A 72089-nucleotide genomic window follows, 5' to 3' on the forward strand; every position below is an offset into this window, starting at 1 on the left:
CTCAGTTGAAGATTATGTGAAGTGATATCCTGAGATGCCTAAGTAAGCTCCTATATTACTTGATCACACGGAAGGTAACTCTTCAAGTACTAGACAAAATAATTTTTTAAATATTACCTAAAAGCAGTGAAGAAGATTACAAAACAGGCAAATTTATGATGGGAAATCAAAATTTTGTGTGTGTGTGTTTATAAGTTATGTATGACAACTGTAATATAAACAAGCATGTAAGAAAGAGGACCTTTAAAACTATAAGATTTTTACATTTCTTCCTCAACTATTACAATATTAACTCTAAGATTATAAAAACAAAATAATGAGAAAGTAAATGTGTTGTTTTAAGCTGCTAAAAAATTAAATGAACACACAAATAATTCATTGCTCAAGAAGAAACCAAAAATTACAAAATATTTTGAACTTAAGGATAATAACAATAATACAATTTATCAAAAATGAAAGGATGCAGCTAAGTAATTAGAGGATATTTTAACTGTAAATGCTTTTATTATTTAAAAAGATAAGTCTAAAATAAATAATCTAAAATTTCACATTCAAAAGCTAAATAAAAGACTGAAGGAAACCAAACTAAGTAAAAGGAAAGAAATAATAATGATAAGAAAAAATCAGAGAGCAATAGAAAAAATAACAAATCTAAAATCTGATTATTTGAAAAGATCAACAAAACATGAAACAGACAATCTGAACAGCCCTATATCTATTAAGAATATTGACTTATAAAAAAATTCTCCTACAAAGAGAATCCCAGACTTAGGTACTTTCAATTTTAAATTCTATCAAACATTTGAGAAAGAAATATTGCCAATTTTATGCTATGAGAAAATAGAAAAGGTTATACTTCTCAAATAATACATTATTGAAAAGAAAGTTCTGAACCAATATTCCTCATGAATAGCTACAAAATTGCTTGGTAAAATAGTAGCAAATTGAATCTAGCAACATGTATAATATAACAATACCAAGGAGAGTTTATTACAGGAATACAAGATTAGTTTCAACATTTGCCAATTCAGTTTACCATGTTACTGGACTAAAACATGATTATTTTAATATTGCAAAAAAAGTTTTGTCAAAATTTAGTATATATTCATGATTTCAAAAAAGTCTTAGCAAGCAAGGCATGGAAAGGGTTTTCCTCAAACTGACTAAAATGTGATTTATTACTTAAAAATTAACTAAATTATAAAAACCAATACTTTCTCTCTAAGTTTGGTAGTGATACAAAAATGTCTGCCCTTATTACTGATACTCAGCATTGTACTGGAAGTTATAAAAATCACAGTAAGGCAATAAAGTTAAAAGTCATAAAGATTAGAAAAATTTGTAGTGACCCCATGTAATTTTTTTCCCATAAAGAGAGAACCATACAGTATGTGTGCTTTCACGTAAGACTTCTTTCATTCAGCACAATATTTGAGATTAATTCATGTTAAGTAAGTTATCTATTGGTAACATTTGTTCCTTTTTATTGTTCAGGAGTAAACCTACAACTTGCCTATGTGTTGTCCTATTAAAGGACACATCAGCTATTCTAAAATTTTTGGGTATCATGAATAATGTTGATGCAAATATTGTTGGACACACTTTTATAAATATATATATATATATATATATATATATTCATTTCATATCTTTTGTAAGTAGACTTGCTGGGTCATAGGTTAAATGTGTGTTTAGTTTTCTATGAAGTCCTTTTTCCCAAAATGTGTTGTGCCATTCTATAGCAAAATGTGGGAGATTTCTATCTGCTCCAAAATCTCACCTACCTTGGGAGTTGTCTGTGCCTACTCTTCTTTTCTTTTTAAGGCTTGCTTGGGTTTTAAGGTTAGCTGGGTTGCTATTTTACTAATGTTTTAAAAGAACCAAACATTAGCTCTTTTGTACTTGCTAATACATACTTGCTTTAAATTTCTCTTTATTATTTTATTCTGTCTTTTTGCAGGGTGGGCAGTTATTTTTGAAAGAGTGATAGTTAATGGTTGGCAATAAATTAGAGCAATTAGAAAGCTCCTACAATCTATCATTTGTGCAATTTTCAGTATGTGGGTTTTACTGTAATATAATTGGCTGCTTAAAAATACATGACAACATTTCAATGTAATTACTAACAGATAGAAATATTATGTACATATGTATACACACACATTTGGGGAGTTAACTAGGGTTAGATGAGGTCGTGAGGGTGTGGAGGTAGGCCACTGGTCTGATGAACTGGGTCCCTTGTAGAAGAGACTTTGTGTGCTCGTACATATTCTAGCCTTTAGGGAAAAGAATGTAAAAACACTTAAAACATTAATTAACCAGGTCATATGGGAAGGATTATAAATTTAGGTTCATGTTTCACTCTAAATACTAAAATTAATTCCAAATGTATTAAGAGTTAGAAAAACCTGGAAAAAATATGTTTCTGAAGAAAACGATGAGCAACTATTTCTATAACTTGAGCTTGAAGAAAATCTTTCTAACTATATTTCAAACCAAGAAACAAAAATAAAGATTAATTTAAAATCTACAGGTTATTTTTTATTCTCTTTAAAGAAAAAAATACAATGAACAAAGCAAAAACAAAATAATTAATTGAGGAAAAGGTGTAACTTGTGCCACAAACATAATGCTAATGACACACTTACAAAAAAATCTCCCCAAAATGAAGAAAGAAAGAAATAGCCTGATATAAATATGAAGACAGACATAAATGCAAAGTTCAAAGAAGAAAAATGAAGACAATTCTTAAACATCTGGAAAGATGGTCATCTCATCACAGGAAAATACAAATTAAACAGGATCTAAGTTCCCATTTGTCACTATAAAATGGGCAAAAATTCAAGCTTAACAACATTTGGGTTTGTTATGGGAGAATAGTCACTGTCATCTATTTCTGATAAAAATATAAAACAATAAAGCTCTCATGAAAGAGAATTTGATAGTATATAACTTGCCATAGTTGGTAATATTTGATTGTGCACTTTCACCCAATAATCCTGAACAAAAAAGAAAATAAATGAATGAAAAGAAAAAATTTCTGTGGCACTAATTGTAATAGATTATTGAAAATAATCCAAATGTCTATCAAAAGAGAACTGACTGAATTTGAATAAACTATAATACATCCACACAATATTCTATGCCACTTTAAAAGATAATAAGGACATTCTTTAATTGATCTTCAGGGTATATTTTTAAGTGAAAAAAGCAAAAATCCAGATGCAGAACAGTATATATAGTATGCTACCTTTTTAAAAGAAAGCAAGGGAATACAGTTTTCTGTTTGCCTGTGTTTACATGTTTGTCTATATTTTCAAAGGGATTTCCTACTAGGATAACCCAAAATGAAAATTATTACCTGTAAGGCCTGGAGGAATAAAAGTGAGGAATCTAAATGGAAAAAAAAAAAAGACTTCTCTTAACATATCTTGCTGTGTAATTTTATTTTTGAATTATAAAAATGTTGACATCTCCCAAAAATAATAAAAGGGAAAAAGACAAAAAGCAAACTCTGAAAACTGTACAGAAATGGTAGTAGATGAACTTAACAAGTTGTCCTAACCACAGTGAGAGAATTATTTCATATGACTTGGGAACACAGTATTTTGCCTGCATATCCTTGAGACATTTGTGATTAAACAAATGCTATGGGCAAATAAACTGTAAAGAAATCTTAAATGTCACTAGTTTCAGTACAATTTTTTGTGCTAGTTTTGGTCGGATAAAGTTAATACATAATTATGCTAATATTAAGAATGTTGCTAAGAACAGGGATTTTCAGAATATTGGAAACAAATGTCCATCAGCAGAGAACAGGCTGAATAAACAAACAATGATATTTATTCATTATAAAAAATACAATTTATTTATAATTAGTTATAATTACAATTACATATAAAATATAGATAAATCTTAGAAACATAATATTGAATGAATAAAAACTCATCTTAAAGATATACACCATACATTATGGAATCACCTCAGTAAACTAAAAATGGAACTGCCTTTTGACCCGGCAATTCCACTGCTGGAAATATACCCTAAGAATCCTAAAACACCAATTCAAACGAAACCTATGCACCCCAATGTTCATAGCAGCACAATTTACTATAGCCAAGTGCTAGAAAGGGCCTAAGTACCCATCAGTAATTGAGTGGATCAAAAAACGGTGGTACATTTATACAACGGAATACCATGCAGCAAAAAGAAAGAAGGAGCTCCTACCCTTTGGGACAGCATGGATGGAACTGGAGAGCATTATGCTAACTGAAATAAGCCAGGTGGTGAGGGACACATACCATATGATCTTACCTATCACACAAAACAAACAACCTAATCAACAAAAACAAACAAGCGAGCAAAATAGAACCAGATACGTGGAAATAAAGAACAAACTGATAGTGACCAGAGTGGAGGAAGGAGGTGGGTAACTGGAGAAAGAAGGGGAAGGGTCAAATCAGGGAACATGTATAAAGGACCCACGGACAAAGACAATGTGGGGAATTGAGAGGGGAAGGTGGGGGATGGGTAGGGCAGGGGAGAGTAATGGAAGAAAAATGAGGACAACTGTAATACAACAACAATAAAAAACATATGCCATAAAATGCTATATTTTATAAAACCTGAAAACAACACCAAACAGTATGTGTGGGCAGGATGTGAAATGGCCTCGAGTGATCTCCTGGTATTCGTGCCCCTACTATCCCCTCCCCTGAGTGTGGGCTGAATTTACTGACCTGTGTCTAGTAAATAGAATGCAACTGAAGTAATAGGATTTCCATCCTGAGATGAGGTTACATAAAAACTGTGGCTTCTGTCTTAAATGCTCTCCTCTCACTTTCTCTCCTGCTTGTTGTTATGGGCTGAACTGTGTTCCCTGCACAGACTTGAAGTCCTAACTCTCAGCACTTCAGAATCTGACCTTCTTTGGAAATAGGATCAATGCAGGCATGTAATAGGTTAAGATGAGGTCATACTGGAGCAGGTTGACCCCTACTCCAGTGTGACTGGTTTTCTCATAAGGCAATGGTCATGTGCAGATGGAGGCACACAGGGAGAACAGCATGTGATGATGAAGGTAGAAAGTGGAGTTAACGCTGCTGCAAACCAAGGAACCCCAGAGATGGCCAGCAACCCACCAGAAGGTAGGATGAAGGAAGGAAGGATTCCTCCTTAGGTTGTAGAGGAAGCACAGCCCTGCTGACACCTTGATTTTGACCTCTAGATCCAGAACTGTGAGAGAAGGAATTTCTGTTGTTTTAGGCTACCCAGTGTGTGGTATTTTGTCGTGGCAGCCCCAGGACACAAATGCACTTGCTCTGATTCCTGACCCACAGATATGGAGATAATAAAAGGTTGCTATTTTAAGCTATTTAGTTATAGGGTAGTTTGTTATGCAGAAGATATAATTAGTACATCTGTTGCTTTAGACTATGTAAATATGCAACAGTTCTAGAAAGATTAGATTTGGGAATGAGGAGAACCTAGGCAGGTCTGAGAGGCAAAGCAGCAGCAAACACATAGAACATCACATATCAGAAGCAGTCTGGCCTGTACACTGCCTTGATGTGTTTGTCAGATGCCTTTTGTCTTCCTGCATCACTTGTTCTTCGTTCACAATCCTTGAAAAAACTTTCCCGTTAGGCAAGGGTAAATCATATCCCTACCATTGTCTGTTGTAGGAAATTAGAGAAAAAAATCTTGGCCTTCAGATTCCTAAGGGGACTGAGTGGATTGTATCTGGATTTACCATTCTAACTGGGGGTGGATTGGTTAACCTAAACAAAACTGGGGCATATTTGGATAAGGCAAAGATGTCAAGGACCCTCAATCCAATATATAAATGTCCTCTAAAATAAGGTGTTTAAAGAAATAACAAAAATGGCTTGGTATCATTATAGATCAAGAAACCCCACACTGTCAAAATAAAACAAGAAAGTAGCTCTCCGTGATCTAATGTTCTGTATGAGATGGGCCTGCTTTGAATTCTTTCTCAAATTCCTTTCACTGGACTTCTGGGTGTGGCAGTCAGAAATTCAAGTCTGAAAGAAGAGGAATGGCAAAGCAAAGCTGAACTCAAACCACCCTGTGCACTCTAAAAACACAGTTTTAAATTTTTAAATGTTCTAGTGTGGCTGCTGGAAAACTTGCCTGAGCCCCACTTTCCATCTCACACACACACACACACACACACACACGCACGTGCACAGAGGCAGAATGATTGCACATACAGCCACAAGCAAACAAAGTATCAAGCTGGCAGCTCCCCACTTCCATCTTAAACAGTGCATTCAAGCACATCATACACCGTGGGTTTACTCTGCTTTGCAGAAGGAAAATAGCACACATCAAGATTGTGCTCACCTTGTTACAGGAGCGTGAATCTTTCCCTGTCTTTAATAATTACCACCTTAACATTTTTTCCAATTTAATATATGTGTGTATGCCAATGTGCGCTTTTTATAAAAATTAAAGAGCTAGGCAATTAAGCAGCTAAATATATAATAGAGAGAAAACCAAGAAAGCATTGTAAAGCTGCTCTCATAAAACTTATTACTGGTTACTGTTCTCAAGTTAAATCATATTAATGCACCACAAGCCACAAGCTTATATCATCCTGATGCATCACAGAAACTGGCATTCTAATGAAGCTCCACATACCCCACGTTTGTATGCTCCAGAGGCAGCTGCTGGATTGAAATTCCTTATCTGCCTGCTGTCAATATTCTGACAATCTTTAAGGTGTCTTTGCTGGCCTGTCCGCTACCCACCTAGGAACCAGCAGTGTGCAGTACTCTGGGAGCACAGGCAGATCTGTCAGCTCCAGTGAGTACTGCAGCTCTGCGTTCTCTGCCACAGTTAGTGCACGCACGTTGTTCTTTCTCCGTGCTTTGCTCTGAGTCTTCAATCCTTTGAAGGCTGCCATGGTTCCAATCATTACCAGACAAAGTGCTCAGGGAATCAGCACAGCCTTCTGGAAGTACAGATATCTAACAGAATTAATACACCCCAGAGAACTGCTGATTGAAGTGATGTCAGGCAAAATCTAAAGTCTGAGTATTTAGCTGTAAAGGGACTTAGAAGAAATTCCAAAACCTATGAAGCAATCCAAAGCAGAGAAATCATAGGGGATATATGTTCAAGGAACATACTTTAAGGGCAAAAATCTCACTTAAATCTTTCAAACTTTTAGAAATTGGATGAATTACACTCGACTTAGCAGAATGGAGAACCTATTGTTCAGTATCTTTCAAGCAGAGTAATGCCTATTACTTATTTTCTCTTCTCAAATATAGCATCTCTTTAAAATCAAAATGCTCCAAAACAAAGTATTCCTTCCATGTTTCCCCAAACCCGCTGGTCCTATTCCTCCCAATCTCAGTCATGCAACCGCCATCCCTTCAGTCATCCAAACTAGTAATCTCAAACCTAGAGTGTCTCCAGGAGAAAGTTACCCTCCACCTCCCTATCACAGTGATCATCAGGCTTCATCAATTCTAGCCCCTCAGGCTTCTTCCTTCTCCCTCCGTGAATAACTGGCAAGGCTTTAATTCAGGCTCTTCCCCAGCTTCCTGGCTTGTAGTAATACCCCCACCTGACAAAATGCATCACTTTGCCTTTGCCTCAGCCTCTGCTCTCCACAATAATTTATCCTCCACACACTGTTTTCAGTTTCTTTTTTGTTTAAAAGACAGAACCAAAGCTGTCACTCCCAGTTTGAAATTCTTAACACTCACACCTCTTCATTCCCCAGCCCCAGGCTACCTACCCTACAGCTGGTCCTGCTTTTCCACCCACCTGCCGCACTTCACCAGCACTGCTCTGTTCACTCTTTTCTAACTGTGCTTTTCCCTCATGTCAGGAAAGGTCCCATCAAGAAAAAGAATTTTGAACAGGGGAAGTTTAATATAAAGAATTATTACTATAACAGGGGATTTGAGTGACAAAAGATTGGCTCTAAAGAAGTAAATTAAATTCTGAAGAATATAGGATCAGCAGCTTTAAGGTGCAGTCACCTCTTCCAGGGGTGAGAGCATTTAAGACCCACCTGCCCCCAAGGCAGAGATCTAGACCTTATGGGAGAAACAAGGCCCTGGCTCACTGATGGCAAAAAAGTCACAAGAGTGCCCTGTGCTGGGGGGATTTGCTGGAAACTCACTCTTGGAAACTCACCGGGAAAGCTGTTCATAGGCAGCTGTCTCATCAGAGGCAGCATAAAATGACTCCAACTGGCCCTGGCTGGTGTAGTTCAGTGGAATGAGCACCAGTCTGCAAAATAAAGGGTTGCCAGTTTGATTCCCAGTCAGGGCACATGCCTGGGTTGCGTGCGGTCCAGGTCCCCAGTAGGGGGAAGCACCAGAGGCAACCACACTTTAATATTTCTCTCTTTCTCCTTCCCATTCCCTATTTTTTGTCTAAAAATAAATTTAAAAATATTAAAAAATTTTAAAATATCATCAGTCTTTTAAAAAAATGACTCCAAGTATATGGTTGCTGGGGACAGCTGCAGACTGCTGAGGGCTGCTGGCTGCTGCACACGGTGGGAGCTGGGTGCTGGGGAAGCTGCAAAAACACCTGTTCAGAAGGCACCCTGGAACTAGGAAGCAGACTCTCTTCTTTTCGTGGTGTTTCTCCAGCACTTGCTACTGACAAAGCTTAACAGCCTTTCAGCTGGCAAAGCAAAACTATTGAAGAGCCCATCTCCACTGTTGTAAGCAATGAAGGGCAAGCAGACAATGAGGGGTGAATTTGGACCCATGAAGCATAACTGGATAACTAGCATATGCTTGAGCTTTTGGCTCAGCACAGAAAGCCCCTCTCTTAGGGTCCAGTTAAATGTTGCCTCCTCTCCAAAGCTTTTCCCACCATCATCAAATCCTATGCCAAACAAAATGAACCAATTCTTTGGAATGTTGTCTATATTATTATAAATAGCATCTTTATGCATCATAATTTATTTCTATGACTCTCTTATACCATTTATTTCCTTCTGTGATATCTTCAAGGGCAGGAACCATAAATTAGGCTTGTTGGTGTCACAGCCTCTAAACCAAGACCTGAAACCAGAGCAAGCACTCAATTTCAGAATAGAAAAGACAGTGGACAAACTAGAAATTGACAGAGAGTAAAAATGCTTTTGGTTGCTATCATTACTTCTGCTTAGTTAGCTGGACCCACAGAATGCACATACATTTGTCCTTTATTGGCTGAGGCCTGAAGGGATCAAGCGATTTATCAGGAATTACTAAACTAGTCAGCGGCAAAGGAAACACTGCAACCTAGCTGACTTCAGTTCCAGGGCTTCCTCCACCTGTCACACTGATTCCTGCTAGGAAACATAAAGCATACATTATTTTGTATTTATATCTTTATTTTTCCATTTCTGGTAGCTTAAGTTACCAGATTTTTATCAATAACTTATTCTTGGTATTCAAAAATGTAATCATTTAAATAAGAAAACATGTGGCTGTGTCTCCACATACCCTACGCTCACTTCTACAGATTGGCTCATCATTTTTCCCTCTGGTCATGCCTCCCCCACCCTTTCATCTGTCTTTATTAAGACTCTTCATAGTCGGAGCAATACAAACACATTAACTGTAGCTTAATTAAAGGAGATAAAGTGGGGTCTCACAAGGCACTAGAAATTATGGAATCTGGAAAGTCATAAAGAATCAAAGCAGTTCTCTCTCTCTCTCTCTGTCTCTATCTCTTGCCCTCTCTCCCTTCTCTTTCCTCAACCTTTGCCTCTTGCCTGTTCTTCTTTACATCTACACCAGCCTTCCCTGCCTGTCTGTGAACATAAGAAAAGAATAATGTAGTCATCTTGAACTTTAGGTTAACATGTCCTAACAGGTTCCCACCTGCCCCTAACTGCAAGAAGTTTGAAGTCTCAACTACAGATCTCAGGAGGTGAGAAATTGATTGACCATCTTAGATCAAAATATCAATCCAGATTTAATCAACTGCGGTTGGTGGCCTATTTGGTTTGTTTTGTTTTCTCCTAAGAAGTGTCTGGCCTGGCAGAATAGAGAGAAAATCAGTTTAACAGAAGGAGGCAATGATGTAAGTCAGAAACTTCAATGTTTACTATATTCTACTACTGAAATCTTACGTAGCTTTCAGTCAGACACAGTTTAAATGCACAAGCACTGGCTGATCTCACCTGATTGATGAACCAAAATTAGTTGCTCTTTCTGGATCTTGTGCCTTTATTATACAACTCACTTATTCTGCCAATTATACGTTTTTGCTTCCATATCTCTCTTCCATTTCATTTTGCTTCCATTTCACTTTGCTTCCATTTCATTTTGCTTCCATATCTTTGTGCCTTCATAGTACTTAGAACAATACCATTAGATAGTTGTGTGGCATAGGACAATATATATGGCGCAATATAAGACTTAAGGAAAGATATTTTTCTTCCTTTGTCTTAAGTTCTTGGGTCTCTGAACATCTATGATGCCCTCATTCATTACTTCAACAGTTATATTTGAGCACATTCCATGCTCCAGGTACTGTGAGAGACACAATATACATAGTGATAAAACAGACTGCCATGAAGCTCTTAGCTCTACTGTAACAGTATTTAAGTAGTTAAGCAAGTAAATATAAAGCTATAAATTATAGTAGTGATAGGGAGAAAATATAGGGTGCCATGTCAGTATAATAAGAAAGCGTAATTTATACTGGATGGTCAGAGGAGTCATCCCTGAGTAAGTGGTCTGTCATCTGTGAAGGAAGGAATGACCGGAAACCTGCCTGGGGAACAGTGGTGGGGGAAGAGAGGAGAAAGAGGAGGAGAAAAACAAGGGGGAAAGAATTTGGTATGTCCCAAAGATGGCAAAAGATCAGTATGCCTACAAAGTAATCAGCAATCAGATGAAAGGAGCAAAGTTTAGCTGGAGAGGTATGCCAAAATCAGCTTACACAGGATACTGCTTGGTATTTGATGGGGAGAGAAGGAGGACTGCAACAGCAGTGCTTAGAAAGGGCAACATCATGATTCAAATTTGAATTCTTAAACATGCTCTCTAAATTCAGATTGGAAAATGGATTAGAAAGAGGAGCCTTGCAAAAACGGAAAGAAAATGTCAGAAGTTCTGTAAGAGGGAAGGCACAAACATTTAGACTCTCTGAAGAGATCTTTCTGTACTAGTACTGCTAAATTTCTCCTTCTACCTTCCCCTTCAGGATGATTGCTCTCAATGACTTCCTTCCTATCATAACAATTTGGTTCTAAAAATTTTCTAACCCCTCCTAGATTTTCAGAGTCCACTTAAAAAGGCACGTTGCAGACATGTGATTCAAAATCAACAGATTAGTCAAAGAATATGTATGAATGGCCCATGGACATGGACAGCACTGTGGAGGTTGACTGTGGGGTTTGTTGGGCAGAGAAAGGCAAAGGGGGAAAATTGGAACAGCTGTAATAGAATAAATAAGAATAAAATAATCACAGCCCAGTCATTTGCCAGTGATCCGTGGCTGGCAACATCCTTTTCCACAGGGATGCTAACTCACCAGTAACACACCTGTCCTCAGTGAAAAAGAACTATCTTTTTGATGCAAAATTACATTCTGGATTTTTCTAGTTCCTGTAGCCACATTTTAGTAACAATTTTGTACCAGCTGCACATAATCCTAGTAGCAGCAGTAAGCATTTTGACATTGCATCATATTAGGAAATAAAATTGCCTGATTTCTCATTACTCACTCTCAGAGTTAAGATACTGGGTCATATGAGATAAATGAAGGCTATAAGCTTATGTGATCCACCTACGAGCAAAAAAACAAGAGCAAATTAAAAAACTCTGAGCTCCCAAATTTCCAATCTTCTGTTTCTCACCCAGAGCCCTACTACCTCCCACACTGCACATGTTGTAAACTTTATGTGGCCCATCTGCTAAGGAGTTTGTTTTCCAAATCTGCAGGGGCGTGGCACTTCTGGACTGAGTACCAGAACTAAATGTGACACATATTTTTACCTTTTAAATAATTTTGAATTATAAGAGCACTGGTGCTAGAAAAGGTTGGGAGAACAGGAACTACACCTTACATACAGAAGCTGAACAGCCGGGGTTAAGCACCGTGCCCTGGGCAAATGTGTACTTAACGCCCATCATGATGACAGCAGCGGCAGTGCTAAGAGTATATTGAGTTTCCAGGTTCAGCTGTGGGCTGAATGTGGGCACAGCTTGGCATTTGGAATTAGGCAGAATCAGACCATGATGTTTTCTCACAGTTAATGCAGAGACCATAGATAATAATTATGTTGCTGAGCCTACAGAGAATCTTTACGACTGATCTTCTATTAAACTGGCAAAACAAGAGGATGATGTCTCCAGCACTAACAAGTTGGCAGCAAAGTAGCTGGCAACTCCTCCCACTAATGTTCCATCTGTGTGAGGCTTCAGTATGATCCAGGAGATTGTTTCCCCACACAGGTTGTGCTTGCAGTATAATCAAGAGAGAGTGAGCCTGAGCAGAGGTATCTTGATTGTTTCTGAAAGCCACTGCCAGCGGAGGGTGGGCAGAGCATGGGATTAAACACTCACGTGGGTACGTCATTCCAAGAAGAATGTCCATGCAGTGTTGTCGACAGGAAAATAAACAGGTCTAAGTGCCAGCTTGTTGTACAAGTGACATAAAAGTCACAAGCAAGAACAGTTTCTCAACAGGATTCATTTCAGAAAAGTCTTTTGTTTCTTATGGTGGAAGGTTGGGAAACTGCTTTTGTTTAAAAATATCCTTTCTGTGATTGCTAACACAGTCCATGGTGCTTTCCCAGCCTTGACTCTCCTCCAGCATCCTGGGTCGCTGGCTCAGAAGAAAGTCTTGTGAGTGCAAAAGGAGTGCACAAAGCTGCTGAGGCAAATCCGGACTCCGATCCTTGAGGTGATGTCTGTCACTGGACACTTCCACTGCACCCAGGAAGTATTTCCTAGGTGTTCCAGGTAGAAGTAACATTTGCATCCTCTGAACTCCTAAGTATTCATTTGACACTTAAAATGCACAGTCCTAATTTAGAATTATTGTACTACATGCCTTATTTTTTTATAGGATCCACAGTGCCTAGACTAGGGCCTCCTTTAACACACTTCGTACCATGAATAGGGCCTCACCTCATTGTCAGTGGTGGACACTCTAGGGAATAACAGGTAATAATAGGCAGTGCTTTGGTGCCTTTATGTAGCAGGCTGATTCTAGCAGCTTACATGTTGAACATTTAATTCTCACAACCAAATACAGTCCTATTGTTGTTATTTCCATGTTACAGATGAGAAGATGGGGCCCAAAAGGGTTTCACTCTTCAGGATTTTGCATCTAGTAAGTGAGGGACACTGAGAGTGAACATGGGTGATGTCTTTAAAGCCCAAGCACCACACATACTACTTCCAGTGGGGGTCCTAAATGCTTTTAGACCATGTGTGTGACAGGAAGCATAGAGGGGACAAAGGTTTTAATTATCTGCCTTCTCATGTGTTCCTCATGGTACTCACGTTGATTACATATTAGAGGTTGGAGGCACCCAAGAAGTTACTTCCTTCTATCCTCTCTTCAGTAGTTCATATTGATACTCAGACTCTACATTTGTTCACTACCTTCCTCCTTCTTCAAATGGGGCAGAAACAAAGAAATATAAAGTAATAATGCTACAATAGACATTAGCAAAGATCTATGCAATTCTTCCTTCTCTGGAAGGTTTTATCACTACCTCGCTTACCAAGCAACTCCTGTTCACACTAACATGGCCTCAGTGGTGTGTCCCTATCTGTAAGCAATTTGGGTGCCTCCTACAACCCTTTGTAACTACATGCTAGTGGTTATCTTTCTAGAAGACTGCTACTTATTTGCACTTAGATCACCCATTCAGGCTGTAAATTCCTTGAGAACAAAGACCAGGTCTTTTATATATTTGATATTCCAAGTTTTGTGCATTATAGTGGATGCTGAAAATGGTTGGTCTGAATGAGTTAATGAATCCAATACAAAGCCCTCTTTTTATAGAGGAGGAAACTGCAGTGGAGGTGAAAATGTGAAGTGACTGATCCTGACCACATAACGACTCAGTGGAAAAGCTGACCTCAAGCTGGCTGTACTTGCCATTATGAATGCCAAGTTGCCCTCCGGAACCTGAATCAAACCTGACCTCCTTCAGGATTGAAAACAATAGTGCAGCACTGAAAGCTGTCCCCTTTGAACTCTGTAATGTTATAATCTATAACACTCATTTGGCCTTTGCCAGGGCATTACTGCCCTATATCCTAACATAGGCACGTGTGTGTATATTTTACTTTCCTCTGCCTAAGTGATCATTATGTTAAAGTTAGTGCATTTTTTTTCCTTTTCCTTTCACAATGCTCTGATGGTTTGCGTGTCTGGGCTTGGGAAAATTAGGAAATGGTCAGTTTATCCACTTTTGCCTCTCCCACCACGATCATGGGGCCATCCTACTCAAAATGTGTTGACCTATATAGTTCCTCTTCCTTACACAGTCCTTAGTAGTAAGAGATTGGGTTTCAATTACAACTCTAAGTAACCTTAAGTAATTTTCTTTTTTTCTCCATCTTCTGATTCCTTATCTCATACAAGAGAAAGAGAGGGAGAGAGAGAGGGAGAGAAAGAGGGAGAGGGAAAGAAGTAATACCATCTACTTTTGGGAACTGTTGTAAAGATAAATAAGGTAATTGCATAAATATTTACCAATAGTTTCTGTATTTGGCAAATACTCAATAAATAGTGGTTATTGGTCCCTTCCTCTAGGCTTCCATGAATGATGAGTCTCTTTTTTAATTAACGTATTTCTTTAGATGTGATAAATTTCAGTCCTATTGGTCATGGAATCCATTTTTTATATCTCTATTCTGACATACTCTGTGTTGATTTAATAGTTTAACTCTTAGACATTCTTGTTTTCTATAGCTCTGATTTCCCCAGGCCTCATCAACTTATTGTCCTCCCCCCAAAAAAAGTCACATTAATAATAATAATAATTTACAATTTCTAGTTCCCATCCCCACCCACTAATAGAAGATCTCCAGCTCACAAGAGAGTTCCCAAGATACAGAATATTTCAGCTGCAATAAAACTTTCCCCCTTTTCCCCGTAGCCTCTTCCTGTTGCTCTTATTTCTCGGCTTGCTCTATCTCCGTCAACAATTGTCTCAGTCCCAGCTGGAAAACTGAGGAAGAGACTCCATCCTGTCCTCCATTTCTCTCCTCCAAGTGAACTTGCACCAGCCCCTTTTCACCAACAGCATAGTTGACACCAGGTAGTTAGTATTTATTGAACAGATAAATGAATAGATGTCTTTCCAAAGTACAAATCCAGTACTCTATAGTGCTTATAAATGGAAAACTTCATAAAAGCAGCGTCAATATCCTGCTTATCTTTCTGCACCCTATAGGGCTCTGTATCTAGTAATTTGCACAGATGAGACATTCAAAAGAATTGAATACTTGATACTTTAAAATTTATAAGTACATTCATGTACATTACAGAAGGAAGCAATACTCTCAGCAAGACAATGCACAACGGAATCTGGAAATGGAAGAAGACAGAGGAGAAGTTGGAAAGCCTTTAGGGAAAGGACTTCTCAATAAATTCTTTCACAACTTGACTAGGAAATTTTAAAACAAGGTCATTCAGAAAAAAGCAAATAATTGCTTTCCAAAGGAATTCCCATGGAGAAGGGAGATAGTGGCGACTCCTTTCACGTTTTATCCACCCCAGCTTCAAACCCTCCATTGCTCCATTATTAGACATTGCAACAACAACAACAATAGCAAAACATAGCTCTTCTTTTTCTCAAAGAGAATAGGAAAAGTATTGATAAAAAGGTATTTGCCAGAGTCAAACTCAGATGACAAGGTACTCACTAGCTAAGTGCCTTGGGGAAGTTCATATACATTTTCAGAGCTCAAATGTCACATCTATCAAACGGGCTGATGACACCAGCTCTAGCTCCCAAACACCATTGTTCAGACCCTAGAATATCTTGTTGAAGTGCTTTTTAAAACATAAAATGAGATAGATATGTGTTATATATTATATTGCTACTGCTGTTTTTATTATTATTTTATATCTTGGGACCCCTGGTTTAATTACGACGATACCTGAATATCAATAATCATCTGAATCTGCATCCCTGAGTGTGGCTTATCAATACAGTTACAAAGAATGCTCTAATATTTCCCAAATGAATATTCAGTTTGCAACATACTAAATTCATATAATGTCAGATAGAAGTTCAAAAGCATCTCAAGGTAATAAAGGTAACTAAAACTATTTTAATGAAGCAAGAAAAAGTATTTAAGAGAGATTGTGGTATTGCCCAGAAAGAACTAAAATAGAAATGGAGATGAGTTGCATATGTAGGATACACGATATTCCAGATTATATTAAATAGAAAAAAATTCCAACCTTATAGTCCCTTGATTATCCTGAATAAAATAATATGGCACTCTGATTTTATTATTAAAAAGACAACAAAACCTCAACCCCCCTGGACAAAGACTTAGTTCATCCACTTTCTTACATCTGCATTCTTTTAAAAAAAAATCTCTGTTGATATTTCCTTTTATGTTCAGTGATTTCACAATTTCACGAATAGTTCAAAGTTTATTGTCCTCTATGTCTTGCTTTAAAAAGTTCTTCATGCTGTTTTATCTGTGTATCATTTTTCATTTTCTCTTATTAGGAGTCATTTTTAATTTCCACTGCTTTTGATCTTCTCTCCATCTCATTTGCATGAGTGTCCTGGTGTGTCTGCATTATGCTGATGTTTCCTCTGTTGTTTCCCCCCCCCCCTTTCTTAATCCTACCCATCTGTCTTTCTTCTTATTATTATTATTGTTATTATTATTATAAAACACAAGTGGGTGGCCTTAAAATGTTGCAAGAACAATTTGCTACTAGGATACTGGAGGGGAAAGGAGCCACATCAAAGTTTCCTCTAATGAGTACGTTTCTGTGAGTGTGTGGTGGGGGGCAGACGTTGACTCAAATCACTAGGTGGCACTATTCCAGATATAATTCTAGTCAGATGGCTGTGCCCCTCCCCCTTCTTCCTTAACGTTCATGTCCTATATATGGATTTTTATTCAAAAATTCATTTGATCCTCTGCAGCATCCACTTTTAAAATCTAGGACATTCACATCGGTTCTCAAAAATAACATAACTTAACACTTAAGGCTTTATGACTGCTAATTTGAGCATGAACTGGGGAGGAAATGGTTCAATTGATTTGCTTATCTTGCGTAAAAAATAACTTAAGTAACTTTAAAGAACTTTATATGTAAATATGCTAATGCATAAAATTCTAAATACCAGTCCAAACACCCAGTTTGTGAAGCAGAATGTATTAATGAGCATTTCATACAAACATGTCTTTCAAGATTTCCAAATCTTGATTATTAGATAATTTGAATATGCTGTATTCTAATGATTATGTTGTGAAAACCTACTATTTTTTGCTCACCCTGCCCTGTTGCCTTTTGTGAACCTGACATTGCTCTACCATTTACTAGCTAAGAGACTTTGGACATATTATTAAATTTCACTGTCCTTTAGTTTTCCAAATCTGCAAGATGAGAATATTAATGGTACATATCACATGGAGTTATTCTAAAGTTTAAATGAGTTAATATCTGTAATACATTTAGAATGATATCTGACATATAGCAAGTTCTCACTGATACCTGTTATTTGTTAAGATTTCCTTAGACCACCTATTACTTTTAAGCATTTGATTGGAGGATGGAAATTAAAAAGAAATGTTCTGTAACTTATAAATAAAGATACAGACAAGTAATCAGAAATCACAATGCAGTATGGCAAGTGTGATGATTAAGGAAGAACACAGAACTCTATAGAATGAAATACAATCAACTGACTCAGTGTTTGGGTATAAGAAGGAAAAGAGAAATCCGCCCAGGGAGTTACATCCCTATTGAAACACAGAGAGAAGGTTTAACAGAATGAATTGGGAGGAGAGGTTGGGAAAAGTATTTCCGGAAAAGGAATGAGCATATGTTCTTCCTGCAGGTATGACTAAGAAAGTAACACTGGCTTTATTCAAGAAGTAGGCCAGTTTTTTCTAATGCTCACAGGTATTTGTGAATAACTCATTCTGATTCTCCATAAAGCACAAGCAAAGGAGTCATTTCAAGGACCAAGAAAAAGCGATTAAAGCCTGGCCCACTGAAGTGTGACTGTGAAATAATGAAACAGATTTTTAAACAAAATGTGGCATGACTCTTTTCTCAGATAATGTGCTGGTCTCCTCCCTAAAAAATGCTACTAAATTTGAATGAATTATATTTTCCACAAGTGGTGATGGGTTTATACTGACTCATCGATTATTCTCTCCTTTGGGCCAATTGTGTGAATTTGCAAATTAGCTTGATGTAGGATGGGAGAATGGCACAGTCTGGAACCAGTCACTAATTGAAGCCACTGAACACACCAAAAAAATAAAAGTCTGGATTAAGTTGATTAAGTTTTTCATTTTATTTATTTATTTAAACAATCAACTGACCTTAGGCTTTACTCACTGGAATGAGAGCACCGAGGGTGAAAGCTGGAAGGAATGAGTTCCCCATAACTTCTAGTCCCATAAAGATGTAGCCCTGAGTTCCCAAACGGAGAAAATAAACTTCCCCTAGTATGCAAAACCTAAGCTGACCTCACTTGCCTTTTTTAAAAGCCAGCGGCAGAAATGTGAAACAATGATTTTAACTATTCAGAAATGGAGTCAGAAAACCACCTACAAATCCTTGCAGAAAAAAATATATTTCTGTAAAGCAGAGACTTGTGGACACTTTTTGTGATGAAATATGTAAGAGAAGCCTCATGGGTCTGTGTGTGGATGCAAAGTGATTAAACTGAGCACTTACTGTAATTGCTTTCTGCTACTGAGTCAAGTAGTGATTTAAATGGCAACCAGGTGCAATGGGTGGCAAAAGGGTCAAGTATATTTCCAGCTCTGGATGTGTCCTTCCAGTCTTCTTCAACTTCTCTTTTTATGATCTCCTTTAAGTGCATCTCCCTTTTTATATTAAACTATCAGGCTTGAAGGTCCAGAATCTATCTTTCTTTCTTCCTCCCCTCCCCTGCCCTCCCCTCCCCTCCCCTCCCCTCCTCTCCTCTCCTCTCCTCTCCAGACCCAGATTTAGGAATTCAAGAGAGTCAGGGATCCTAAGTAACTCCTCCCTGACCTACAGCAATGATGGGTCAGATAGAGCTATGAAGACTCTGAGAGCAATGTCTCCCCAGCCCCTGCCTGCCAGCAGGTATGTGGTTCCCACAAAGGACTTCACACTTCCTCTTTCTCCTCCTGTTTGAATTATGTATGGAAAACCCTTTCACCTCTGAGCAATTTGCCACCTGGTTTTTAGGAATTTCCTGGAATGAAAGTAGCTAGTGATACTACTTTTCTTTTTAATTTTAGATTTTCCCTGATACAATATCTCTACTTTGAGAAGAAACTTAATGACCATTATTCCCTTATGATTATGTTTCTTTTTTACTTCCAATTAGTTGCAATACCACATGTTTTTAGTATACTATCCTATAAAAATCATATAGCATTAAATATTCAACAACATTCTCCTCTAACACACTGATACACATTGCATTATTGCATTCCTTTTATCACCCTTGTCTTTTTACCATTACTATTTAATTATACTCTTACCTTTACTATTTAAAATAAATCCACCCAACTATTTCTGGTCTTCTTTCCACTTGGATTATGTGTGTCTCCTTTTCCTAAAGTGTCCCACTCAGCTTGGCTCTTAACTTCTTTTCTTTTACTCTATACCTGCTTTTTTATTCCTTGCCCAACCCCCATTTTCCTACCTCCCTTGACTAACTGAGTAGTTTCATCAATGATCTCCCTCAATCCCATCCCTTAGTATCTAATAACACTTAAGTATTTGTCTATCCATTGCAGCTCCACACCAAACCCTTTGAAAAATTTATTCACTTTGCAGAAGAATCAAGGGAAACTCCAAACCATTTGAGTACATTAAAGGGAAAAATAAATATATATATATTGAGTGAGGACACTATGATGTAATCAACAATTTCTAAAACATTAGATGTTGGAGTTAGGACATGGCAATTCAAAGACGAATGGCTAAGAATAATGTGTGTTTGCTGTGTGTGCATTATGCTGTACTTTAGATACTGAAGGCTAACTCCTCTGCACCTGATATGTTGGAGAAGTTTTTAAACAGTAGACAATTCACTATCCATAATTTACTCCTCTGCCTGGGAAAATCAAAGTTCATTCTCAAGCATTCTGCTGCCCTGCTAATTGTGCTTTCACTACAAAGGAGGCTTGAACTTAAATACTTGAGCTTTTTGTCTCACTCTAGGTTTTCAGAAATGGCCTGTTTTGCGATCATGGTTTTGACCTTGATCCCCTTTCTTCACACCATGTAAGAACATGAGGTTTTTAATATGACTCATTGAATAGCAAATGTAGTATCTCATCAGTTAACTACAATTTTTCCTAATTAGAACTAAACTCTAATATCAGGCTAAGCTAGGACAAAGACAGGGAAAATGACCACTAAATTGTCCTGGGCTCTGAAGGAAAGGTATCAATGCACTTATTGAGACACAATATACTTCTTTAGTACTTTCAATATTATCAAGTAAATTATAACACTTCCATTTTTATTTAAGATCCTGAGTGAACTGAGGTAAAAAGTGTCTTTAATCCCAAACCACCAGAGTCTCTTTCAAGTGGAAACATCAGAACAGGTATTATTCTTCATGGTCTGCACATTTCCTGGTAGAAAAGGGTACATAAGAACAATGACCAAGCATCAAATGCAGAGAGGGCTGTCAGGAAGTCAGCAAAATTTGAAAAAAAAAGACCTAAACTGAACAGCTTTTCTGAGATTGAGTTTCAAAAGTCACTCCAGTCATCGTCCTCTTCGCCCAGCCTCTGTCTTGCCCTCTCAGTCAGCCTCAGGAATGCTAAAGCCTGACCAAGCAGTTTCAGTGAGAACTTGCTCAGCCCTTGCCTATGGGAAGAGAAGCAACTACTCTGGGCCCTCACCCTATGGCATTTGCCTGGCAGCAGAGTTTCCAAGAATAGCTATTTTCTGTGGTTTTCTCAATCCCCACTCCCTGGGGAAACTGGGGAGTATAAACGTTTTTGGTCCTAAGGTTGTTACAAGCATCAGCAAAATGTTTGCCTTGAGTTTTCGCCAGCATCTTATTTCGTCCAAATGAATTCCCAGATTTCAACTTACTCAAACCAAAATGCCTACCAGACAGATCAGTAACTTCCTATTCTGTAACTTTAATGGAAGCAGAAGTAATTAGAAGGAGGCTTAGTGACCTCCAGAAAGAATATTTTTTGAGCAGCAGGTAAGGAAAGTTAAACCTGAAAGCCAGTGCCTTGGTCTGGGAGTAAAGTTTTGTTTTGAGCCACAGTTGATGTTAATTACTAGCTAAGGGAGCTCTTTCAACACACCTCTGACTAACTGAACAGAGAAAGTTAAGAAGTAAAACAGAGTATCTCTGAAAATTCATTTTTAATAGAAAATGAAAAGTAAGGCAGGGCACTAAGCAAAAAACTCACAGCTTCATTGAACCTCCAACACATAAATAGACGTTTTGAGGGGACTGGTTTTGCCACTCGAGTCAAGATTGGAATTACAAATAGAACACTTATGAATGTCTCCATAAACTTGGAGTGCAAATAAGTCATATATCTTTTGGTTCCTAATTAACCAACCTAAGCTTTCTCCTATAGTATTAGCAGGAAGCTCCCTCAAGAACCAGCATAGCAGAGTGGGAAAGATTACAGACTCTAGGGCTAAACTGGTTCCGTATTCTTCTCACTTAACCATTTGCATGATCTGGAGAAGCATAAAAAGATTAGGTAATTTTTCCAGGATTACACAATTACAGTCCCATTTCCACATCCAAGCAGTCAGAGCAGGGGATCCTATAGATTTACTTCTGCTAACTCCTGCTTTGCCACATAGTAGAGCTATAAACAAGTATCCATGTGAACTGGATACATAGGTTATTGATAAGAAGTCCTATCAGTTTAATGAATAAAGTAAACTCCCACAGATCCAGCTCTGTAAATGGGCCACCAGTGGATATCCTGAAAGAATAACTCCCTTCCCTCCAAAGCTGCCCCTTGCATAGAAATGGTATATTAGCTTCCCAGGGCTGCTGTAAGAAATTACCATGAACACAGTAGTTTATAACAGTGCATCCTTGTTCTCTCACACTTCTGGAGGCCAAAATTCTGAAATTAGATTCGCTGGACTGAAATCAAGGTTTCTAAACCATGCTCCTCCAGCAGCTCTAGAGGAAAATCCATTCCTTTCCATTTCCAACTTGTGGTGGCTGCCAGCATTTGGCTTGTGGTGGCTTCACTCCAATGTCTGCCCTTGTGGTCACATCACTTCCTCCTCTTCTGTATGTGTTCATCCAATCTCCCTCTGGCTCCCCTCAGAAGAATACATGCGATGGCATGTAGGGCCCACCTGGATGATTCAGAATAATCTCTCTATCTCAAGATCCTCTCCGAGCAGAGAAAGACACAAGATCTTTTTTTCTTTACTTTTTCAGTAATAAACTTACTTGTTTTTTTCTATTAATTCTAGACACAATATTTCCCTCCCAAGAAAAATTTACATACCGCTGCACTTCCATATTCAGAAAATGGGAAGATTTTCCAATGCCTCAAAAATTAATAACCCATCTAAGGATAACCAAGGTGACTCTCTAGTTTTTTTTTTTTGTTTTGGTTTTGTTTTTTTGCATTAAAGCAAGTTAAAAGCAACTTTGTCCATGTAATGCCACAACAAATAAATAAGTTCCTACCTGTGCTATGAGGTAGTGTGCAAACCAGAGAGTGAACTGAGGAGACTGTTCTTCCTTTCCCTCTAGTATATTTTAAACAATTTTCTTCTTGCTCCCTATTACAATCTGTAGAAGCTTAGTCCCATAGCTTCATGGTCAATATTCTCTTCTTGGCTTGTTGTAGAAGTTTATACTATTGTTGCATGTATGGTTGTTAAGGATATGGACTCAGGGCATAGAGGCCAGGGCTCAAGACTCTGCTCAACATTTTCCTAGTTGTGTAGTCTTGGACAAGTTACTAAATCTCCGCTCTATACTTGTTTCTGATCTGAAGAGTAAAATCATTGTCTCACTGTCTGTAATGAAGGTTAAATAAGTTAATATAGTACTTAGAATAGTGTCTGACACATACTAAGAGCACAGTACATATTAGCTGTTATTTTCCTCTTTCCCTTCCTTATTCTTTCCACGTGGGGAACTCTCATTTATTCATTCCCCCACATTCACTGAAGGCTTTAGCATGTTGTACACAGGCTACCTTTCAACTTCAAGAACTGGAACCATGATAGATAATTTTGGCATCCTCAATGATGACTCATTTCCAAACTCTTAACCTACAGGTGTGAATTTACCCTGAAACCAGTAAAGCAGAATCTTTAGGGTCCCTGCTTACTTGCATATGCCTGTTCAAGGCCAATGACTTACTTTGTCATTTATAGTCATAATTTGTATTCTGTCTTTTAAAGATGATTCTGCCTCAATGTTGTAAGCTTCGGGTCCCACTAGACTTGAATCGATCCCTGCTCCCATCTAGTGAGTTTCTTAACCAGTGATCACTATGGAAATTGGCAGCAGCTGAACCTGTCCCAGTATTAAAGCTGCCTTCTGTGAGCCAAACACACTAGTTTTTTGAGTTTTCTCTCTAGAGTTCCTAAAAAAATCAGGTTTATGATGTCATAATCATTTTGATTTCCATAAATTATTAGTTAGCTTTTCATTAAAAAATTAAAGAAACTATGTAATCCACAGATAATTTAAAAATTCAATTATCATCATGCATGAGGTACCTTAAAATATTTTGATCATGGAAAAAGCCTTTATTTTCAACAAATTAAAAAACCCTGCATTGGAGTTACTAGTATAAACCACACAGTTCATTTTAAATTGCAGATCATCAACTTTCAATGTACCTGTTTACAGATCAGGACTTTCCTTACCATGGTGGTATTCAGTGGAGCTATATTCACAATGAGGTGATGGGCAAAGTCCTCTCTAACCACAAACACATACCCAGTGCTACTTGTCACTAAGAACATCTATGTTCTTATCTGAGGCCCAAAACTAATATTTCAGTATACTAGAACTCAAAAACCTTAATGCAAGTGTTAATGAGGGAAAATTAGCATCAAAGATTTGCCTTGGTTTCTTTGATTGTTCTAGAATATTGTAATAAAGAGGAGGCAGTACATTGTTTATATGTCAGAATTCACACTGCTGGATTTTAATTTCTGACCTGCCAAGTGTGAGACCTCAATGAAATTAACCAAACTTTTCTTGCTTCAGTTTTCTCATTTGTAACCTAAGGATATTACAGCATCAACGTAATGGGAATGTTTTGAAAATTAAATGTTAAAATTATGTGGAATAATGCCTGACTCATAGGAAACACTTTATAAACATTAGCTGTTTTTAATACCAAATGTCATCTTATAAAAAAGCAGACCATTTGTTGGACTAGAGAAGTATTTCTAGTCATATTAAAATTTGGTGTAAGTTTTTATTAGGACTGTATTTTTATCCAAGATTTTACCTTCAATGTAGGCTAGAATTTTCTCCAGAAATAGAAAATTATATAATTATGATCTCGATGTCCAAACTTCAGTAATAAAGCTGAAGGACTAGAATTTCTGATGAACTGTCTTTAAAATACATATTTACACATGGTATACAAGCCCAAAATATCAAAGACTAAGAGTACACCCAAAACTGTGTGTTGCTCCAAAAGTATATTTTAGGAGAATATCCCCTGATCAAATGTTTATTGAAGATGGCATGATAATCATATTAAAATAAAAAGTATCAATAAAAATTTATATTCTGATGAGCTTACAATCTAGTAAGAGATAATACACCTGTATAACACTGTGAAAAGTGTAATGATTGAATATATAGGGTTTTAGAGTATTTAAGTTTAAACTTTTTCTTAATTAGAAATAAGCCATTTTACCCATATTAAACAGTATGGACATGCATTTTAGTGGTTATTTTTATTTTAGACATTTTGTTTACTAATGAATTCATCTTCCCACCATTGTTACCTGAGGCCACGCAAATGTGTTCTGTTCTAGTCCTTTGATGAAGTTTTAATGTCAAACATGTTAACATACTGGCTAATTTTCTCCTTTAAATAAATTGAATATAGGATGATTCAGTATCACTCAATTTAGGTACATAAACCCGGAGACCCCTTAAATAGGACAAAAATTAAGACTGCTTGTCCTCCTTGCCAAATCAGTACCCAAGAGGAGAAGAAATTTGAGCAGAAGATTAGTGTGACTATATATCCAATATATAGCAAATTTTGCACCCAAGACAGGGCTTGCCTTTCAAGCAATCAAAGCAGTGTGCCTTGCATTTTGACACCGGAAGTTAAAAGGCAGAGAACTTCAGTTTGGCCTTTGAAGGCTGCTGGCCGATAAAAGCAGAAGTGTCTCATCTAAGCCATTCAACTCAGATGTGTCAAGTGATAAGGGTTTTTCCCAACTTTCTTCCACTTATTCAGTGTGCATGCAATGCCTATATGGCTGATGCATCAGTGAGTATGGTCAGGTTATGATGAAGCATAAGCAAAATCCCAACAATCCAATTGCTTGTGGTGAATTTAGCCTCACTTCAGAATCACAACATGTAGTATTGGTTAGCTCCACCTCCCAAGGGCAGAGAGCAGAGAACGAATGCTGGAGCTGGTGGTTGGGGTGTGGTGGAAGGAAATAATTTTCTTCCTTTTACATTTGAGGAGGGGTCTAGAAGAGAAATGTATGTAAAATGAATTATGCATCTCTACCTTCTTAACTCTTCTCTGGAATGAATAGACTGCTTTGTCATACAGCTGCAGGAAGCTGACCCTCTACACTCCCACAGCCTCCTCAGTCTACTGCCTGAGCACCTTTGAAGCCAGGATTTAAAACCCTAAAAATAGAAGCAGGATTACTGGTTGCAGACTGCTGAAAAACGTTAAATGCTTCCTGGCAAGAGGTGGGGGGAGAAAGTACAATGGCATGAGAAGGGATTCATGAGGAAGGGGAATGTCAATTTTTAAAAGAAATAGTAAACTCCACTATAACACAGAAGTTCCATAAATCTGACTTTTTTTCCTGACTGTCCAAGATCTTGTGGATTTTTAGTTAGATTTTATATCCAGTCAACTTGAGTCCTTATAAAACGTCCTATTTTCTTCCACCAATTTAAATTCATTCCTTCCTTAATATCTGCATCACTGCTAAGACTAAATTAAGATATCCATTTACTAATTTTGTTGGCTCACTTTTTGCCAGGGTTTTCTGGTTGGCAGCTTCACCCTGTCCACATGTTTATGATTACCATAGATAACCCTGGAGACAGAGTGAGGGGTAATAAATATATTTTAATAATAACATTTGATACTAGATTTGAAACTGAGACCCTTGTGGGTACCTGAGATCTTGGGGCTGGTCATGAATATTTATTTTCACACTCCTGTCAGTTTCTATTAGAATAGTAGCACCTCATCTTGATCGACTCAGATATGGCCACGTGATCTCTTTATTCCAGTGGAAGGGTGTTATGAATGTCAGTTCCATGCAGAAGCTTTAAGAGACACCGCATATTACCACGTGTTCCTTGCCTCTACCTTGTCAAATGATAGTGTTCCAGAGGAGAGCCTGAATCACCAAGAAAGGATAACAGCAATGTGAGAACACAGACCACAATCAGTGAGTAGAAATAAGCCTTTGTTTTAAGTGAGTGATATTTGAGGATCAGTTGTTCCTGCAGCACAACCCAGCCTATTCCAACTTATATACACCATAACATGCTTCTGGGTTCATTAAGTTGTTGAATATCATTGTTTTTCACTTTCAAATATCTTTTAAGGAGCCTCTTTTCATTGAATGTCTTCAAAGTAATTTTACACATCTTAAAAGCACTAGAGGAGAATGAAAGTTAAGTCTAAACCTAATGAAATCCTGGCAGAGTAAGAACAGAACTCAAAGCCGCAGCTGTCCTCTAGCTTCCACTGTATGAATATTTTTGTGGGAAAGATATTTTGCAGACAAAATTAAGCACATTCTTGGTACCAATTCTTCACTAATACAAGAGCAAATTTATTGCCCACCACATGACAGGAAATACAGTTTATTATTAGTTTACCAACAGTAGCCTAGAGAATATTGTTAAACTGAGATAAATAAACAAAAATGTTGTTTTAAAACAGAGAAGGTAAACACATAGAGATTTCCAGCTCCACCTTATTGAGACTGGACCACAATTAATTCAGAACTCCAAGACATTCTGATACAACATTTTACTAATACAGAACACTTTTCTCAAAATCCCAGAGGGATTACTTTTCTAATTACTTTCCTTGTCATGAATTGAAACTTTTTAAAAATCCTTTTGCAATTTTTCTCCTGGGTCTATTTTATTTTAAAATTTATCATATTGCAATTTTCTTCTCTAAGTTTTAGTAGAGTAAAACAATGTCATCTGTTCATTTGTCAGGTATGAATTAGAATTTGAGATTGTTATACGGAAAATATGTCTGTTTCTCCAGAAACAAAAGATTGATTTCAAAAGCCCCTTAGAACTTCATGGCTTAATTCCACAGCATTTAGACTTCACTCACTTTAGTGTTTAAGAATAACAACTCTTTACCTAATCAAGGCCTCCCTAGCATAGGGCTGAAATGGTGAATATTACTTTCAGTATAGCAGAACTTTTTACCTGTTGCTTAGGGTGGTGATTCTCTCAGAAATGCACAGAGAAAGGTAAAGACTGGAGATTCCTTAGTGACATAGACTAGAATCAGCTATTTTGTAGTAGTAAAAACAAAATTGAAGTCTGTCACTCTATGTCTCCTTCACATCAGTTTTCTACTCAAACATTTTTACAATAACGGGAACTTCTCTGTGGATCTGAAGGCACCTAGCAGATGTTCCACTCCTTTTATTTTTCATTCTTTCCAGATAATGTTGCTACAAAAAATATTCAACCTAAATTCTTGGCATTTTAGAACTTCTTTCCACATTTTTAAAAAATTTAATGCATGTCTCCTATGTGATAGGCTATGCTAGCCTTCAAGAATATAATGGTGAGCAGAATCTATATATATTGGCCCTTTCCTGGGTGAACATGTATTGAGAAAGATAATCAAGTCACCAGCAATATAAAATATGGTAATAGAGGATATTCCAGAATCACAAGAATGTGAAGCATAAGCACCTACTCTAGTCTGGGAATGAGAGCAGAGGGAGATACAAGAAGACTTCTGATCTATTACCACCATAAATTAAGTCAGCCATGCAAAAGCATGCAAGCATATCTCAGGGTTTAGAAGCTAGAAAAAGTACCTTTGAGCACAAGTTTCTGATCAGAATCTTTAGGAAACTAAGGTGAATGTACACTATGGACAAATGGAAAGTTCTGTCATGTTTTGAGCACCACAGTTCTAATAGCATATGAAGTAGACAACAGTGAAGAAGCAGGTGACCATTGTGTGAAAAAGAAAAGGGTTGGAAAGAACTGTGGAAGCAGGTGAGCTGGCACTAAGTATTGTAACTGTAAACTGTAGCACTGCCAATGCAGAACCCCTTATGTGTATTGTCATTCAACTGCCACCATAAAGCTGTAAGGTAGGTAACATATTAACCCATCTTAAAGATGAGCAAAATGAGGCTTAGATAGGATAAGTAAGCAAGGTCTTTCTGCCTTCCAATCCTGAACTCTGAACTACTCAGCTACTGAATTGTCCATTAGAATTGTCCATTACAATCACATTTAAAACGTGGTTTTTTTAGATCACAATGTCCAGGCCCACCCCAGAGCAATAAAATCAAATTCTCTGGGGTGGGGCTCAGAGAATTTTATAGCTTTCCAGAGATACTCTAATGAAAAGCCAAAACTGAGAAAAATCGAGCCAAAATCTAGTGGCTCACTCTGCCGCTGAGCCACTAGACGACTTTGAAAAAATATATAATTTTTCCACTTAGATTCTTATAAATAAATCAAAGATCTAAGACTATATTATTTCTCAGGTCCCTTCCAAGCCAAACATTCTTAAGTTATATGACAAAAATTCTATTAAATGGATGTTTCCAAAAGATTTGAAAGTGAGTAAGGGAATTTATGACATAAGTAGGACATTAATTACATAGATCTCATCTTGTCGGTAGTTAGAATACTGATCTATACTTATAGATAATCAAAATCTGGCCTTTCAATATTATAAAAAGTCCACTATTGGAATCCAGTGAGAGAGTGAGCTAATTACTCCAGTGTTATGTGATAAATTAGAGAAAACAGGAAAAACTGAAAGTCAGTTCCAGTTAGTGACATTAGATAATATACAAGACATTGCAGTAAAAGTTATATAAAATTATGATGCTTATTATTTTTTAGAATTAGTATGTAGCCTATGTGCTTTTTCTTCTCACAAGCTTCCTCTAACATCAACTTTCAGAGAGTTGTTAAATTGATCCAGCCATGAAACAAAGTTAGACGTTTAAAGAAAGAAATTGGGAGCCCTGGCTGGCGTAGCTCAGTGGATTGAGCTCAGGCTGCGAACCAAAGTGTCGCAAGTTCAATTCCCAGTCAGGGTACATGCCTGGGTTGCAGGCCATGACCCCCAGCAACCGCACATTGATATTTCTCTCTCTCTCTCTCTCTCTCTCTCTCTCTCTCTCTCTCTCTCTCTCTCCACTCTCTCTCTCTCTCTCTCTCTCCCCCGCCTTCCCTCTCTAAAAATAATTAAATAAAATCTTTAAAAAAAAAAGAAAGAAAGAAATTGAAGCTGAGGTCCAGTAATAAGAAAGGGTCTGCTAAGACTAATAGAACATTTTCCATACTTAATGGAGCAGTTCAAAAGACCAGAGAGGAGAAAAAGGCAGCAGATAAACTATAGATAAGTGAGATAGAAATCCAGAGGTTTTATAATTTGAAAAATAATCAACAAGGCCTCCCAGGGAACTGACTGAGCCCATAAGAAAGAGATAGGAAAAATAGGAATTCTGATTGTAAGAACTGAAGAAGGGATCAGACAAGCAGATGCAATAGCACTTAGGCAATTTTCATGTTTTCAAATCCACTGCAAGGTTGACAGCCATAGGATGGGACCATGTTCAATTGCATAATGATGAGGCAGAACTATTCATGAAAAGCTCAGGCTCCTTTACTTCCAATAAAACAATAATTGAGCTTTTAGTCATAATCAAATATGATCTCACAAGTTAAAAAAAATATAGCCACAACTATCCATTAGGCCTGTTCACAGAAAATGGTTCTGAAGGCAACCTGGACTTTGGAATGCTTGAGCCTTAGTCATGGGCATTAAATGTTAATTCACTAATAAACAGCATCTGGTGTTTTGAATGTTTCCTGTCAATGTTGCTTTCTCCACCAGGAATTACACAGCAAAAAGAATTAAGGAATCAATCATGCTCCTCATCACTTCACCCCAAGGTTGTAAGCCATTATGCCCCTTGCTCCCTACATAACACTGCACATATACAAAATGGTGAGTCTGCCATACAGCTTCCATCACCTCACTTCACAGCTACTTTATAACTCACCACCATGAAATTTGTCTACAGACATTTTTACCAACCACTCAGGATAACAAGCAAATAGAAGGGTCATGGAAAGAACATATATGTCATTAAAGTAAAAAAGCAGAAAAAGGAAAAGAAAGAAGGAGGAAAATAGAAACAAAGGGGAGAAGGAGGAGAAAGGACATAGAAAAGGGAGGCTGTGATATGGGGTGATGAGGTGCAAATTACCCTGAACTACATTCAGTAAGAATCTAGTTCAATTCAACAAATATTTGTTGACTACCATCAAACTGTCAGGCACCATTCAGACACCTATAGATAACAATGTACAAGATCCAGTCCATTATTTAAGGAGCTCACTGCCCCTTGAGTAGACACACATATATGCATTTAAACATTAAACTGATAAACTATTTTTTGAGTAAATACTATACACCAAGCATCATCCTAGGGGCTTAGCATACCAAAATCAATGTCATGTCAAGTACTAGCAATAAGAATAAAACACCATGAGGGCACAGAAAAGACAGTGAAGACTTCCATAACAAGGCCATAAAAGGTTTCCAAAAGTATTACCATCAGAGGCCTGGGGGGCGGTACTAGTTCTTATACTTGCCAGCTTGTGACTTTGAACAAGTTTCAAATTACCATCACCCACTACAATACAGAGTGGGGCAAAAGTAGGTTCACAGTTGTGAGTACAAGGAACAGAGTTTATTCTTATATTATTATTTATTTATTATTGTATACTTTTTTCATACCAACAACAGTAACCCGACTTTTGCCCCATCCTGCATTGTTAGAAGACACACATTATTTTTATCCTATGACGATTGTAATAATAGTGCCTGAGCATCCACATTCATAGATTAAAACCATTGAAAGAACAATTCTCTCACTCTACAAGGGTGACTCAATCAGATTTTCCAAATTGAAGACAGTCTGCAACTGAGGCAGCCTATGCTGGTCATCACATTTCTAGATAACCAGGTCTGAGGACCAAAGGAATCTTAAAGGAAATACAATGCCTGCTCTCTGCCCATCAGCCAGAGTGACGGCAGGCCGGCCAAGGGGCGTAATTACACTGGACACAGAAGCTTGCTGGGCACTCTCACAGTTTCCCACTCCCACACTCTTTATGGTGCATCGAAATGAGTAATTCAAAAATTTGTCATTTTATGCAGGCATAGAATGCTGAACCTGCTTAAATATCTAATTTAACTCCTGTCAACAAACAGTAAAACCAAGGGAAAAAGTTGAATGATATCACAAAGTTATACAGCTAGTTAAAAAGCATGTAACATAAACGGCTACCCAACCCAGTTAAGAAAATGATCAGGTTCTGGCAGGGGGTAAAAAATAGTTTTTGTGGGTCTGCCTAAGCTTCTGTTTCAAGAAAAATGGTGGAGTGATAGTGGAGTCAGGAGGAGTGGGAGAGGGTTTTTGAGGAAAAAAATAGAAGATGATAGGAAAACTAACTAACCCCCCCACACACACACACTTAGTTTTAAACATCAATAAGCTACCTCTTCTTGAATATTTTAAAGGAACTACTCAGTTCAAGAGAAATAACTCTCTTATACATGTCTTTGAATTTAACCAAGAGCTTGCTTTTCTATTTTAACAGGATAGCAACCCAATTTTTTCTATATGCCTGACGTTACCAGTTCATAACTAAATAACTAATAAACAGCTGCAGACAAGTAAACCTCAAGAGGCTTCCAAGGTACAGCTTGGATGTTTATGTTAATAAACCTAGTCTCAAATAGACCTGGCAATCTCAAGAGGAAATTGTTTCGTTTCGAGCAATTCACATCTTCACCTATTGTTGCAGGCACCTCTCCACAAGTGTTTCACTAACCTTAACCACCACTTTATAATGCAAAATGGGATTTGGGTATATCAATCTATATTTGTTGCATGTTTAAAAGAATGGCTAAATATGTCAGAATGCTATATTTTATCCAGAAGAGTTCAGTCCACTTATAGCTTCTAATCAAACCAGCTCTTTAACAAAACTAATATTAGAAAAATTTTTATCACTACTCCTTCCCTCCTGTTTTGCCGCATATTGGTAACTCTTCATCTACAGATCCTAGCTTATCCTGTATGTGACGGCAGCAGGGAGAATCAAAGGTAAATTGAGGAGTCTCTAATTCCCATTGAGATTCAACATAAAGGTTGCAGTAACTCATCTGTTGGTTGATATGGTTGTTCATTTCTCCCATCAAGTCACATTCAAATATGATTGTGTGTGTGTGTGTGTGTGTGTGTGTGTATTTGGGAAACTGCGAAGGTGAGGAGAAGAAAATAGACAGATGGTAATGATAGAACTTAGACATAGTATCTTGAAAGGTATGTCTCAACCATAGAAGTAACAAAACTTGGCCACTTCTTACTCTTTTATAAATGGGTTGACTGGACAGCAGAAACTTTAGTGACTTTCCTCACACAAAGTGGACAAAGGAACTCAAAAGTTAATGCTTATTATCTCCCAGATTATACATTCCCCTTAATACCTGATGCATTATCAATTTGCACTTAACTAGTTGCTTTAGGAATCTTCTTTTTTAAAATTATATTCTATTGGTTATGCTACTATAATTGTTCCAATTTTCCCCCCTTGGTTTACTTTGGCAAATGTTTTATTATCCCAACTAGATATGTTTCTTCAAGTCATAGTCTGTATCTGCTCTGCCTCTGATGCTCCTTCCGTGTTTCTTATCACCACCGTGTCTCTGGTTCCAACCCCCACCCCCATTTATGGCCAGAGCACCTAAGACCTGAGGAAACTGAATAAATATTCATGACTTGAACACAAGTTACACCATCTTTTCTGGAGCAGCTATGATAAGGCTAAACTTTTGTGACTACAATGTGCTTCCTGTTTTTAGATTCACATTTTTTTTTACTTCATGTCTTACAGTCTCAGAGCTTTTATCCAAATCCTGCCTTCTCAACAAATAACTGTTCTGATTAATTCTATCTTTCCAGAACATGCTATCAGAAAATTCTTCACTTTTCATTTGTAATAAAATTCTAAAAATAAATAAATAAACAAATTCTAAATGTCTCCTGCTTTTGACCTCAGCCTTAGAAAATTTTTATCAAGGGTACAGTGAAGAAGCAGTGGGCTGACGGTGAGAAGCTGTCAGCTAAGTCTTGCTTCTGCCTGGTCCGGATGCTGCGGCTCTCTCAGTGTTGCCGTGTTTATGGCCTGATGGGTGAATTAGTAACTGGGTGAATGTGTCCCGGCTTAGAATTCTACTTGTGACAGATTACATAATCTTTTGGAAACTTGATTCCCTCATTTGCATAACAGGAGTAGTATAAAGAAACAAAACCATCATCTAAAAAAAAACCTGTACTTCCCATATTCATCACAGCATTACTCACACTAGTCAAGGTATGGAGACAACCTAAGTGTCCATCGACAGATGAATGAGTAAATAAAATGTGATGTGTGTACACAATGGAATGTCATCCAGCCTTACAAAAGAAGGAAATCCTGCCACTGGCAACAACATGGGTAAACGTAGAAGTCATTATGCTAAGTGAAACACAGATGGAAAGACAACTACAATATGGTATCACTTATATGTAGAATCTGAAAAAAGGAAAGTCACACTCATAGGTGCAGAGGGTAGAAAAGTAGTTGTCAGGGACTGGGGATGAGGTAAATAGGAAAAAGTTAGTAAAACAATACAAGCTTTCAATTATAAGATGAATAAGATCTAAGGATTTAATGTATAACTAGGTGATGATAGTTGATGACAATATATTTTATAAGAGAGTAGAACTTTAATGTTCTCACAAAAAAGTGAATATAAGAGGTGATGGGTGTGTTAAATAACTCAGTGGGGGGTTGTTTTTACAATGCATACATATACAAAGTCATCACATTGTACACTTTAAACATCTTACAATTTTATTTGTCAATTTACATCAACTTAAGAACCACATAGAAAAATTAAAAGAAATATCAGTTACCTTATCATGTATTTAAAATGTAGAGTTGCAAAAATACAGATAATGATTTCAGTCATTACACCCTTTTTACACGGGAAGAAAACTGCAATTCACTGAAACTATGTACCTAGCCCAAGGTCGCGCGGTGAGGAAGCAGCAGAACTGATTGACAATCTCAGGTCTGTCTGCCTCCAGCATTCATGCTCTGGCCCCTCTGCCACCCCACTTCTCTTTATCCTTCTGGTTCTGTATCTCTGTATGAATTCCAGTGACCAATCTGCACTTGATTTACCTTAAAAATGCCTTAAGTCTCATTAGCTTCCAACACTTTTCAAGGGCCTTTAAAGAAAGCATGCCATTCAGAAGAGGTAGGGGCTGTTTCCCATAATTAACAGACCAATGGAATGGCTGTTTTATAGGGGACACAAATATCTCAATTTAAAAAAAATCACATTTCTTCTCAACATTTATTCATGGTAAACACTTTGTGGTCCCTTACTGAATGGCTTTTACAACTCTGCATAGAGTTACACACTGGGCTTCAATAAATGCAAACAGAGCCTTCCCTTTTCTCTCATCAATTTCACTGAAAGTTTAATTATTCTAATAGTCTGACATATCTGGATTTACAAGTAATCTCTTAAGAGTGCCCTGCATCCATTTTGCTGTTCCCTGAAGCTAACCATTTCTGTCTGCTATAAGAGCACACAATTCAGCAGCTTTGTTTATTTTAGTGCTTATGCCAACCTGCAAATCAGAGGTTAGTGACAAGAGGGGAACTCAGACTGCAGGTTCCTCCATCTTTTCTGCTTGCAAACAACAACATGAGGCTGTGAAAACTGGTGGCATTTTCTACTTTTAGGAAAATGCTCTATATGTCCCAGATATAATATTAAGCCAATTTCATAGTTGTTTTTCAGGCTCTTTTCACTGACTTTGCATGTGGTTTCCTTTTACCAAAAAAGGTTTCATAACAGAAGAAAAGTTATTCCACTTTTTAAAAGAGATGATCTCATGAAATCTATGACAAACTTTCACAGGGTTTTTTAAATTAAAATTTAGCTTAAATACAGTATACAGATGATGTATCATAGAATTGTACACTTGAAACCTATAAAATCTTATTAAGCAGTGGCACCCCAACAAATTTAATTAAAAAATTAAAAAGTAAAATAAAAATTACAACACTATATTGTTGAAAGCTTATGACCAGTTATCAGGAAATGAACCTGAAGTGCAACCCCAGTTAACCAAAATAGACTGCTCCCTGCCGATGCCACCCCATCCCATCCATCCATTGGTCTCGTTCTAGCCCTCAGCACTTAGTCTCATTTTCCTTCCACACTCATGGTAGTGTCTTTAGATCACTCATGTTTTGAGTGATGATCCAAGGACGCTATAAAACCAGAGTCATCCAAAAAAGTTCAAGCAGCATTAGACACCATAATTCCAATCACAAGAAAGCTCATTAATACATTTTAGAAAGCCTATTCAGTAACTAAGTTTCAAATAGAATATAGTCATGGAACTCATTCTTAAATGAGAAATCCAACTAAATAGAACAACCCAATTACCAAGAAGTCTGGTTAATCCTATGTTCCAGTGCATTTCATACTTGAATTCACAAGGTCAGGAATATCCTGCTGTCCCCAAAGTTAATTTTGGATTGATTCATGTATAAACAGATATTACACAGAAACGAGGCCAAGTGTTCCTGCAAAAAGCCAGTGAACTTTTATGGTTGTTCCTCCCACTGGTGGGAGGCAGGAGGGGATGGAGGATAAAAAGGCAAAAAACCCTCTGAGGTCAAATGCCAATTTCTATTGAGGTTCAGTTCACACTGCTCCACTTATTCGACCTGACTTCGTCACAGCAGAGAGTGCAATGCCATGAGCCAGATGCGAACACCCCCTTTTGGAGCTGTCAGACATTTTTGGTAGTTCACCAGTCTGACCTTCAAAATCACGTTCACGACATTTATCTCAAACCTAAAAGTTCCATGCCAGAGAATTTAAATTGTGTAAGCATAGAAATAGCAAGCTTTTACATCAAAGTGCAAATCTCTATTTAATTAAAAAAAAAAAACATGCAAAAAGCAACTTTGTCCCACCACTTAAATTTTTAAATCCTAGGAAGGGTAAAAAACAGAAAATATTGCTTTGTTTTGCTTTGTTACTTCATGATATCAAATCATAACAACTGAAATTTAAAATTGAAGCTGGGGTACTAAGTATCTTTTTCTACATATAAATAACCTACCACATGAGTCAGGTTTCTCTCCCCTGTATGTGTTTTCTATTTATTTCATGTTCTTAAGCACATCTGAAAAACTCAGTCATAAAAGTAAAGTATATGGTGGATTTTTTTGTAAATACCTCAAATGTTTTTACAGACAAAGCTGCCGGCTGTCTTTCCTTGGTTAAACCATGAACTCTGAGTTACAGTCTAAATAAGACAGACAGCTCTCTCTCTTTGATGGTGCCACCCTGGGCTATCAGGCTACACTTTGTAAAAGTAAGCAAAATAATACATTTGCAAAAAAAAAGAAAAAGGAGAGGCAAATCTACCTACACATCAAGTAATCAAGGCCAGCCCTCCTGCAGATTTCCCTAGCTATTTTGTCCTCCAGCTCTGATTGGTCCTTTTCTGACTCTGATTACACTTCCAAATAGGTCATCAACAAACATAAGCACTTTCTAACTTTCTAACTTTCTAAACGGGCACACATGTCAATCTCCCTAAGCTGCTAGATTCTGAGGAAGAAATCTTCTCTTTCTCTCCCTTTGTATTCTCCACAGTGCTCAGCCAGTAAATATTTAAGAAATACTTGCTGATTTAGTCTTTCTTCAAAACCACAAAGCTACACAGAAAATACAAGAAAATTGTCCTTCCAAGATAGAAGGGGGTTTCTTTGTCATATAACGTAGATGATCCTTTTAAAAGGAGGTTCAGGGGGCTGAAAGAGAATCTGATGCACTTGGCCAGGCCCAGAAAAACTGTCCTGCTCTGTTTTCAGCTCTGTGGAGTTGAAAACAATGAGGTCCGTACTGACACTGGCACTTTTTTTTTTTTAATTTTAATCATTGTTCAAGTACATTTTTCTCCCCCCCTACTCCCATTCCAGCCCACCCACCCAACCCTCCCCCCTTCCCCCTATTACCCCCCACCCCTAGTTTTTGTCCATATGTCCTCTAAATTTGTTCCTGTAATCCCTACCCATTCCCCCCTGGAATTCCCTCTTCTCTCCCCTCTGGCCACTGTCAGGCTATCCCCTATTTCAGTGTCTTTGGTTATATTTTGCTAGTTTTTTTTTGTTTTGTTTTGTTGTTTAGATTCCTGTTAAAGGTGATATCATGTGGTATTTGTCTTTCACTGCCTGGCTTGTTTCACTTAGCATAATGCTTTCCAGCTCCACCAATACAAAAGAACCTTTGCACCCCGATGTTCATAGCAGCACAGTTTACAATAGCTAGGTGCTGGAAACAACCTAGATGCCCATCAGTAAATGAATGGATCAAAAGACACTGGCACTTAACACCTGCTGGCCCACCCTGCTAAGTGGGCCAGCAGTGTAAGGTAATTATCCAGGTGACTCATGGAAATAAGTCATTTTTAGCTGAAATATCTAAGCAGTTCAAGCTAAACTAGGTTGTTACCTGGGTCATTCAGGCAAAAGCAGGTTGTTTTGTTTAAGTTTTCTCACAGGACAGGGAAGGGTGGAGGCCAGCTAAACCAAAAGGTCAGCCAGAAGGTCTCCCCAGACTCTGGAATTGTTGCTAATAGCATGGCAAACAGGCTTCATGAGCTCTTGAGAAGGGAAAGAAACTAACATTTTCTTGATCTCATGTTCTACTGCACACAGTTTTAATTTGAAATCAGGAGCTTCTTATCTTAAGAAACTACCTTTTACTGTGTTGGTTCATGGGAAGAACACTGGATGGTAGAGAGCCTGACATTGAAACACTGAAAGGTGTTTCACAGGCATCAGTTTATTTTAATGGTAGGTCCTGACACTACAACCACAGTAAAGTTCCTGGTCCTTGTAGGAATGACTTTTAAGGTCCGTGTTGTTCATGTTGAATACAGTACTGTTTCCTGGCTATGGCATCAAGATGCCATATGTTGCACATGAGTCCTTTATACACTCTAGCAAAGGGTTGACTCATGACTGCTATCAGGAGAGATGGGTGCTAGCACAGAGCTTCCCCAACTTGTGTCTGCTCGGGAGCTTTGTTGAAAGGCTGCTTCCTACTCTTTCCCACCAGGGCCAGAAACCATTCTGCTTTGTTGGCTCTCTGCAGCAGCACTGCTTGAACTTGGGCCTCAGTAAGATGTTCCAGGTTTTGTTTGCCTACTCTGCTTACTGGAATTCTAAACCACAGTCCCTGCCAAAGAGACTCTTGTAAGTCATTGTGTTATTTTTTTCTTACCACAGCAAAGGGGACAGAGTGACAAAATAACATAGAGTACAATGGATAAGACGCCTTGGGAATAAGGTCACTCATGCAACCTCCAGGGACATTTCTTGGCCATATATTAGTTCACCAATAATCCATTTGATAGTAGTTCACAGTATATATACTCTCTGGAGTTAGGCCAGTTGTGCATAGAATTCTGGTTCTTCCGTTTATGAATGGAGCCTTTAGAAAAGTTGTTTTAACCTTTCTAAGCCTCAGCTTTCATATCTCCAATATTAATACAGCTCTACACTGTTGTTGGAAAGATTAAATCAAATAATGCCTGTAAAACACTTAGCATAAGGATGGTACAAATAAGCTTTCTAAACTGGTAAGCTGTTTGATCACTATCATCATTTTCTTCATAGTGCTTTATTGCGTGCAGCTTATTGCTCCTCACGAGTGACATTTCTTCTCTGAGACACCACAGAATGAACCAGATTAAGAGCTTTGCCCTCACTTTCTTTTGCAACCCAAATCGAGTTTTTCAGGATGAGATAGAAGAGAGGAAATTCTAGCTGGTGAACCTGGGAAGAAAGGAGAATTCTTGATGCCATTAGACATAATGGCTATATTTTTTAAAACAAGAGTGAGTCACGTGGTTATATCTAAAAATCATCAGTGTAGCCCTGGCTGGTGTGGCTCAGTGGTTTGAGGGCCAGCCTGTAAACCAAAGGGCTGGTTTGATTCCCAGTCCAGACATATGCCTGGGTTGAAGGCCAGGTTCCGCAGTAGGGGGTGTGTGAGAGGTAACCACACATTGATGTTTCTCTCTATCTCCTTCTCCAACCCCTCCTCTCCGACTAAAAATAAATAATCTTTTAAAAAATCATTAATGCACCTAACATGCAAGAGAATATTTATAACAAAACTGTGCTAAAAAATTGGAACTTTGGGGTTACTACCAGCTGGAACAACAACTCTTGGAGAGCCTTTCTTGCATATTAGAGTTTGGGCCGCTGGTGTTTAATCTAGCATGAAGCCCCTTTCTATGGGACCTCCTTATCTAATGATATTGAGTCTCCATCTGTATTCAACTGAACAAGTTTTTCAGGTAGCATTATCAGCCTGTGCAAATTTCTCTTCTCCTTTAGAACTGAAAAAAATCTATATCCATGTTTTTTTCAGTTTTTTAAAATATATTCTAAGTGTATTTTATTGATTATGCTATCACAGTTGTCTGATTTCCCCTCTTCACTCCCCTCCACCCTGTATACCCTCTCCCACCCACACTCCCTCCCTTTAGTTCATGTCCATGTGTCATAAGTTCTTTAGCTTCTACATTTCCCATACTATTCTTGCCCTCCCCCTATTTTCTACCTACCATTTATACTACTTATTCTCCATACCTTTTCCCCCTCTCTCCTTCTCCCACTTCCTTGTTGCTAACCCTCCATGTGATCTCCATTTCTGTGGTTCTGTTCCTGTTCTAGTTGTTTGCTTAGTTTCTTTTGGTTTTGTTTTAGGTGTGGTTGTTAATAATTGTGAATTTGCTGTCATTTTACTATACATGTTTTTTTACCTTCTTTTTCTTAGATAAATCCCTTTAACATTTCATAAAATAAAGGCTTGGTGATGATGAACTCCTTCAACTTGACCTTATCTGAGAAGCACTTGATCTGCCCTTCCATTCTAAATGAAAGCTTTGCCAGACAGAGCAATCTTGGATGTAGGTCCTTGTCTTTCATGACTTGGAATACTTCTTTCCAGCCCCTTCTTGCCTGCAAGGTCTCTTTTGAGAAATCAGCAGACAGTCTGATGGGAACTCCTTTGTAGGTAACCGCCTCCTTTTCTCTTTCTGATTCCAGGATTCTCTCCTTATTTTTAATCTTGGGTAATGTAATTATGATGTTCCTTGGCCTGTTCCTCCTTGGGTCCAACTTCTTTGGGACTCTCTGAGCTTCCTAGACTTCCTGGAAGTCTATTTCCATTGCCAGATTGGGGAAGTTCTCCTTTATTATTTCTTCAAATAACTTTTCCACTTGTTGCCCTTCCTCTTCTCCTTCTGGTACCCCTATAATTCAGATGTTGGAACATTTAAAGATATCCTGGAGGTTCCTAAGCTTCTCCTCAGTTTTTTGAATTCCTGTTTCTTTATTCTGTCCTGATAGGATGTTTCTTTCTTGCTTCTGGTCCACATCATTGATTTTAGTCCCAGTTTCCTTCCCATCACTATTGGTTCCCTGTACATTTTCCTTTATTTCACTTAGTGTAGCCTTCATTTTTTCATCTAATTTGTGACTAAATTCAACCAATTATGTGAGCATCCTGATTACCAGCGTCAGATAGGTTGGCTATCTCTTCATCACTTAGTTGTATTTTTTTCTGGAGCTTTGAACTGTTCTTTTGTTTGGACCATATTTCTTGTCTTGATGCTCCTATTACGTAGTGAGGGGCAGAGCCTTACATGTTCACCAGGGCGGGGCACCCCATTTCTGGGTTGTGATGCTGTATGTAAGGGAAAGGTCTGAGAGGCAACAATGGTGCTTGCTCCATTGTCTGCCAGATTTCAGTCATTTCCCCCACTTCCCACAAGAAAATTGGGCCCTTCAGGTGCTGATTCCCAGGTGGGTGGGCTTGTGTACATTCTAAGACCTCCTGGGTCTCTCCAATGAACTCTCCAGTGAGGCTGGAAGTCTCTCCCAGTACCTCAAATCCCATAGGTGTTTTCAATTGGTGCTTTGAGACTTTATTTCCATGTGCTGAGACCCTGGGTTGCATGGTCTGTCTTGCTCCCCAGTTTTGCTTGCTTTATCTGCACATGAATGTGGGACCGCAAGGTGTACCAGCCACCGCTTGTGCGCCCAGGGTTCACCTCTCCTACCATTCTGGATGAAGGTGCCTTCTTTAACTCCTTGGTTGTCTACTTCCATGAGGCATAGGTAGACACACTGCACCTTTTCACTCAACCAAAACAAGGACAATAACAATTTGAAAACAATCAGAACTGACAGAAAGTTGTTTTTTCAGTTTTGAAGGTATTTGGAGACAAGTTCTGATATTCACCTCAGCTCTGTTGTGGTTATGTGTCATTTTTTAATTAAAATGTTCTCTGGTTTCATTTCTGGTATTTGATATTTGGTCACTGATAAGAGATCTGCCACTTCTAAATCCCAGTATGACAGATAACTAAATCCAGCAGAAAATTTGCTATTTACAAATTCTTATCCCTCACAAGGACTTCAAGCTAAGAAGCATGTGGTCCTTCAATTACATGCAAATTATCTTCTTTACTATCTGCAAAATAAATTAGAATAAAAATTAAATTGAAAAGTATGTCTTCAGTAGGAAAAAAACCTGAAGGAAAATTACTTCCATAATCAACAACAGTATGTTTTATTAAAATCCAATTAAGTTGCACTGTTTATCATGTCTCTCTCCTGCTTAAAGTCTCTCAAAGACCCGAGTTTCCTTTCTGTCAAATCTAAGATGCTGCACACGATTTAGCCCTCCCTATCTCTCCACACTCACCTACCACGTGCCACTCTCCTCCCTGTTTTCCTTTCTCTACCCACACAAGCCTTCTTTAATCTTCTAAAGAGCTACAGCATATCCCTTCCTGCCCCAGGCCCTTTGCGCATGCAGATATCATTACTGGATGCTCTTACTTCTCACCCTGCCCCTCCCCCACTCTTCATTTACCCTGTTGCACATACTCCTACCTCTATATACTTATCGTTGATAGTACATATTGATAATCATAATTAATTAATTAATTGTTGGAGTGTTATCTCTTTTCCTGCTAGACTCAGATTTCCATGAGAATAGATACTTTATCCTTCTTATTTATAGTTCTATTCTCTTATTCATATCTCTATCCTTTAACAAGAAAGCATAGAGTAAGGTGTTCACTGAACTGATTTGTTGATGGAATAAATACCACAGATTTTAGTGAAACCTATCAAGTTATATTACAGCTTCTTCCTTGCTTAACTATCAGTGTTATAGTTCTGAAAAGTTGGCACTCTTTTGTAGGTACTCAGCAGTTAATGCCAATAGCCATTTTTTTTAGGCCTCAAAGGAAATGATTCCTGCAACTGTTCGCAGTGGGTAGAACCACCTTGACTCATGTTTGCGTAAGATGAAAATACCTAGCTTTTTCATGAAATTTGTTGCCTTCTGTCTGTCAGTTTCAACTAGAATTCTCTCCTCCCCACCTAACCAAGCTTGTGGAAGATAAAATATTTTCTTCTGAAAGTTGAATATTATATGTTTATTTTAGCTTTATAGGAAAACCCTAACAACTAAAACCTGTTTCATTATAAAATTCTTACCTATTTTCCTTCTTTCATTTTTTAAAAATAGTTGTGTTATCAAAAAAGCAACTCTGGTGTTTCACCAAACACTGTAGACCAAGAATTGAAACTATGTTGCAATTGTCCAAATTATAATGAACATAACATAAAAAGTTTGCTATCTCCTGTTCTCTATTTTCAGAAAATGTAAGTAATTAAGAACAAGCAGAATTACTACTGCACGCAACATTATTCATTCTAGAAATTTGAAGAGGGGGAGAATAGTCCTGTACTTTCAGTAACATAAGTGGAGGTCACACAAATTATCTTAGCAATCCAAGTTGACCCAGAGCATCATGACCAGCCAAGCCTCCTTTAATGCCCTGCATTCCCCACCCCAATGTCCACTATACAACACTGCTATTGTTTACTGTCCACATGTGGTTAGCACTAAAATGGGGAGGTGAACCAACCATAATCATGTTTGTGAGACTTTTTAATAATTCATACCATAATCAAATAATTCTCAAACTGGCCTGTCCTGAGATTTAAGACACAAGACCCATTCAAATAAAGAAAATGGAAAAGCTGTAAAAGCTGTTTTTGAGTGCCCAAAGAGAGGTGTGTTGATACTGGTTTCCTTGGAGCTGTCCTGTGATTAAATCGAATCAATAGCACGAGTGTCCCCCTAGCCTTGGAGAGAGTTAGTTCAGGGAGCAGCAGAGTTTACACAGGATCAGCTGCCAAATGTGAACTTGGGTTTGGCTCCACTTCCCCTGTGAAAGTAAAGAATGGAAAGTCTTCTCACACTGGACATTCAGTTAAACTTGATTCAAATATTTAGTCTGTGACTACCCACAGTTAAGTGGGATTGAAGCACAGTTAATTTGACTAATGCATTCCCTCTTGCCCCTGGGCCTCAGTTCCCTCTGCCTCCCTAATACACAAATGAACGCACTCTGCAAACTTGAACATCTCTTCCCTTTTATAGTCCTCTTTAACCCCATCTCATGTCCTCATCTCTGGTTCTATTCCCCTTCTCTATGTTCCCACAGTACCCTGTGCTTACCTCTGTCAAATAATTTAGAGCTTATTTTTAATTACCTGTTTGCTTGTCTTTCACCTGAATAAGAGCCACAAACTGCTTAATGACAAGAATCTTATTTTATTCTTCCTTATATCCCCAGCACCCAGTTCTGTTCCTGATCAATAATAATTTGATTGAAAAATGCATTTAGGAATCATACTAAAAGTTTCCCTGTAGAGTCACAAAATACCCAATAGGGTAACATTCTTAGAACTGAGGATCCTGTATCATGTGACTGCTCTCCTGAAATCTGTAGCCAAAAAGTACTAGCTCTAAGATTCCCAGAACTGCTCTCAGAAATGACATAATGCCTGAGGAGCACTGCAATTGACTATGAGCAGTGGTGACTTAAAATTCAGGAAAAAAAAATTCTATCCAAAGACTGCCTTCATGTCAATTGAACTTTCTGTGAATGCTGTCACTTCCCTCTATACCTCCCATGAGAAGTGCTGCTCACTGCATCCCCTTGGCCTCTCATATCAAGGAGGCAGAACGTGAAGACTCTTGATTCTTTCCCATGGCTGTTTTGCTCCATCATCTTTATCGCTTCCTTGAAAGCCTCTATCCACTGAGATTGCTCTACTATTCACCCCATCTGTCATCAACCAATATCCAATGTACCTTTCTACATTCTTTGAGGATACTGGAACTTAATTTAGTGTTTTTCTCTTCCTATAGTCTCTACCTATTATCTTAGCCAACTCCATTATCCACCCTAAACGATCATTTATATCTCTAATTCCTCGAGCTCTTCTGATTCAGTGTCTTGTATCCAAGCACCAGACTCTTGATTCTTCAGGTTACTTGCCCCTTTCTGGCTGTTTCAACCCTATATGGAGCTGCTGATGAGGAAAGGAGGTGGATGGGTGGAGGCAGTGGGCAGACTTAGGCAAGGAACCCTAGGCAAAAGAGAAATGGGCTGTGAGCCAGTCAACAAAGAGAAACTGGTAGCTCATCTTGGACAAAGAAGAACAAGGAAGTAAGGGTGGGTCAAAAACAATAAGCACAACGAAGGGAGGTACAATTAGCCTGACTGGTTAAAATCAGGAAAAATGTTAATACAGAAGCAGTCACAGTCTTTGGCATTCTTTTAGCTGCCTAAAAGGACTCTGTAGTTACTGGCTGAGCATACCCCTCACATTCCCCCTCCTCACTCTCATCTCTATCTTTGGAAACAAACCTGACTCAGCCAAATCTGTTTCTAGACTTAGGTGAAGAAAATGTCCACAAAGCCAAGAGGGAAACAAATTATTTGATTCATTCAAGAGCTGGGGGAAAGTAATAGGAGGAACATGAATAGGCCACTCCCCTGAGGCCTGGGGAGGAGGACTAGTTGAAAATCGGAGGCCCCAGCAGTATATGCGAATTACAAAGGAAAGAAAAAAGAACTCAACAATTGGATTCCATTTCTGCCTTCCAAGGAATACAAATGGAATTCCTCATGTTGTGTACATATGTGTATCTGTGTTGTACGCTGGGCTTGAATCACATAGGTCACACCCTGGACTGAGTTACTTTGGAGTTCAATGTGGAGGATGGGCAAATGTCAGACAGTAGACTGCCTAGAGAGAGGACATTCAGGACACAGAGCATCTTGTGCAGTGCTAGTGAGCAGCCCTTGAGTAGCAGAGGGTTATGGAGGCACAGAACCAAACTGGGTAGCCTCGATCTCCCACTACTGCTAGTTTGAAGAATGCCAGCCCAAACCTGGATCAACCCAACCATCTGTTTCTGTGGGATTGCTCCCAAGCTACCAAATGTAGTTGCAGAAAATTGGCTTTAAAACAAATGTATAATTTTCAAGCTGAGCTAGACTGTTAGTGCAGCTCAGCAATCCTTTTACTTACCCGTGACTGGTTCCCTTTCCCATTCCCAATATGACAATATTTTATCCTTTTTTTTTCCTGGGATCCAACCCACTCTCTCCATTCTTGCATGCACTCAACAAAAAATTATTGAGCACTTACTATATTTCACTTTTTTAGGGCTTTGTGGAAGGTAATAATCATAATTTCTTTGAAGTTTTTCTCATTAAAAAGGTTGATCTATTTTTCTTCACCCCTGAATCAAGTCTGGCTCTTGGATTTGCTTTGGCCAATAGATTGCAGCAGTAATAACATTGTTCTACTTTCAAGCAAGGTTTCAAAGGCCCTGCAGCTTCCTCTCACCCTCCTGAACCCTGACACCACCATGCTCTGAAGAGCCCCAATCTAGTCTCCTTAAGGATGAAAGACAAAGAAGACAGACACCTAGTTTACTCATCCATCACAGCTGAGTCAGCCACCAGCCAACCCACCAACTCATTGAACTGCCTGAGGAAGTGTGTCCCTCTGGTCTCTCTCTGTTTCCTTCTATCACTGATGGAAAATCAGCTAATTCTTAGGTGTTCTCACCTCTTTCATGTAAAACTCAAGGAAGGTAATAGTAGCCAACGCGCACTCTCACTTTGACACTTTCAATAGCTTCCTTTTGCAACAGAGTCAAGGTCTTTCAGAGTCCGTGGGAAACATGTTCTTTTGTCTCAGTCTACTCCACTATTCATCACAGTCATCAGTCCTATCTGTGGTCCAGGCCTCTGCACTGCTCACCGTTTCCCAGACATGGCGTGCGTGTTCACACCATGTCTGTGTCTTTGCTCATCATTGATGATTAAAACTCCACATATATCTTCAATGTCCATAGTGTATTTTTGTGAAGTTTCCCAAAACTTTATTCCATCCAATAACTTCAGTAAAAATCAGGTTCTTTTTCCTAATTTGTCCCAGAACAATTTGGTTTTAATCCTAGTCAAACATAACATTGTTTTTAGAGTTATAGATTATATATTTTTTGTCCCCCAGTCTGCCTCTTGACTGTTGGTTACTAAAGAATGGGGATTTGAGTTTACAGATCTTCGTGTCCATGGTGTGCAATCTGGAACATAGTAGGATCTCAATTAATATCTATTAAAATTAAATATATTCATACAAAGCTAACAGTATTCTTTTTTTAAAGATTTTATTTATCTATTTTTAGACAGGGGGAAGGGAGGGACAAAGAAAAAGAAACATCAGTGTGTGGTTGCCTCTCAAGCGCCCCCTACTGGGGACCTGGCCCACAATCCAGGAATGTGCCCCAACTGGAAATCGAACCCACAACATTTTGGTTTGCAGGCTGGCACTCAACTCACTGAACTACACTAGTCAGGACAATACTCTTGTTAATTAAATAATTCTGTCTTCCTACCCACCAATCATAATGACCAAAACAATCTACCCTGATATTTAACTCAGCAACGATGACCAAGTCAGCCAAGGGACAATCAGATCATTTCATACTGAGAAAACTATTCTAATTTTTTCAGGGCATTAAAAGGGAGAAGTTCTCATAATACACAGATGGCTTAAAAGAGGCAATGCATGCTCTCTCCAAAATGGAGGCACTTCATTCTTGTCTCGCCACCGAGACAAGACTCATTATTTAATTTCGTGCATCTGTCTTCAAGTTATTTATAAATATAGACCATTACTTAAAAGGACAATTTTTGGTAGCTGTTTAGAATTACCTCATTTAAATGCATTAAATCCTGAAAATGTAATGCATTTTCAATGCATGAAATCATAGAAAAAATGCAGAGAAGCCTAGAAAAATGAGTGTCTTTGGAAGATACTAGTCCACACTGCTTTGTGTTCCTGCTCAAAGCACAAAGCTTGTGAAAAACATGTAATTTTATTTGGTGGAGCTTGCAAATATGTACATAAAATATTCTATTATGTATCTTTTATTTCCTACTCATATTTTTGATAATATTTCAAATTTTAACCATTTCACAGGTGCTTTCCAGCTGTGTTTTTATATTTTTTCTTAGACCTGCAGCTTCTTAGACCTAGAAGGAACCTAAAGATCCTATTAACTGCATCCTTTTATTTTGCCAAAATTTGGAAATGTCAAGCTTCTTGCCCAAGTTTACAGAAGAAGAAAACAGTAAGGTTAACAACACATTTTTCTGACTCCACTCAAACTGCAAGTCGCAGAGTGAACCTGACATTTACCACAGAGGTTACAAGATCTCTGAGTTTCACTCTCTGCTTAGGCCAATGAAACATGTCTTCCTTTGTAAAAAATAGGAGAAAAAATATAATCCTGATTTACTAAACTGAGAGAGTACTACATAAAGTACATATCTAACACAATTCTACCAAAGTCACAAATTACTTTAAAAATTCCTATTCTTAACATTGAGACTAGACATTTATTTTGTATTTCAACTCAGCTTGCTCGCGCACGCATGCGCACATGCACACATGCACATCCAGCAGCCTAGGTTAACTGAACGTACCTCCTTAACTAATGTGCATGCCTTACTAACAGTAGTAAGAATCTATGCCTGAATTGCTCAGATGCATCAGCCACTTTTTGGGTGGGTGATTTAACCACTTCCTTCCATTTAATTACTTTAAGGATTAACTGTGAGCAAATGTATTCCAATAATAGGCCAATCTACAAAGAACAGGAAGATTTCCTCATGGTCCCAGGGGGAATGTAGCACTTCTGACTGCAGCTCTGCATGACAGCTCATGTTTCTATTAGCTCTAAGCCATGTGTGTCACCTTACTTGTCTGGACATAAAAAAAAGTGTTATGGGATGTACTGTTTACATGCTAGCATTTGTACACAATTTCTGGCAGAAATAAAGATGGCTCTTCTTAATCCGGGCCGTACAGGAAGCTATTTCTTTCCAAATCAAGTCATTAATGCTTAAACAAGCAAACAGTGCAGCCAAGACAAAAATCAATTTGCAGAAAGGGAAGGCTTTTTTCCAAATACTCCAGCAGTCACTGGGGAAAGATGCTTTTACAAACCTAATGCTTGTGAGTATTACGGTATTATGTTAGGTTGATCCTATTTTTCTAGTTGGATTTATTTTATTTGAGAATCAAGGTGATTAATAGTACTGAATACTATCAGCAATGTTTTCACTACCAGAAGAAATATTTTTCTTTCTGACTAACAAGCATAGAAATCTGTCCAGTGACCTTCATTTGACCTCTTGGCCTCATGTGTCTGGGTGTCTTCCAATTGCTATGTTTCATGACCATCACTCCCAAACTCTGCTGCACATGAAAACCACCTGGAGAACTTTTTAAAAACCCTGATACCCAGGTGGCACCCATCCCAATTAAGTCAAAATATCTGGTGGGTGGCAGCCAAGCATCAGTATTTTTCATGAATGCCCAAGTGAGAGCAATGGTCAGTGAACTTTGGAGACCACTGTTCCAAGACGTTGTGGACTCATGTTGCTTTCCAGTAGGTAAACTCTCAGAATAGAGGGTAAGAAGGGATTTCCCTTCACTATTTTGGCATCTACACTTGTAAAAATCAAAAAATCTTAAGGATGTATGTATTGGGAGATACGTTTATTTTTAAAATAGAGGGACAATGATATTTATATCATGATTCATGAAACAGTTTATACCCTGAGACATACCTATTTTAATTTATGAATCTATGTCAAAGGTACCTTTTACAGAGCAGTTAACCAGCATGCTTTGCCATTTAAAAAAATGTGGGGTGGGGAAAGTTGAATTGAAGAGACATCAGAACACTTTAGACAGTCTAAGTATTTCCCATGGTTAAAGCTTAAATGTTCTTCACATGGTGGCAATCATAACTAAGACAAGTGCCCACCAAAAGCTATAATGTAAATTATAATAATGTTGTTTAACAAGGAAACTAAATGGACAGAAACCCCTATGTGATTTAAGAGAGGAAGATGGAGCAAAGAAGCAAATGAGAAGAGGGAAACAGAAAACAGTGGGCGAAATACATCGAGAAATTTTCAGACAAATAAAGGAATTTAACAGGAGCATAACTTCTATCAAAGATACTTGATTTTGAGAATTTTCAAAAGGCTTAGTTTAAGGAGGTAAGCATCCTTCAGTTTGTGAATCTACTTCTAACTTGAAAATGTGGATGTGATAAAGTTAACTAAGAAGCCAAACACGCCAGTGTGTAGCAGAGATTTGGAAATCCACATAAGTGACTATGGACAAAGGTTAGGTTGGGTGAGGAAAATGTGAACAAACAAGGTTGTTGGAGAAAAGAATGGTCTGTGAAAAGGTGGACAGACTTTCCAGGACTAAGTTGGCTCCACTCTGACAAACGCCATGCCATTTTTTGCTCAATCAGAAATCCCAAGAAAGTTGATCACCCAATCCTTTATTTTTCACCAGGAAAAATAAAGATTACTTTATTGTAAATAAAGATCTGAATGTAAAGAAAAATAATTAACATAGAAGGCACACTCTGCTGACATAATCGTGGCTAAAATTAAACCCAGAAAATGTTAGTGGTTTCCTTCTTTATGAACACTTCAAAGCAGGTGTTAGCGGGGTGGTCTTCCAAGCAGCAATTCGAGGCCACAGGCTCCTATCATCTTAGGGCCACACCATCTTCCGGGACCTGGAAACCTTTGACTTCAGCCAATGAATGGTGAAGGAGAAAGTGGAGAGGTGAAAGTTATCACTTCTGCTCACATTCCAATTGCAAAAACTGAACATAAGGCTCCCCCTCCACGTAGCTCCCAACTAGGCACATCCTAACAACAGCACATGTGAAAAGAGGAAAGCATGAATCTTGGGAGGATGGTAAGCCATTGTGGCCACAACTGCCATTTCAAATATCAGTGATAGTCTTATCAGGGGTTCACTTCTTAGTGGTCTAACCTTGATATAATTCCAGCTCTATCTATTTGCACTGGCTTATAGTTGTTCTATAGTTAGAACATGTACATGTGCTTTTAGTTCTCAATTGGATTGTCAGAGTGGAGACCATCTCTTCTCAAATCTTTATAAAATTCCTTTCTACCAGGAGTTCTAATAGTGCAATGATTATACTCAACCAGTGCTGACTCTGGAAAAACTCTCTTAATTTCCACCCTCACCCCAGTCTGAAAGGTATAGAACAGTTTCTGTTTCACTCATAGACTCTGAATAAATGGCTGAGATACTTTCACATTGTAAAACAAACAAATAAATACCTCTTAAGTAATAAATCAACTGAGTTTTAAGGTGGGCAAATATCAACTTTAAATTAAATTTTTTCCCCATTGACATTTATGTCTTATTCCTTTCCTTTCATTTTTTTCTTTTTTAGCATTTTACTTCCCATTTTCACCAATATTTATGGAAGACTTTATTCATTTTTGCTTCTTTCATGGCAGATTCATATGTCACTTGGGCTAGTTGTTACACTTACCCAATATTTTATAGCCAATGATATGTGTTTATCAGACAAGACAGTTACTTAGTTTCTAAGATTCTGCACTGCCAACCGTGTATTGCTTTGTAGAATTATTATCCTAGTAATTATCCCTGACATTTCCTGTATTTTAATAAAGATAACATCTGTATTTAAGATTCCCCTCAATTATAACAATCTCACCAGTCATTCCACACCTATAGAAAAAGGCCTTATACCTCTTCTTATCGTCCCCAAGTACTGACTGCCTGTCACAAATCCCAATACACAAGTCGCCAGGGACTGCTGCTGGGCAAGATGGTAGAAATGGATCCAGGCAGTCCCATCACTGCTGCTGGAGAGGCATGTGACCTCCTGAGGCTAAGTCACATGTTAAGAACGGTCTATTTCTATGTCCTTACTTTTATACCCCAATGAGTCTGTGTAACCTTATAATAATTTCAACCCTGTTGTCTAAGTCCATTATCATATACTGTTAATACAGAAGTTGTTTGGTGATAAAGAAAATATCTACAACAGTGTCTTTGAATTGTGACAAAAAACTATGTAAATATAATATTTTCCTATTACTGTAAGAACAAGCTGTTCTCTATTACGATACCCCATTCTATACCAATGGCTAAGAAAATACAATATCTACATATTTCTTTGATCTGCATTTGACTGTGTCTATTTGCCAGAGCTGCAAGCATTTCTCAATTGTGTCTGAGAGAAAGAAAGAGAAAGACAATCTGTGAGCTGCGAAAATACTCTTAAAGGGTACAACCGAAGCTCTGGTACTATTTTAAGAGTGTCACAGAACTCAGTAACATCTGTTATTATGCCCCTTTCTAAGGCCATGTTATGTTCTGATAATAATTTTCTAAAACATTCTTAAAAATGTATTGCCATTAACAAAAACGTAATAATCACCTCCGATGTATGAGGCACTGTGTCAGGTAACAGGGTGGAAATGAGGTGTGGGGAGCAGTCCTGCAAAGACAAGTAAAAGCTTCATTACTTAGCAAGGCAGACTTTAAGGTTGACTGTGACTGTGTAACCTAGACATTGTCCTACCTGTAGATGTAACTGCAGCTGTGAGAAATCTTGATTCTCTAGGACCAAATCCATTTCATTATCTATTGCTCCTTATCACTGGCTGTCACTCTCTATCTCTTATCAATCATGTATTTGCAGTGCTTGGAATTGAAATGGTCTCAACTTGAACCACCTGAATAAGACCTTCAGTTTTACCAAACTTTTTAAATTTTATTCTCAAGTCATATATAACTTCATCAATGTGATCTGGTTCAAGCTGCCCTAGGTGTTGATGCTTTCCTGTGGTTTTCCTACTTCAGAAAATACCCTGGGGAGTTTTAGTCTGGCCAAATTGTTATAACATAGAAATACCATATTTTCTGACCTATTTATACAGACTGCAATGAGAGTATAATAGAAGTCTTTATGCTTATTAGCAGGAGAGTATTACCCCTCATAATAATACTAATAAGTAAAATGTTAAATGTAAAATAAGTCCTATTACCATGCAATTAGAACCTTTATTTTATAGATTAATTTGCTGGGTAGAACATTTCCAGGGACCACTGCTTATTGCTGATAAATATAGCTTGCTTATTTAAACTCTTTACCGTTTCCTAACCCTGCTGAAACATCTTCTGAGGCAAGAAGCTTTAGAATGACATAGGTGATGTGCTGAAAGCATCGGACTACCTCTTATTGGAGGCACCCTGATCAGATAATAAAGGAACCACTGTAGCTCAAGGTCAATTAATCCTTAATCGAAAACAATCTCTAAATGGCATAAGAAGGACTTTAACCTTAACATCCTCTGCATTTGAGGCCCCATTTCATCTCTGCAGAGTAAAGTCAATAATATGAGAATCATAAACCAAGCAGAATTGCAAATCCTTTTATGCTACCTGCTAGAAATCAAGTAAGTGAGGGAAAGCATTCTTTCAAAACTTCACTAGTGCAAAGAAATGAGAAAATAGTTCACAAGATGATTGTTCAATATACACAGTGGTCGAATCATGTTATTGGATGGAATGTTTTTCTCTGCTGGCTTCCCCAATTCTCTATTTAACATTCAGGGAAACTATTCTGATGAAAAAAAATAAAAAGGTAGAGGTATGCAAAAATAAAACAAGGCTTGATAATCATACTTTATAATCAGAAAAGTTGAACTTTTTATTCTAAGAGAAGCTTCATAACTCTACCCCATACATTAATTACTCAGAACCTAAAGCAGCGATTAGATTCAACAACTCACATTTTTATATTGAGTTTTATGCTCAGAATACTTTATATTCATACTTATTCCTACAACTAAAGAGAGAAAGCAGTCATTTGGATAATTTAAGAAAAAAAAATTAATTTGTTAGAGACAAAAGACTTGTACAGTAATGCTTCTCAAACTCTAATATGCACAAGAATCACCTGGAGATCTTATTAAAATGCAGGTTCTTTCTCAGCAAGTCTGGGTTGGGGCCTGAGCTCCTCCTGCCTTTCCAATGAGCAGCCAAGGACAGCTCATGCTTTGGGTGGTAAGACCATAACATTTTGTGTTATTTCTGAATAGAGAGAAGTTGAAGATAGAGGAAGTATGAAAATGAATTTTCTGGATTTTCTCATTTTTTGCTTTCATTTATGTGCACAGATAAGTCTGATATTTTAAAAAATGCAACTAGGACACTGGCCACTTGGCTCAGTTGGTTGGAGCATTGTCCTGTACAGCAAAAGGTTCTGGGTTCAATCTCCAGTCAGGGTTCATACCCAGGTCATGGGTTCCATACCTGGTTGAGACACCTACAGGAGGCAACCAATAAAAAATTTTCTCTCTCATCAATATTTCTCACTCTCTTTCTCTCTCTCTTTCTTTCTCTCTCTTTCTCTCTTCCCCCTTCCATCTCCCTCTGCTTCCTTTCTCTCAAGAATCAATAAACATATGCTCAGGTAAGGATCTAAGAAAATTTTTAAAATGACCAAAAAAATGAAAAGCAACTAGAATGTATGTGGTTTATCCTCTTGAAAATGTAAAATATGACACAAATTGGAATGAGCACTCTTATGATTTATACTGAGCTTTGTTTCAACAGGTACTGCACCTTTTATTAATTCAAGAACTGTTAATTTAATATTCTTACTGGGATCTGTGAACAGGTACACTGCTCTCAGATTGTTGAGGTACAAATTTAAATGTAGCTTATCAAATATTCAGTTAGGTTCTATTGAATAGTTTATAAGCAATAAAAAGATCATTTCAAATTAAAAATGCACAGGGTAATATTGTCTTTGTTGAACTCAAAAATTAGCATATTTACTTAAAATGCTGACTCAGCCCTTGGTCTGGCCCTGGAACTTCACTGAGGAGTTCAAACTATGTTAAAGCTTTTAATAAAACTCAGGGGAAATTCCACTCCCATACAATGAAATTCCATTACGTCTAACTTATTTTTGGCTCCCAAATTGATAATAAAAGATATCAAATGGCATTTCCCTTTATTTTTTCCTGAGACATGGTTATTGTTCTATTATGCATTCTTTAAGGACTAGTGTTTTTACTTAAAAAGGCTTTTAACTTTGTTCTACAAGAAATACTAAAATGTGTAAATATTTTATTATAATAATGAAATAGCATATTAAAAATATGTATTAGCAATCATCATCCTTAATGATTTCCATAAATATTCTGTCATTTATAATGTTAAAGTGCCAAGGAATAACTTTATGGCAGAAAAAATTATATTTTCCCAAGTTCTGTACGTAGTTAGCATCCAATAAATTTTTATGAACTGTAGCCTGATTCTCAATGGTTGATAGAGGACTGCTGCCATGGTCTAGAGTACTATTAATCTTAAAGGAAGAAATACATATGTTAAAGAATAAAGTTAGAGATCAATATTTTTATTCATATCAAGTACCTATCATAGGGCAGGCCATTAATAATACTCTATGATCATGGTATTTATTATAAACATTTATAAGCATGCCATTAATATAAACATGGCATTATATATAAACATATATAAACATTAATTAACATTTGTAGAAAGTTTTAGTTAAAATAATCTGTCTCACAGAACCCTGTTAAACAGGTGAAAACACTCAGAGATCTGTGTCCCAGGCCTCTCCTCAGGAAATGACTTTTCTCCCATAGGAGTGGATCCCAAAAGCCTCCCCTAATACTCCTGTGCACTGAATTCCTCTAAGAGTTTATTTGCCAGAGACCTGACCTGATAAGGATACAAAGGCTTGAAAACAACAGCCTGGCCAAGTCATGGGCTGAATCTTACTCATTGCAAACCCTAGTTCCTCTACCAGGAGACTTTCATCTCTATGGTCTGTCAGATCCTCGATATAGATTTCATCTGCACTTGTGGAAATGTACTTGACTAAGCAGCTTGGAGTCCCTTTAATCATTTTCTAAATGTTCAGTTCCAGTTATTCCTCTTTTCCATCTTCATCCCAGGAAGTACAAAGGGAAGTTGCACTTAATATTGACTGCCCTCAGGCACACTGCTCTACATCAAATTCAGAATGCTATCATCCCCAGGACCCTTGGCTGCAAGGAGAGGGTAGGTATAGAGACAGGAGAAGAGTCTGGGGTAGGGCCAAGTGCAGGCATAAACCAAGGTATGGGTAGGTTTCCCATCCAATCGCAGAGATGTGCTAAGAGCAAGGGAAATGTCTGGGACTGAAGGAAAGGTAGGGGAGGGGCACACATGGGAGCTAACTACATGGGTAGAGGCCTGCCTTCCTGGATTTTTTGCAGCTTCTCTATCAAGCAGATACTGGCCATCCTTCAAAAAGATCTGCTCTTATTACTGGTGAGCCACTTTTCACTTGTCCAGTTATCCTGCTCCTTTCTCTCAAGGCCTGCAGCCCATAGGGTAGGAAAATCCTTAAAAGATCCTCATGAAGCATACTCTGTAGTTGTGAATAACTTGGAGTGTGTTGTGGTGTCTGGGTCAAACCAAGCACAGGCCACCACTCAAATGTATTACAGGCCTCCATTACAAGAATCATTATAAAAGAAGAAATTTTGCAAACCCAGTCTATTGGCCCACATGCTTTAAGTATTATTTGATAGTACACATTCACAATAAAACAAGGAAAAATGAGAATTGTTCCTTTGCATTTTTTGTAATAAGATTTAATCAATTTTTCTCAAGTGAAAAATGTGTTCACTGGGATATGTATCAGTTTATTCTGGAGGACTTTAAATTGAAAACCAAATGGAAGGAAAAACAGAGGGAGAATGCCTGGGTAAAATTCTAAGTATGAATCCAATGTTGAATGTACCTAGTAATTCATGGGAGAAAATAATTTGGAAGGCGGTAGGACATAACATTTAGGTTCCTAGTTGCTTGAATACCAATATACAAAGCATGTCATTTGGTGTTCACACAAGAAAACCAACACCCTCCATAAACGTTTTTGCATCTTGGCAAAATAACATAGACAAGCGGAAACTCTTACAGAATGTACCATGTTGTGCAAAAGGAGTAGCACTCTGCATCAGGAAGATAAACACCTTTGGGGAAAAAACCCAAATCAGGGGTGAAAGAATGATAAAGAACATCTGGGTAGAGATAATAAGAAAAAGGATCAAAATGATATTGTGGTTAGCAGGGGTAGCCTGAGGGTGACAATTGGTAAAGCAGTCATTCTCAGCAGACAGACATCAATCATGAGTCTGGCACAGAAACAGAGACGAGATACAGAAGTGATGAAGGATTGTGCTTATCTAGACATCTCCAGGAAGTTAGTCAGCTAAAAGTAAAGCATTGGATACATCTTATTGACAACTTCATCTTTTAAAAGGCAGAAAAAGCAATGAAGGGTATTACTGCTTACGACCTAATTCTGACACGCAAACTACTAGATGGTAACATGAAAATGATAGAATCCTTGAGGAGAAAGGGAGAACCAGTAAAAGCATCTTACAGTCTGAGATAGCCTGAGCTCTGAACCCTAAGTAAAGCTAGATCTATGGCCTAAAGTAAAAGAAGACAGATTCCCAGGGAATCGGAGAGAACACAGGCATGATGTCATAGCCAGAGGCTGGGGGAGAAAAGAAGAACTCCAGGCTTTTAAACACATTCTTCTAAGAAGGGAATCGTGAAGGGGAGGCAGAGGCAGCTAAGAAAGCCATTCTGGCAGTTTCACCAGCTCTTGGGTAAATGGAGACATTTTAAAGGCATCATTTATAAAGTACGGAAGGACCAACTTGTAACCACAAACAAATGAAACTAATACCAAGGGAATAAAATGAAGCTTGTGAAAATCGCCAAGGAAGATGAAAATAGGTTTTCTAAAGTTATTCAGAGAGCAACAGAAAGATTTGGAGTCAATACTAGGGAAACTTCAGAGGAGAGGCAGAAACAAGACTCTCAGTTGTCTCTACTATAGCAGATCTCTGCTGCTTTGCCTGCCCTGCCTCATTCCCTGTTCTCATGGACTGGGGCGGCTCTGCTGGCCACAGTGCCCAGCCTACCCTGGCCATGAACTGTGAACACATGATTAAACAGGGCCAGTCAGATGTTCCCCGTGAGATCTGATGCATGAATACCGAGAGAGAGACAGCACAGCCCTGCAGCTATCTTCTCTACCATGTGGAAGGCCCATCCACAGAAAGAATCAGATCTCAGATATAGCAGGAAACGTAGGCTCCTGGTGACCTCCTTTGCATCCCTAAATCCAGCTAGGATTGTAACAATACTTAGCCCTGAATTTCCCAACTAGGCAAGCCAAGGTATTACTTTTTTATCCTAAGAGAGTTCGAATTGGGCTTGTTGTATTTGTAATCAGGAGCTTCCTGACTAAGACATTAGTTGAGAAAGATAATTGTCAGGTTAGAAAGGAGAAAGCAAATACTGGTAGGAAGAAATAAAAGTTTAAGCTAAAGAAGTCGGTTGAAAAACTGCACTTTTCAAAGGATTTCGGTTCTATTCCATAAAAGCCAAAAGGCTCAGGTTACATCAGTGAACTGTAAATAGTCATCTTTGAAGCACTATGGGAACAGAAGTCTGGCTGGCAGGTGGGAAAAGGGCAAGTAAATTTTTCCATTTTCAAAAAAGTGAAAGAAGTTAAATTTTTTAAACTTTATGCCAAAGAGATTATATGAATTCCTAGCAAAATGTTAGAGTATGGAAGGTAAGTAAATACTTAAGAATCAAAGAGGTAATCATTAGGAACCAGTATAGGTACAAAAGTACAATCCATTCTGGCATTATATTGTTTCCTTTTTGAACTACATTAACCATAGACGTTCAGGGGAACACTCATTATGCCAGGTACTCTGCGAGGCACTACTCTAATACAGTCCCAAGCTTGTGTTTCTTACTTATTGTGGCAGACAGATGAGAGAGGGCATCTGTAGCCGTATTAGGGTCCCACTGCTGCTGTAAAACATCACCACAAATCTGGTGGTTAAAACCATACAAATGTATTATCTTACAGTTTTGGAGGTCAGAAGTCTTAAGCAGGTCTCATTAGACTAAAGTGAAGCTATCAGGAGACCTTCACTCCTTCTAAAGTCTCTAAAGGAGAATTCACTTCCTTGCCTTTTCCAGCTACTGGGGGCTGCCCCTATTTCTTGTCTTGTGGCCACTTTGAAACAATCTCATCACTCTGATCTCAGCTTCCATTCTCACACCTTCTATCACTCTTCTGTCTTCCTCTTTTACTTATAACCCTTCCAATTATATTAGGCCCACCAGGATAATCCAGGATAATCTTACCATTTCAAGATCTGTAATTTCATTACATCTGCCAAGTCTCTTTGCCATGTAATGTAGTCACACCTTCCAAGAATTAGGACATAGACACATATGGGGCTGGGATTCTGATGGCCACAGCAGCCTCAGGCTAAACCTTAGCAAGAATTCGGAGCTATTACTATAGCAGCTGGAAGGAGTATGCTGGTTCCTTTTTTAAACCTCTAGTAAAGGTAAGAGGACAGATGTTTTAGTTTAGCAATGAAATAGCCACAGAGGTTAATCCATTAGATCTCACAGAGGAGAACATTTCAGAAAAAATCTTAAATGACACAAATATCACCAACTAAATGAAAGAGAGGAGTGCAGAGAGGCAGGATCGCTTAAAAAAATTTCTCCCACTCAGCGTGGTTGTATAACCACCATATAGGAATAACAAGATTTTTGGCTTACTTGGTTTTGGAAACATTTTTAATTTTAGTATTTTCTATCCCCATAAGAAATTCAAATCATTATTTGGCAGGGCATCAGGGGAATTCAGGCCCTTGTAGGAAAATTTCCCCCAAATCTCCGTACCAATGCTCAGAAATTAATTGGGAAAATAAAGAGGAAGTGACCTTACTTGAACCCTGATTTGGTGAAGTGAGTCACAAAAACCACATCAAAAAAGAATCTTTTATTTAGCACAGTTTCTAAAAATACCTGCCTCAGTGGCATTTTCTCATTTCTGTTTTTGCCAACTCCAGACTGTAGCCAATCCCGGAATTTTTTCTTTCTTTTTTTTTTTTTACTTTGACGATGGCAAAAGACTAGCCAATAGTGCCCATTTCCTTCTATGGCACAACTTGCTTATTAGAAATTGTAGTTACTATATCCCATGTTCAGATCAACTCATCTCTGAATGTTGGAGAACATTTTGACTGGCAGCCATGGGAACTGTAAAACTAACTATCTCAAGTTCTTATACTGTAGTCACCAGTATGTGAGGAAAAAATTCTAGTTTCCCGAAACAGTAAAAACCAAGTGTTAACTCCTTGTTTACAGGCTACCCAGGTAACTTAGTATCATTAGCCACAGAGGATGAATATCTAGCAATGTCAAAATAGATGCCTGGAAATGCCCTATCTACCGATAAAACATAGTATTGTTCTCATTATACTACCTACAAATAGAATACAGTTTTTTATTATTACTGTCTTATTCTGATGAAGCTAATATATTTATTCTTGTTTTAGCAGTAAAAAATTAAGGTTGTTAGCTTTTCATTTTAGCAATCATAAAACAAAGGAGTTACCCTCCATGTCCCAAAAGAAAGGAGTAACTGTTAAGTATTAGAAAAATATCAAATGGCCATGGATGAAATTAATCCTGAAGCAATGACTTCTGGTATCTTTCCTAGTACTTTTATAATCTGTACGTGTTACAAGTCTCTCACAAAAGGATATATAAAAATTGCAGGATGTTGATTATTTTTTTCTCCAGCAAATATAGAACTTTTAACTCTAGTATATTTTTATTCAAAATAATTTATGAAAGTACAGAAAAGGGGTGTGATGCCAAAGTTAAATTAAACCTATGCAACCTCCACCTTTGATGCTGCTTAATTGCTTCGTGCTATATATAGCATTGCTGTGACTGAACTTTTGGGTACTCCCTCCTGGATTGTAGATAAATAAGCAAAGGCTTGCCAATCATATTAGGAGTCTGATAAGAACAGGTTCCTCAGGTGCACACTCCCCCACCTTTGACTGAGCTTTGTGAGAGGCTGTGGAGCTGCAGGAAGGGCCAAATTATCCATTATTAATTTAACAAACTTTTAATAACTGATTACTCTGGTAAGGGCCTGAAAGACTCAGAAAATAACACTTTTAAAAAATTATTTTTAACCCTGGCTGATGTGGCTCAGTGGACTGAGCACTGCCCTACAATCTGAATGGTCACCAGTTCGATTCCTGGTTAGGACACATGCTTGAGTTGTGGGCTGGGTCTCTAGTTGGGGGTGTGTTGGGGGCAACCACACACTGATGTTTCTCTCACACACCAATCTTTCTTTCTCTTCCTTTCTCCTTCCCTTCCCCTCTCTCTCAAAAATAAATAAATAAAATCTTTATTAAAAATACTTTTACACTTATTTTTGTTAAATACAGTAAAACTCAACCTTTGTGGTATAAAATTCTATAAGTTTTGTCAAATGCAGAGTCATCTATCTACGACCAAAATCATGATACAGAATGGTTCCATTAACTCAAAGAATGTCCTTTGTAGTCAATTCTTTCTCCTGTCTTGAGCTCCTCGTAGCCACTGTTCTATTCCTCCATTCCTGTAGCTTTCTTTGCCCTTTCCAGAATGTCATTCAAATAAAATGACTTTGTCTGTAGCCTTTCGATTCGGCTTCTTTCAGTTAGCAAAAGTACATTTGTGACTTATCCATGTTTTTGAATGCACCAATAGGGTTTCTAATTTGTCTTGTACATGGGTGTACTGCAGTTTGTTTGCTTTTATTTTATTATTGTAAAAACACTTAGCGTGATCTACTTTGGTACTGGTGACTATACATACAGTGTTGTACAGCCGATTTCTAGACCTTATTCACCTTGTTTAACTGAAGCTTTATGACCATCAGTGACTAACTTCCCATTTTTCTTTCCCTCCAGCCCTTGGCAACCATCATTCCACTTCTTAATTCTCTGAATTTGACTCTTTAGGATACTTCACAAAAGTGGAATCATGCACTATTTCTTTCTATAACTGGATTATTTCACTTAGCATAATATCCTTAATTACAACATGTCCTCAGTTATGAAATCACAATCCTTTTAGCATAAAACATAGTTACAAAATCATAATAACATTTGTTACCTGAGGATAAAAGTTTACTTTTTAGTTAAAGCACATTCATTTTATTTCTATCTTCCCTATTTATAAGTGAAAAATATGTACCATTGTTTTTAGTTGGCCAAAAAGTCCATTTACTTTTTTTGTAAAATTAAAGACACATTTTTCATTTTAACCAGTAACTTTATTGATTTGGATATTTTGAGTATGTTGCCCATCTCCCACTATTGGTCTCTTGTGGGTAGAGGCCAGAGATGCTATTAAACATCTTCCAGTGCATAAGACAGCCCACAGCAAATAATTATTTAGACAAAATGTCAATAGTACTGAGAAATTTCACAAATTACTTTTGACACATTCAATCAATCATAGCACTTTCTCCATACACTGCACAATTTTTTTTATGCATTTCAATTGCACTTCTACCTTTCTTGAAATAAAAAAGCATAGTATACCAAAAATGTTGTATACCTTCTTCTATCTTCAGTATTAAAATGGCTGCTCCAAAATTCACCAATTTTGATAAGGGTCTATTTAAATGTATGCTGATACATTTTTAAAATGTATCACAATACAATCTAACAAAATTGTTTCGAATGAAGTTAAAGACAACTAAGCACTACTTAAAGCCATTGTAAGGAAAAAACTAAACAAACTTTTTGGCCAATCCAATACTTTTGTTTTCAAAATTAGAAAGATATGCAATGAGACACACACTATACTAAGTGTTAGATCTACTACTGCTACTATACTCTCTTAGGCAAATTACTTAGCTTCATTAAATCTCAGTCTCCCAATTCATAAAATGGGAAAATTTTATAATTTGGGGAAACAATACTTCTTAAAGGACTTGCAGACATCTCCAGACATTGTCAAAGTCACCCCAGGATGAGAAGCACTGATTCAGACAAACTTTTCATTGTGACTGTTTTAAAAGGCCTGTGTTGCTAGAAGGTTCTTGTTCTTTTTTTCCTATTATCACCTGCTAAGTTATAAGACATTCTGCATTCTCATTTGAATAGATTACAAGAGCTCTATTAGGAGGCTTTATTGGATGAACCCTCAAGTAAGGAAATGTCTAACTATAATATATATTTCTGCAGCTTTCATTTTCTGATTTGTAAGAAACAATTGTCAGTCATTAATTACTACAGCAATTTTGCCTTTTTACCAAAAAAAAGAAAAAAATTCTCAAATCTTACACACATATACACAAAATCCAAGCTAAAAATTTAAATGAGTTATTTAACTATTATAATTGATTTTTTAAATTTTATTTATTTTTTATTTTTAGACAGAGGTGAAGAGAGGGAGAAACCATGGGAGAGAAACATTGATGTGCAAGAGACACATCGATCAGTCCCCTCTCCCAACCAGGGACCTGGCCCATGACCCAGGCATGTAGGTCGGAACTTGGAATCGAACCAGCAACCCTGCAGTTTGCTGGATCATGCCCAATCCACTGAGCCATGCCTAAATACTATAATTAATTTTTATTCCTCACCCAAGTTTATGTTTATTGATTTTAGAGAGAGAGGAAGAGGAGGAGAAAGAAAGAGGAAAACATTGATCAGTTGCCTCCCATATGCATCCCAACTGGGGATAGAACCTGTAACCTAGGTTTATGCTCTGACCAGGGATAAAATCCTCAGCCTTTTGATGTATGGTATGATGCTCCAACCAAGTGAGCCACCTGGCCAGGACTAAATAGTATAATTAATTTAATTTTATTATTTGTCTTATATCAAAAATAATGTAATATAATGTTACATATCTTTTTTAAAATCATGCTTTATTAGAATACTCTCTGAAGGCTAATTTACAGAAATAAATAATTTATAAAAGTATTTGCCACTTTTAAGTCTTGTATATTTGATTTTGAAGTAGATAGCAACATTGGTGTATAAGATGATGTTTCATAGCTTGCCTTTGAATAATTGTCAGCCACAGTGTGTTATTTTGCAATGTCTCAATCTACAAGTGAACTGTTTATTCCTAGGATACTACTTATCACAAATGAGCAATGAATCTGTCCATCTAGCATATGAGCTTATTAAATAAATATTGTTATTATTTGTAGGATATAATCTGAGCTAACAATCCACTATTTAAAGATTAGCTAGATCTATATTTATTGATCTGAAATTATGCCGAAGAGATAATGTTAAGTGAAAAAAGCAAATCACCAAGGTAAGTGTGTGTGTATTTCTTTGATTAGTAAAAAATGTGCATGTGCATGTACCAATGAGCCTAAGCGTGGAAAGATACAAACCAAACTACAGTTAGGAAAGGAGTTGGAGGTTTAGGAGAGAACACAACTTGGTGAAAGTGAAAGATTGTTCAAAATAAACTTCTTCATGTATATTTGCTATTTATGTGTAATTCATTTAAAACTAAATACTCCTTATCTTCCCTATTTATGATAAAGAAATCTGCCATGATCCAAGTGGCCAAAATTATTGGATTGGTTTAACACAGTTGGCTATAATAGCATTTAAAATGTTGTTCCTATATATTGATGAATAACAGACTTTTTAAAAAGATATTAGAAGTCCAGGAAGCTCAGAGTCCCAATGAAGTTGAACCCAAGGAAGCACACACCAAAGCGCATCATAATTACATTAGCCAAAATCAAAGATAAGGAAAGAATCTTAAAAGCAGCAAGAGAAAAGGAGATAGTTACCTACAAAGGAGTTCCCATAAGACTAACAGCTGATTTTGCAACAGAAACTTTACAGACAAGAAGGGGCTGAAAAGAAATATTTGAAGTCATGAAAAGTAAGGACCTACATCCAAGATTGCTCTATCCAGCAAAGCTGCCATTTAGAATAGAAGAGCAGATAAAGTGCTTCTCAGATAAGGTCAAGTTAAAGAAGTTCATCATCACCAAGCCCTTATTATAAGAAATGTTAAAGGGACTTATCTAAGAAAAAGAAGATCAAAACTATGAACAGTAAAATGACAGCGAACTGACATCTATCAACAACCAACCACCCCTCCTCAAAAAAAAAAAAAAAAGCAAATTAAGCAAACAACTGGAACAGGAACAGAATCACAGAAATGGAGCTCACATAGAGGGTTATCAGTGGGGAGTGTTGGGGGGGCGAGAATGGGGGAAAAGGTACAGAGAATAAGTAGCATAAATGGTAGGTAGAAAATAGACAGAAGTAGTTAAGAATAGTACGGGAAATGGAGAAGCCAAAGAAATTATATATATGACCCAAGGACATGAACTAAGTGGGGGAATGTGGGTGGGAGAGGGTGTGCAGGGTGGAGGGGGATAAAGGGGAGACAATGGGATAACTGTAATAGCATAATCAATAAAATAAAAAATTAAAATTAAATTAAAAAGCATATTTGACAAAGCTCCTCAAAAACATTCATAATGGATACCTCTTTCTGAATCATAAGTGTACTTTATGTTATTTTGCTTTTCTACACTGTATTTTTATGAATGTGTATTTCTTTTATAATGAGGGGCTAAAAATAAAAGAAAAATATCTGAGGAGTGGGAAGTGGAATAAAGGAGCAGCTGACTTTCTAGAACACTGCAAAGTATGTGAGCAAATGGTATGTGAAATAACGGTCTTAAAATGTTTAAGATTAGTTTTGAAATTTGTCTCCAAGATACTCATCAAGAGCTGATGGAGCATCTGAGTCATACTTCCAAGGAATCTCTTAGTAAAGGAGGAGAATGAATTTCGGGAGATAAAAACAGGTTGATGGAAAATAGCTCCTGAGGATTTGTTTTTTTTCTGGGTATGTTTTATTTTACTTCAAGATTTTTTGAATATATATAGATATGGGAATATATCCTCACGTGATTAGAAAGATAATTTATATAGGACTAAATCCAAGAATTTATTTTCCACTTGAATGAATTTAGAACTAGTTCCTCTTTGTCCTTCATCACACGGAGACCTTACTTGGAAAGCTTAGTGTCCTGGGCATGTGAACATAGTCCCTGAAATTGCATTCGTAGGACTGAGTTGATGCTTCCACAGGTTATCCTTTTGCTGCACAGGCTGCAGCAGTCGTTCCCTTCTTTGCCTTCAGTTACTTCTCCTTTTCCTTCTACCTCCTCCAGCTGGTAAGCTATACAAAAAGCCTCAATTCTTAGAGATTGTACATGATATGTGAGCCCTCAAGCCCTAAAAAGAAGGTTTTAAAATGCAGCGAATAAATACATAACACATGCTTAATCTGTATTATGATTTGCAAGTTTTATTATAAATTCTTTTGAACATGCTCAGTCAGACTGAAAAGGGAAGCAATTGGTCAAGGAAGTATAGAGAATCATAAGAATGACAACAAAATTAGATTTACTCTTGAGCTGCATATAGAAAAAGCACAGATAAAAAAGTAATTCCAAGAGCTATATGGCCCCCTATGTTTATTGCTGTGTTATTTACAATAACCAAGATATGGAAGAAACCTAAATGTCCATTGACAAATGAAAAGATAAAGAAGATGTGAAATTATATATATCAGCAATAATAAAGAATGAAATCTTGTCATTTGTGACAACATGGATGGACCTAGAAGGTATTTTGCTAAGTGAAATAAATCATATGGAGAAAGACAAATTTCATATGATTTCTCTTATATGTGGAATCTAAAGAAAACACAAAACAAAACAAAATGACTAAAACAGAAACACTCATAGAAACAAACTAATGGTTTGAAAAAGTTGAAGAAGAATAAGAGGTACAAACTTCCAAGTTATAAAATCAGAAAGCCACTGGGATACAGTGTACAGCATAGGGAATATAGTCAATAATATTGTAATAACTTTGCACAATGACAGATGGTTATTAGACTTATTTGATGATCACATCATAAGATTATTAAATGTCAAATTACTATTTTGTATACCTGAAACTAATATAATATTTATGCCAACTATACTTTAATAAAATATCAAAGAAAGAAAATAAAATAAAAACTGTCAGTGACAAAATGCCCTGAAAAAAAATGTTGAAATAAATAAAAGAAGCACAAATAAGAGGTTAAACTGAAAGTTTCAACTGTGGTAATCCCATAGGTAGGATGTCAGATTCTGAAGTGAGCTGCTGGACCACTGAGTGGAGGTCTCTAACCTAGGACAAGTGGAAAGAGTCTAAACTCCATAAGGAAGTTATAAAGGTGTAGGAGTAGCAACTTAGAGTAGATTTGTGAAGAGATATTTTGGAAAGAACTGCTTCAGCACTGTGAGTCTCCTGCACTTTCCCCCACAGCAGGAAGTGGGTACTTCTCCCTTAGCCTAAAGCCCAGAGAGCAGGACATCAGTGGAATCTGCAGATACCTTCATGTGTGTCCCCTGGACTTGGGAATCACACTGTGCCGGTGTCAGAGGAGCCTTGGGATCTACAAATGAGAGGTCTGAGGGCAGAGCCGAAGAGAGATGCTGCTGCATTGAGATTTGTCTGCACAACTTGAATTTTGCCAATATAAAGAATAAGTAAATATCTCCTGGAGACTAACTGTGGTCCATTTTAAATGAGATTTTGCCCAAGGGGGCTTCTTTCAAAGGATAAGTGACCTTCATTGAGAGTCTGTGTGAAACGAGCCTTGGGTAAACCTGAGGTTGTGGTCTAAAGCAGCAGCTGAGAAAATCTGTTGTATTACTTTAATTATGAGTATTCTGATGGGCCAGAAGGGAGATCTCTGGAGAATCCACCAATATGTCCAGGAGGGAAAAAGAAAGTTTCATCATTTTCCAGGCCCAGAAACCACACGCTATTTTGTAGGAGCAAATGTCAAGTGAGAAGTGCCCTATACTCTTACCTCTTTATCTGCCCCTGCCCACCTGCCTCCTTCTTCACACTCTGGAGATGTTGGAAACTGCAGCTAGTTGGCTGACTGAGAGGAGCTGAGCTGGAGACAAATAGCTAACCACACCACTTCCCTAAAGGCAGGCTGTTTGCCCCCAGTTAAGCCCTAGCTCAGAGGAAAAGATAGAAGTCTTAACTTTGAATGAAGATCTAAAAATCGATCCTTTAATTACCAAATTAAGATGATATTTAGTACATTACAATGGATGAGGAATTCTATAATACCTGGAAATGAGTAGAAAATTTAGGAACCTGATAGATTTTTCTACTTAGAGGGGGAAAAAAGAACTTTTGCTACTGAAACACTTTAAAAGACATTGTGAGATTTATAAAATACAAACAAACAAATAAATTGGTATTTTGATTATCCCAGTAGCTTTGTTTGTTCATAATACAAAGGACAATAGTTTTTAGAAGAAACAAGGTCATGATCATGTTCTTAGCGGCTGTCAGACCAGGATTATGTTCTATTTTTTTATGATGTTCTTCACAAGGAGTGTTGGCAGAGTGACCAAGACGGTGAAGGGATCCAAACATCAAACCACAGAAAGGGCAACTCAAGGAACTCAAGCTGCATGTGCTGGAGAAATTTTAGGCAAGACGCAATAGCTTATTTAACCTCTATTAATAGGGTCCCATATGGAGAACAGAACAGAATCTTTTTATGGTGTTCCTGAGGGCTATATAAGGGCTAGAGGGCAATTGGTGAAAAATGAGACATATATGATGCAAGCATTTAAAAACAAATGTCTTTCATTGTTTTGGATTGCCATGTATTGCAGTGTATTTCTCCTTATTAGTTGTTGAGCTGAGGCTAGATGACATTTGTCATGGTTCTTCCACAGAGAATCCATTAACCATTTGGTTCCAGGTCAAATTGCCAAAGACCAATTTGTTTTAAGCCAGTTTGTCAATTGACCAATCCACCAAATGGCCATTTCATGGAAAGCCAATTCACCCAACACCGATTTGTTTCCTTTGATAATGTCATTTTAGTTGACTAATATTCATTTTGTCCTCATAAGAGAGCATTTAAGGAATATTTAATTGATTGTTACCCTAGTTCTCTGGGGTCTGAGAGGATTGACTTGAGGAACAGGGAAATAATACATTCTTAAAAGTAATCCTGAATATAATGAATTATTACAATTGTAATCTTCTTAAAAAATACTACTGTGCCCCTCCCAGACCCTCATTGTCTATCCTCTTTCTTCCTCTTGGCCTCCAGCTGCAGCACCCAGGCACTAGAGTGGAAACAAAGAGCATTGGGTTTAGGGATATTAAAAACAACACCCCTTTTTTCCTCCATTCTGGAACTAATTGAGAAATAGATACATGTGCCAGATGAGTGAAGATCAAAATATCACCTCTATTCTTGGTAAGCTGTCTTGGAGGATATGGTTCAAATCGGGCCAATGGCCTCAAACCGCAGGCACAGCCCTTCCCACCTGAAACAAGATTCCTGCAGTGCTGTTTCCAAATCCACAAATATGCAAACATGCCAGTCCCCAACCTCTTGGCAGGACTGTCCCACCTGTGGCCCTTGGGCTGCATGCAGCCCAGGTTGGCTGTGAATGCAGCCCAGTACGAAATCGTAAATTTACTTAAAATATTGAGACCTTTTTGTGATTACATGTTGCAATGTATTTATGTGTGGCCCAAGAGGACTCTTCTTCTTCCAGTGTGACCCAGAGACGCTAACACGCTGGACACCCCTGTGTCAAGAACATCATCACAGGCAAAAATCATGATCTTAGAACTCAAAACCAAAGAAATTCAGTGGTACCTGAGAGAAAGGGAGAAAATGGAGAAAAATGTTGGTTTATACACATAGGCTACGTTTAGTTGAAGCCAGTAGTTTGGACCCCTAGATTTCTGATTTTAAATTCTACTGGAGAAATCACCCAGTAAGTTAAGTGGTCAATTCTGAACTTACATTGAAATGGCTGCCTATTTCTCTCACAGTAAAAGCCAAGGTCCTCCAAAGGCCTACAGAGTTTTCTTATGCTAACATTTCTCTGTACTTATCTCCTCTGCTCTCCCTCTACCTTGGAGATTCTGCTAAAGCCACACTGACTTCCTTGCTGCTCTCAAACATACCTTGCCTTCACCCACCTGAAGGCCTTCACCCCCAGGTACAGTTAGAGCACCTGCCAGTCAGTACACCCATGACCCTGTGCATCTGTGTGTAGGTGTATATAAATATACATATAATACATGTGCATACACATATGCAATTACACATAATCACGTGTACTATATATAAAAATTATATATAATTATCCTTTATTATATTCAGTTGACACTATTCAGTTACACATGTACTCCCTTGTTAATTTATAAACCCCTAAAGGGTAGGAACCACATTTTTAGGCCATCAAGTGACTTAATACCATGTCTGGTACTAAAGTTAGATAAATGAGTTAATGGATGAATGAATGAATGAATGAATGAATGAAATGTTTTTGTATCACTGGTCTCAAACACCATCAGTAAAGTCCCCAGTGAAAGATGTAATTCTCATTCAGATAATACAAAACATAGTCTTCCAGAAACCCTGGGTCTGCTCCTAAAATCAAGCTGGTCAAAGTCATCCATGGTTTTGAGTCAGCCTTAACCTGGATGCCTGGTCAACTGTCTTATTCTTGGCCCACAATAGCATGTCTAGAACCACCATCCTTCTAATATCTCAAGTTCTTTTGCACCTCAAGTTCTTTTAATCTTGCTATTGTAAGGCTTGAAATACAGCCATATTATACAGTTCATAAAATGTACTGTATACATTTAAGGCATCATCATATTTCTGCTGCTGTGAGTGGCATTCTCCACATCTAGTGATTATCTAGTCTGATAGCTCTTCTTTTGCTCCAGAACAAGGAGCAATGTATCACAAGCTCTTTTCAATTGCTAAACTATGGACCTACAATTCACAGTTCTCTTCTGCTAGATAGACTGTACTCACCTGAATAATGGAGATCCCCCAGTAAGACTTGGTCCTTGCCATGTCAGATAGCACACCTTCTCAAGTATAGAACAGTAAAGCAAATTAGCATAATCAGCATGACCACACCTGAACACCCAACTCCATGCCCTATGTCTGAGGACATCTGTAGATTAGACTGAAGAAGCCACTTATTTTCTACCATGAATAATTCAACTTCAGGTGACAGAGGACAAAAGAGCCTGATTCTCTCTCTTTATTTTCCATGGTCATAGTATGTATACATGTTAAAAATCTTGTGCTTATATACTTATTTATATGCACATATCTGTGTCAGTATGTGTGTATGCATATATACACATAGATATAGACATGCATACATATATATATATATACACCCAAATTAGAAAATAACATCTTTCTAGATGGTATTTTTAATTTTGTTACTTCTACCAAATTTGAAGCTCTACATCATTTCTTCCTCTATTATTCTTTTATAACATTTCATAGTTTATCTAGATCACACAAGTGCTTTCCTCTAAACATGAATTTTGTTTTAGTAATGTATTTATTCCTTAGTTTGTCAGTGACTATTTTTCATTTCTTTATTCATTTGATATTAATTTATTTTCTTTTTATTTGCTCTAATTTTTACCTCATTACCCTGAAATGAGTCCCCCAAAACTCTGTCAAAAGATATTTTTTTAAAAAGTAATACAATCAAAAGCAGAAGCCAATAGTTCTGTTTCTACCACTTCTCATAGATAAATCTGTTTTAACAAGAAAGTACAATATATGCTGATAGGTATCATCTATATTTGTAAATTGCCAATGTACTCATGAAATCATAGAAAACTATAACTGATATTTTACAAAAAGCCTAAATCCATCCATCATTTTACATAGTAGCCAAAGAGGCCTAGAGAGATTTTATGAGTTCCCCAAGGTCACACAGCAGACAGAGACTAAGTCAAAACTCGAAGCCAGTTCTGGTCAAGATGGCTTTGTAGGAAAACACAGCTTGCCTACATCACATCAAAACACAGCTTGCACAACCACATCAAAATTACAATTAAACTATAGAACAATGAGCATTTAGAACCATCAGCAATTGATCTGAATA

The sequence above is a fragment of the Phyllostomus discolor genome, chromosome 2 (assembly GCF_004126475.2).
Source record: "Phyllostomus discolor isolate MPI-MPIP mPhyDis1 chromosome 2, mPhyDis1.pri.v3, whole genome shotgun sequence".
NCBI classification, from domain to species: Eukaryota; Metazoa; Chordata; class Mammalia; order Chiroptera; family Phyllostomidae; genus Phyllostomus; species Phyllostomus discolor.